Source organism: Aethalodelphis obliquidens, unplaced genomic scaffold, assembly GCF_003676395.1.
Source record: "Aethalodelphis obliquidens isolate GAN/ISIS:26980383/991018 unplaced genomic scaffold, ASM367639v1 scaffold23, whole genome shotgun sequence".
NCBI lineage: Eukaryota > Metazoa > Chordata > Mammalia > Artiodactyla > Delphinidae > Aethalodelphis > Aethalodelphis obliquidens.
Window position 1 is genome coordinate 8,539 of NW_020837967.1, and position 72,089 is coordinate 80,627.

Sequence of the window (72,089 nt, forward strand, 5' to 3'; positions counted from 1 at the left end):
TGGTCTGTGTGTGTGTGGGGGCACTGTGTGTGTGTGTTGTGTGGGCTATGTGTGGGGGGGCTGTGTGTGTGTGTGTGTGCTGTGTGTGGGGGGGGTGTGTGGTGTGTGTGTGGGCTGTGTGTGTGGGCTGTGTGGGGGGGGCTGTGTGTGTGTGTGGTGTGTGTGTGGGCTGTGTGTATGGGGGCTGTGTGTGGGGGGGGCTGTGTGTGTGTGTGGTGTGTGTGTGGGCTGTGTGTGGGGGGGCTGTGTGTGTGTGTGGGCTGTGTGGGGGGGCTGTGTGTGTATGTGTGGGCTGTGTGGGGGGGGCTGTGTGTGATGTGGGGGGGCTGTGTGTGGGGGCGGGGCTGTGTGTGTGGTGTTGGGGGGGCTGTGGGGGGGGCTGTGTGTGTGTGTGGGCTGTGTGTGTGGTGTATGTGTGTGTTGTCTGCTCTGGGTGAGGTGTGGAAGCAGGGAGACAAGGTGGAGGCTGGGGAAGTGACAGGAGACCTGGGGGAGGAGGAAGGGGTGGTCTGATGGCGGGTGGGTGGCCTCCATCTGTGGCCACGAGGAGAGCCCTTTGCTGCCCCGGCGCATCCATCATGAGGTCCGAATGCCAGCTGTGACCCTGCTGCCCGCAGTGCTCGCTGGCCGACCTCCCCAGAGCCAGGCTCTCAGAGCAGAAGTAGGCCCAGGAGGAGGCCCGAGTTCTGACGGAGCCGGGGTGAGGCCTGGCCGACACCGAGTCTTCAGTGGTGGTGACCATCCTCAGCTCTGGAGGACTCAGGGCCCATGGGTCTGCCCCACCACACCACCTCCCAGGGACTTAGAACACGCCTTCCCCTGCCATGTGAGCTTTTCCTCATCACAAACTGTAACCAGCAGGGAATAATGACTGAGTCGTGCACTTTGGGACGGCAAACCCACAGCGGATGGCTTCCCCTTGTTGTTCAGCCGCGGCTCCCCAGGCGTCCCTGCCCTCGCACCCCACTAAACGGTTCTGTCCCTGGTGGCTCCAAAGCATCAAGACGTGGATGACATAGCGAAGCTGCTCACAGGCTATACTGATTCATGGGAGACATGACATCCTATAGAATTAATAAACTACATAAATAAGAGTTAAATAAGCTGGGGCTTCCCTGGTGGCATAGTGGTTAAGAATCCGCCTGCCAATGCAGGGGACATGGGTTCGAGCCCTGGTCCAGGAAGATCCCACATGCACGGAGCAACTAAGCCCGTGTGCCACAACTACTGAGCCCATGTGCCACAACTACTGAAGCCCACGCACCTAGAGCCCGTGCTCTGAGACAAGAGAAGCCACTGCAATGAGAAGCCCGCGCACCGCAACAAAGAGTAGCCTCCACTCGACACAACTAGAGAAAGCCCGCAACTAAGACCCAATGCAGCCAAAAATAAATAAATTTATCAAAAAAAACAGTTAATAAGCTGAGAACGAATATGTGAAAGGGAAAGTTGAGGAAATTAAACAACTTGCTGGGATGCTACAGTACAGCTGTGTCTACCAATAATATTTTGAACAAAAACAGAAAATGCACATTCCAAATATCGATACTTTGTCGACATCATGCCAAAATCTCAGTACTTAGAGTCATAAAACTTGAGCCAAGAAGCCGGCCTGAGTGGGAGCAGCTACTGAGCATGTCCTTAACGCAAACCGAGCCTGGATCTGGCCCGTGGATCACTCGGCTCACACCACCTCCGCGGAGGGACTGCACTACCCCTGCTGCTGGCCATGTGAGCTCCCACCTCTTGTCATGCGATACTTTTTGGGGTGGGGTTAGAGGGAGCTCTAGTCCCTGTAGACGTCGGACATCCTTTCTCACGGACAGAAGATGCTCAAGGCATGAGGCCCCTGAGGGGCCCGCCCAGGATCCCCGCTCCTTCCTGCCTGGTTGTTCTCAGGGGGCCCCCAGGTGCCACAAAGACTTAGGAAAGGCCTTTTCAAATAGTACCCATAGACACCATTCCCGGGTTAGCCAGCTCTCTTTAAGTAGGTTTTATATTCTCACCTCCTTGTTACAACTTGCCTTACGGTCTGTGAGTGAAGGCCGTCTCTTTACCTGGGCTAGGCCGTTACCTTCAGGGTGTCTGCTACAAGCGGGGTGATTGCGGGCTTCATCCTGTTCTCCAGTTGACTTGCTCATTGATTATGGACAATCTCACCCTTCCTGTAGGGTGAAAGTTTGTTGTTTATGTTAGCAAATATTCTTAATAGCCTTAATCTGCTATCAAGTCAGTACTGTGTTCCTCGACTTTCATGATAAATTAAATCTTTTCCTGCAAGAATCCAGATGATGTGCTGGTCTCTAAGCATTGTAAAGAGGACACCCTTTTTCTTAACCTTTTAATCTTGGGTGTTGGGATGCCTAGAATGAGGTCATTTTCAACCACTCTGTTCATAAGCTTTCACATTAGCTGACCTAACTCTGACACTCTTAAAGAAGAGGGAGCTTAGCTGCAGACATATCGGACTCTACAGGTGACCTTGGACATACCAAGAGCTGGCAGCTCCTGGGTGGCCAGCTTTGATGGGAGCTGAGACTCTATTTGCAAACATTTGCCAGGCACCCCCACTAGTTAATCTGTTCCTTTGAACCCAAACATTAACCCTTTAGAAAGTACTGTCTCTGGCACAAATTGCTTTCTACGTAATAGCAGCTACTGGGTGATGGAATGAGGCCCTCCCTCCTCCTGTGGGGACTGGACGAGGGCCTGGATGCTGCGGCAGGGAGGCTGGAGCAACCACTGTGCACGTGAGGCCCGGCAGCCACACCATGGAGCCCTAAGCCCCGTGGAACTGGGAGGTCTAGCCCTCAAATGCACCGTGAGGTTACGTGGGGCTAGATTAGGTCACCAAGAGGCCAGGGATCCCAAGGCAGTTATCCAAGCGGAGGAGAAGTTGGAACTAAAATTCACAGCATGGTGACAGCCTGGAGGACCCCTGGCTTATGCAGGGGTCTGCCTGGTTTTGATTCGGGAGTGGATAAGGTGTGCCATGGACCCTGGGGAGGTCAGCGTGGGGAGTCAAGGCCTGGCTGAGAGCCTCGGAGCGGCTTCCGGGCATCACCAAGCCGCATGGGGGCACTGGGTGGGTGAGGGGCTCGGGTGGGTGTCAAGGCCAACCCAGTGGGATTTGTCATTTCCTGGGGGCCCATCTTGCCACCACAGACAGGATAAGTCTGACGTGCACAGGGGACCTCAGGGGTGGCTGCCCGCGACGAGTGGGTGATGACGAAGCAGTAATGGCAGGGGAGAGCCGGGCGTCCACACACAGCGCCCCTGTAGTTGAACGGGGCCAAGACCGGCCTATGCTGGGCTAGCTGGTGCTCTGACACTGTCATCACTAAACTACCATCCAGCTAATGTAGGTCAATACCCCAGCCTCAGCTGGCATTCCGGTCTTGAGCTCACAGAGGCTGTGATCTGTGCCTGAGTTTTGTTTAGTTCATTCATTAATAAAAGCCATTACTCCCCAGAAAGCAACAGCCAAGAGCAACTACTCCTCTGAATATCCACTTCTGGATACTCAGAAGTTACAGACATTTACCTGATATCAGATGAAGAGATTAAAAAAAGGTTTTGTGAGAGAGTTAGAAAAATGCAGCCTCTTGCTTTTCTAAAACAAGAATTTTAATTCAATGTACTGAACACATGCTGGGCCCCGGCTACGTTGAAGCACTGCTGAGGGGGGTAGAGAGGCAAACAGACTGTCCTTCCTTCTCTAGGAGGAGGAGGGTTCAGATGTGTCTCAGTCGGGGTTGTCCAGAGGAACAGAACCAATGAGATGTAGGGAGATGCAGAGGAGAGCTACTACAGGTGCTGACTCACGTGGTCCTGGAGGCCAGGCAGTCCACCATCGGCCATCTGCCAGCTGGAGGTCCTGGGAGGCTGGGGCGGGCGTTCAGTCTGAGTCCGAAGCCTGGGAACCAGGAGCTCTGATGTCCGAGGGCAGAAGATGGACCTCTTTGTTCTATTCAGATTGGATGGTGCCCACCACAATGGAGAGGGTGGCCTTCTTCACTCAGTCCACCGATTCAAATGCTCCTCTCTTCCAGAAACACCCTCACAGCCACGCCCAGAGAGAATGTTTCACCAACTGTCTGGGTGTCCATCGGTCCTGTCAAGTTGACACATTAAATTAACTGTCACGATATGTTAAACTCTTAAATCAAGAGAAATAGGATAGGCATAATACAGACAGTACAATGAGAGTATGATGTAGACACATAGTAGTTGCATTATTTTTAATGAATTCATTAATTTAACAAACATATGAAGGCCCCTGTGTAAGCCATGGCTCAATTCACGAAAAGAAAAACAGCAAAACACCACGAGAAAGTTATGAGCAATTCTGGGGACATTCCTACATGTTTCTGTAACTGGCTTGGTCTTGATTTGACCTTTCAAATGTAAAAGGGAATTTTATTATTCATCTGTGTGTCCAGTAAACTCAGTAAAGTTCAGCAGTCCCATGACTATGGCCAAGACGAGCCACAGAAGTCGGCCATCTCAAGCCTGTCCCGCAGCGAGGGTGACCACTCAGAACTGCTGGACTGGCTTTCCTCTGACTTCAGTTTTTTACCCAGAAGATGGAATAGACAGGACGTAGCTGAGTGGGGGACATAGGCAACTTCAGAAGGTGACCACGCCCAATCTCAGAGGCATAGTGGACAGCATTGTTTGTGCTGTGAAGGGCACCCTGGTTTACTTCCCAGGTCACTGTCACTCGGATTAACGCTGAACTTCCCCTCCTGAGTGACGGCTGTGGAAACCTGGTCTCATGCTCAGTGAACTCAATGTGAAGTATTTTAAAGTGTCATCTCCATGTCATTTGCACAGAAACACAAAATGCAAAATATACCAAATTGTTTTCCTTCTGACCATTTGAGTCAGAAGAATGCAGAAATAAATGCTTTCTCCCCAGCTTTATTGAGGTATAACTGAAAAATAAAACTGCATATATTTAAAGTGTAGAATGTGATGATTTGATATACGTACACACTGTGAAATGATCACCACAATTAAATTAATTAACACAACTGTCACCTCATGTAGTTACCAGTTTTTCTTTTTATTGGTGAGAACATTCATGATCTACTCTCTTAGCAAATTTCAGGTACACAACACAGTATTGTTCACTGCAGTCACCATGCTGTACATTCGATCCCTGGACTTACTCATCCAATAAGAGAAGTGGGTGCCCTGTGCCCGGCACCTCCCCACTTTCCCACCCCCAGCCCCAGCTCTGAGTTCCACTGCTTCAGATCCCGCATGTGAGACCATGTGCTCTTTGTCTCTCTGTGTCTGGTTTATTTGACCCAGCATCCATTCTCCAGGTCCATCCATGCAGAAGTCAATGTTTCAGAAAAGCACTCTCACATTCGTGGTTTTGTTCCACACAAGGTGCTGTGTTTGCGCGTGCTTCGTGTGTTGGCCAGTGGGTGAGCCCTCTCCTCATGGGGATTCCTGGTCCTCTAAGCTCAGGCACCTGGGGCTCTGGCACTGACTCATCCCTCGAGGTTTGGGGTCTTTGTGAGACTTTCCTGCAGGCTGGTGAGCCACCTGGCAGCCTCAGCGCAGAGGGGATGCACCTCCACCCTCTGATATAAAGTACATCACTAACTTCTGAGGGTCCTGTAAACAAGACAAGGACATACCGAGTACAGTGGCCCTGAGGGTGCAGGGCTGCTGATGTTACTACGGCAGAGATGCGGCCAGAGGAAGGCAGCAGGGATGCTGGCTGTCCTGGGATGCATCTTGCCTGAATTCCAAAGCCCACTTTTCAGCCTGGTTTGCACTGTTCTGTGCCTACCTTGAGACTTCCAGTTGTCTCGTGAGGCATTGACAGTCTCGCGGCCATGCCCTCCATCCTCCTCTGCTTCCAGCCCTTTCCTCTCCCCTCTACACATGCCCTGCACTTTCCTGGTCCTCTCAGGAGTCGCCCAGAGCCTTGGTACCAAGTCAGAGGAGGCCTGTGCTTTCTCACTGGCACATGTGCCACCACCAGCCATGACGGGGAACAGTCTCACGTGCAGCCTCCTTCAGGTCAGTGTCCCATCTGGAGGCACGTTTCTTAAATTGTGGGTCCTGACCCACTAGGCTCATGAGATCGATTTAGAAAAAAGGAAGGAGGGATAGAGAGATGAAGGAAACAGAATAGAACAGATTTAAGTGCGTTGCATATAATAAAGTATCATGTCATTAAGGGTTAAATGGGGTGTGTGTGTGTGTGTGTGTGTATGTGCATGTGCAATGGATCGTGATATAAAATCTAACTAGAAGGGTTTGAGGCCACTGATATATGTGATATATTTCAAGCAACGTATACATAGGGCTCCTACATCTGAATTGTTTTTCCTAAAAATAAGAAGGAATTGAGTCCTATATACTATAAAATATTATGCAAGAATATGTGTTGACATATTTGAGTTACATTTAAAAATATCAAGCAGGATTTTTTCCATCAACTTCCTTCCTTCCTTTTCTATCTTTTTTTGTGACAATGTTTATCATCTAATATAAGTAGTGATTTTAATAAGCAGATACACAGCTAGCATAAGTCCCCACCCGCTGAGCAGCTTCCTAGGGAGGACTCAGGCAGGAGTGTGCAGATTCAGTTCTGTGTAAGATGAACAGGACAACAGATCGGGGAGGGAGAAGAAGGCCAGGTACCCGGCGCGAGGTGGCGAGGTGTGAATCTTGGATCCATTTTCTCCAGGGTGTTTCATGGGTCTGAGCTGCGGGGCGGGGGTGGGGTGGGTGGGTGAATGAATGACCTCTTTGCTCTATACTGTTTTCCCTTTACTTGGTTGAATTGCATTTTTTTCCATTATATTCATCCCAGTGATGTGCTGTAAATCTACTCTTACTTTAAGGAAGAACACTTTCATGACACATTTGCTTGACACAAGCCTATGATGAGAGCAGCTTGGGGAGATTCGTTCTCCCTGATTCTCTCTTTTCCTCCCGTGAGTGAGCAGCAGTCTGGAGCGGAAGGGAGGAATCTGTGACTCAGCCCATCTTCTGTATGGCTCGTGTTCCGTAATCGGCTGGAGCATCTGCCGTTTTCACAGAAGCCGAGTGGAGCCCTGGAGAAAGTGACAGGGTGGGTGTGGAGCCCTAACCCCAGTTGTGATTTAGGGTTATCATACCTTGATAGTTGCGTGAAAAACAGTTTTTGCTTCCCGAAGATTCAGTGTTTATTTCAAAAATTAAGATCCAGCTGGAGGAATGAACATTTTCTTATACAATTCTTTAATTCATGGTTTCTCATCTTTGCGTATGAGAGCCCCAGAGCAAAATACTTTACCAAAAAAGGGTAAAATTAAGATCGCAGTTGCAATTATAAGATCTGTAAAGGACACAGTCTCCTAGTGGATAATAAGGGAATGATGATGTCAATTATCATTTATTTAAGTGATTCGACGCAAGTTCCCTGAAATAGCAAACCTGGCTCAGTCGTGTAAAGCAGGATATTTTTGGCCTGAAACCTCTCAGAAACACAAATATTTTGTAAGGTGAGGTCCAGCCTAACAGATTTGTTTTTCATGACTTATATTCATGTGGAAAATAGAATGTCTTGTGACATATAAGAAATCCAGTAATTTAGGATTATACCCAAGCAACATAAATTACAAAAACTGAGGCAGTTTCTAGGGCTATAAGTGATGTTAGCTTTGGTAAGTCACATGCATTTACTGGCTGGATTTAATTTTCTAAAACGACATAGAGGTGCTTAATTCTTAGTCATGTTTCTTATAGAAATTTAGTTAAAAAGTGCAACTGCATTCTTGCTCTTTGTTCCTACTTTCAGTTAACCTCTTCCAGGAGCTGATCTGTATCAGGTGTAAACATTAGGACATATGCAGCGATCAACAGCAACTGGACGATGGGCTGAGATTCTGAAATGAGCGAAGTAGCTACTTTAGTACTGCGAACCTAAAGGCATCCTTGCTGCAAATGTCTGGTCACAGCAGTCCATGGTCTCAGCGACTGGAGATTAAGAACCTTGTTGGTACAGTAACCAACTTAACATCAGGTTTTCACGTTCTCCATACTGTTATGTATGCTGTGTCTCCATATTTGAAAAGGAGTACTTGGTTCTCAAATTGAGGCAAAGGTCAGACTATGCTCTGCGAGCTGGATGCTTCACAGTCACTTTATCACCTTTGCTGGGAGCCTGGTGTGCTACCAAGGTGACGAGCTCGTCAGCGAGGCTTCAGGTCCTAATTTTCTGCTCAACACCGGGTAAGGGCCGAAACCTCACACAGCTGTTGCTAGGGCAACAGACATAATGAGGACAGTGTCAACCAGACTCTGAAAATGTCTCTGCCCAGGAGACAGCGTCGTAAAGCTTTGTACTGTCAGTTTTTCACGCAGGAGCAACACGAACTGAGTGTTCTGTCCTCATCTGATCCTACGAGAAGGTCAGGTGCATGTCCTCCTTTTATTCACCAGGAAACCGATGCCCAGAGGTTTCGCGCCTTTGGCAAAAGCAGAGACGGAGGTAAGTCCACTCCGACAGGACCCCCAGTATTCCCCAGTGGCGTGGACGACGCACAGTCAGGCAGCAAGGCCCCCAGCACAGCCGAGCAGCTGGAGGGTGGACCAGCAAGGCGATGGCTCTTTCCACCAAGCTCCACTGGTTCTGGTGCTTGTGACTGTGCGTGTCACTATGGGGAGCGTGCAGAGGAAAGAAAGAAGCATCATTTACCGTATTTCTCCACCCAAACTACCTGCAGCCCCATTCTTCTAGGCTCCTAAAGCTCCCACCACCTTGTGCTAATGTCCGCTTCGTCGTCTCATCGTGGACCATGTCCTGGACCTTCTCTCTCCTCCCTCCAGACCATCTTGGGGCTGCCTAGGCCCCCACACCACTCAGGCAGCCCCAAGGCTTCCTCTGCTCTTGATTCCAACCCTCAAACCACAACGGGCATGGAGACTCCTCACTGGGGATGGTTCCACCGTTTGGAAGGTTTGGAAGCAACAGGCTGTTTCCCAGTCCTGCTAAACCTGACGCAGGAGTGGCTGGCAGGGCCAGGATGGGTCTGTCTATTCCTGCTGGAAACACAACCAACTGCGAGAAGATGCCACCAACTGCAATGGTTTCTAAAGCTCGGGATGCAAACCTTTTCCCCCTTCTTTTGAAGATTTTTATGTAATTCTGTCTCTTAGTCCAGTGGTCACCATCATCTGCCAATCAAATCCCACTTCCTGAAGCCCGTGCATCTGTTTACACGGCAACACGAATGTGGACAACGCGTCAGGAGCCCATGTGACCCGAAGGCGCTCAGGTCCTGTGCGTTCCCCACCTCACACAAGTTGCCTCCAGTACTCCCTGGTTTGCCCACTGTTTTGGTTTTTCTTACTCATACTTGGGAATTTGATGACATCTTTAACAGCATGGTTTAATTCTTGCTTTGTTCAACTTTAAATTTTCATAAACGCTGAAGTTATATTTTTCATAGATATTTACAAAAGCCTACAAAATCTATCAAATCAGATCCCTAAATATGAGGTCTCCTGAGTGTACAGACTAAGTTGATCTTAATGCACAACCAGAATTTAAATCTTGTATTTCTTCTAAAAATTGAAAAATTCTTTGTCAACCCATATTTTTACCTTTTTATATATCTCTGTGCCACATACTCGAAAGAAAAAATATGCAAGATAGAAAGTAAAAACTTAGAATTCCAATTGTCATTGAAGGAAATGTAAAGAAGGACTCCACAGGGCTTCCCTGGTGGCGCAGTGGTAGAGACTCCGCCTGCCGATGCAGGGGACGCAGGTTCGTGCCCCGGTCCAGGAAGATCCCACATGCCGTGGAGCTACTGGGCCCGTGAGCCATGGCCGCTGAGCCTGCGCTTCCGGAGCCTGTGCTCCGCAATGGGAGAGGCCGCAACAGTGAGAGGCCCGTGTACCGCAAAAAAAAAAAAAAAAAAAAAAAAAAAAAAGAAGGACTCCACAGCTGCCCCACTGCCCCCTTTCTCCTGTGTTGGACACCTTGGTATCTACAGCTAAGGGACAGCTCCTCACAGGTTAGGTAGTCTGCACTGTCACACTACAGTCGTTTACAAAGTCACAACATTATCTTGATAGAAAATGCACACTTTTCTTTGTCCGTTCTCAGTGTTCACTTCAATTCTATTTATGCTAAACAAATTGAGACACTTCAAATTTGCAAATATTATTGTTGGGATTCGGTCTTTAACTTCTCTCTCAGAAAGACCTTTCTGTTACATTTCTGATGAAGGTATCCTCCACCTTCTCAGGCTGAGCACAGTCACGCCCCATGTGGGAATTTCAGCTGGTGGATCAGGAGAGACTCAACCAGAAGGTACACATGACAGAAGGAAAAATTCCCAGTCCGTAAGAATGTTCATAAGCCCTTCATTAAAAATAGCATATCTAAAACAGTGAGCGTGATGTGAGATGCCTTCACGTGCAGTGATCTTTCTGACAAAAAAATCTTCAGCCATCAATGACAACTTGGTTAAAAATATCTGTAGTGTTTTCTTTTTTTAAGAAAGTTATGTTACACTAGTAGAATGGCCATCATTAGAAAGTCTACAAATAACAAATGCTGGAAAGGGTGTGGAGAAAAGGGAACCCTCTTGCACTGTTGGTGGGAATGTAAATTGATACAGCCACCATGGAGAACAGTAACCACTGTGGAGGTTCCTTAAAAAACTAAAAATAGAGTTGCCATATGATCTAACAATCCCACTCCTGGGCATATATCTGGAGAAAACCATAATTTGAAAAGATACATGCGCCCCAGTGTTCATAGCAGCACTGTTTACAATAGCCAAGATGTGGAAGCAACCTAAGTGTCTATCAACATATGAATAAAGAAGATGTGGTATATATATATATACACACACACGCACACACAAACATATACACACAATGGAATACTACTCAGCCCTAAAATAAGAATGAAATAATGCCATTTGCAGCAACATGGATGGACCTAGAAATGATCATACTAAGTAAAGTCAGTCATTTATATAAATAAGTGACAAGGACTCTAAAAAGATGATACAAATGAACTTATTTACAAAACAGAAACAGACTCACAGACAGAAAACAAACTTATGGTTGCCAAAGGGGAAAGGGGGTGGGGGAGGGATAAAGCAGGAGTTTGGGATTAACATATACACACTACTATATATAAAATAGGTAAACAACAAGGATTTACTGTATAGCACAGGGAACTATATTCAATATCTTGTAATAACCTATAATGGAAAAGAATACGAAAAAGAATATATATGTATTTGTATAACTGAACCACTTTGCTGTACACCTGAAACTAACACAACATTGTAAATCAACTACACTTCAATAAAAAATAAAATAAAATAAAAAGTTATTTTAAAGAGAACTATTGGTCTGTTTGGGGATAACAGCTTTAACATCTGTGATTAGTACTGAGGACTTAAAACTTCTTATTTGAATTGTTGCTGACATCTTTCCTTATGAATACCTATGGTCACGCCATGGAGCAGGAATGAATGTTGTTGCTCAAGTAACACACCTGTCTATCTATCTATCATCTATCTACCTAATCATCTATTATCTGTTGATTGATGATCTCTCTGTTTTCTCTATCATCTCTCATCTATGTGTCTATTATGTATCTATCTCTGTCATCTGTTGTCTGTTACATTGTGTCTATCATCTGTCTGTCACCTATTATCTATCATCTATTTATCATCTCTCTCTATATCTAATCTATCAGCTATTATCCATGGGTCCATGATCTATCCCTATCAACTATCTATTGAATCTATCATCATTCTACCTACCATTTTAATCTAATCTACTGTTTTCTTATTTATTAATCTACCCATGCACCCGGCTCATCACTTTTTTGTGCTACAGAGAATTTGGTTCCTTTACCTCTTCATTTACAGTGAGGAAGCAGAACGTGAAAGAAAGCTGGCAGGTAAATGCTGACGGTTGCACAGCTAGGATTGTAATCAAGGTCTCTGAGCTCAATCATGCCACTTTTCATCAAGTCAGATAAAATGAGTACTTCTGTTTTTCAGAAACAAAAACCCAAAACTTTAATTTTCAGTAGGCTACGTGTAGATAATGAAGGTCTGAAATCCTCTTCCCATATTAAGGGATGTGATTTGGAATGGAGAAGCAATGGTCAACTCTTAGCTGTTCACATCCAGAAAATTTTTTAAAAAAATGCTAAAAGAACAGTATCCTTTATTGTTCCAAGCATGTACTTTTATCATCAAATTGCCTGCCTACTCACTGCTGGTTACACAGAACAATCCCTTTTGCCTCTTTTATTATCTTCTATTATTTTTTAAAGGGGTCAAAAGTTATTTAGCAATTTATTCCTTAGGAGAAAGTTTCACTCTATTCTATTCTCACTGAGTTTTTAAAATGATTTTGCAACATTTCCTGTTGCCTATGGATTGACAGCAGGAGTCAACAAACATGCATGCCTCCCGCTCCATGATAAAGATAAGATACTTTATGCAATTAACCAAAGGACACAAATATTTACTCAGAAGGCCTGATCTTGCAGGCAGGAACAGACGCTCCCTCCTTCTTGGCAGCTCCTGTGGCCTCAGAATCTGGGGCTGAGACGCTTCCTCTGTCCACTCGAGGTGAACAGGCCAAAGCTGAGCGCAGTTCTTGTGGCCAAAATGCCCTTGGAAGTGCAGCCTGGGCAAACGTTCAGGAAAGCAGCGCAGGGCGCGCTGGCTTCTGCTGGCAGCCTCGCTGGGGACGCTGTGTTTTCCACTTTCTCGAGTTCAACCGAGTTCTGGGCAGGGCCTCGGGGGTGGCGGGAAACCTGGTCCTGCGCCCCAGAAAACCATCCCCGAGGCCAGTCCTGCCTCCCACCTCATGTCCTTTCCGGCACATCGTTCTGAGGAGCAAATCCATTCCCTGCCACCTGGAACGTCTTGCCTCCTTGGTAGATTGTACTTCCCGACATTTTGTAATTAAAAAAAAAAATCCTGTTTATAACAGGGGGGCCCTTAGGAAGGATGGTTTCTCAAGGCCTCTCCCCAGGGAGAGCCTCTCCTCCTGGCCCGGGAGAGGCAGGATGGCTCGGGCCGAGGTGCTCTCAGCGACCTGACATTGTCCTCAGCACCACGGCGAGAGGTCTATTTCTGAAATGACCCCAATGGTCTGATTTTTATTTGATGTCATTGGAAACACTTGCAATCAATGCTGGGTTTTTTTAAGCAAACTTCCACTCTATCTTTAAAACTGAGGTGATTCTCTCAGTCTGAGGGAATTTGTGTGTGTGTAAGGAATAGCTTCACTTCTGCATTTTCTCTCTGTATTCAGTATAGTCTATATTTGTAAGGTGGTTTTTCTGTCTATTTCTCTTCCTGGTAATTTTGGGAGAAAGAGGAAAACATCTTCCACCAAAATCCAGGTGAGAGAAGGGAGGTGAGACTTCCCTGAGGACACGGGGCCCCAGGGCCGGGGGGCGGTCACTTTCCGGGTCTTCCTCACCCCCCTCCCACTGCTCCATTCTCCAGGCATCTGTTACTATGGTTACTCCTTGTCTACCGGTGTCAGGAGACAGAAGATGTGAGAGAAAACTTTAATTTCTGTTTCACCGCATTTTCCATATGAATGAAACACAGGTGAGCGTGCTTCCCTGTTGCTAACTGGAACATGCCTTCTCGGGATGGGGCTCAGTCTCCAGAGGTGAATTCTGTGGAAGGAGGGGTCTGAAAGTGTCCTTTCAAACTATACGTTCTGGCAGGAGCAGTGGGAGGGTGGGAGCGTCTGCAGCACAGCGTTTGCCAGAACAACATTAACAATAAGTTCACGACTCCACTTTCTCGCCCATCTGTAAAGCGGCCTTCGGGTGGGAGGCGCCTCCCTGGCCCAGCCATCCTGGTTCACCGCATGGATCCCTCCCTCACGTGCAGGCCGTTCCAGGAACATCCGTGGCCTCTGCACGCACAGCCCTCTCACTCCCCGTCTAGCCCAGCGTACCCAGAGGAAGGACGGGGCCAAGATCCTGGGCCAGTAAGTGAAGCAGACCCATCTCCCACCTCCGGGCTTGAGGGTTTGCCCCTTCTGTTCCAGTGCACTTTTCCTATCCTCGCATTGTGCTCTCAGCAGTCCCAGAGAGAACAAGTAAAATCTCTCCTCTTAGAGTTCAAAGGATGTTTTGGAGGTAAGTGAGGCAGCAGCTTATTTCATGGATAAGAACCAGCGAGCGCGCGGCTTTGGGTCTGAGCTCGTTCCCTGGTCCACGGTCTCCATCCTACTGTGGACGTCAAGGGGAGTCCCTGATAGACCACAGGTTCCAGGAGGAAGCGGCCCTGCTGAGGTTACTGGTCCTGCTACGAGTTATGCATCCTGAGTGGACTAGAATTTGCACTAAAAAGACTCTCTTCTCCATATAATCCATCCCTTAGCCCTACCTGCTTGTAGAATTAATTCACACCCACATCCTTTATCATTCAATTAAAATAACCAGCAACTGCACAGGACTCGGGGCTGCCAGGGAGACGTGTGCGCAGGTGGGCAGGGCTCACAGACGGGGTGCTCTTCTCCTACTAGAGCGGCTCTAGGGAAGGAACCGAAAAGAAACCAGCACGGTTGGCTGCGGCTGCGAGCATCTACCTCACACAGCAGCGGCCGTAGGGAGAAGAAACAGGAGCTGGGTGGAGGGCGCCAGGCTCTGGACATCAGTCAGAGTAAAGCCTCCTTCCTTCTGCTCTGCCTGGATTCTCAAGTTCTGCTTTCAGCGTAATTTCTGAGAGCTCTCTGCCCCGATTCAGTAGTTAAAGGAGATGCACCCTAAACTTTTCACCACGGAGGTCATCTAGAAAACTGACATAGTGTGGATTTGCTCTCCATCGTCGCATGAGGTGCCCTGGGATCGTGGGGACATTCTGGGAGTCCTACTTTATTGAGAGCGTGCACAACGGCTGTGTTCCCAGCCAGGAAAGATTGCACCTGCTCCTTCCCTAGCACACAGCTCCTTCCCCAGCTGCCTGCATGATGCTCGCGATTGAGCAGGTGGGAGGAGGAGCCCAGGCTCCCTCCCCTCGCCGACCCACATCCGTGGAGGCCTTGGCCTTGGCTTCTCTGCTCTGTATCATCCCAGGGGACGGAGAGAAGAGAAACCAATCGCTGGCTCACCATCCTCAACGCTTCACCTATGCTCCCGTTTGCCACGTTCACTGTGACTGCAGAGCTGGTTCTACAGACAACAGAGTAAGCCTTATGCCAACCAAGCAGGCCCTGGAAGACCGACCACCCCGGACTGCAGTCCTGTCTCACTGGAAATCAGTTAACAGGTGGCACCAAGGCAGGACTTTCTCAGGGGGGTGGGGCACTTTGTCATCTCCTTCGCATTTCAGATAAACTGCTGGCTTCAGTGCCTGCAGGCAGAGCTGCTTGCAGAGAATGGGCCCGCCTCCTGCACACACCTTACCCTGGTGATCCCAGGCCTCCTCTCTGCTTTTGGTTCCATCAGAGCCGAGCTCCCAGTGTGTGCTCGGCGCTCGTGCAGGTCATTTCATTATGGCAGCCCAGAGATCTGGGGGCCTCCAGCAGGTCACGTGGACGGTGAGGCCGCAGCCTGAGATGGGCTGACCCAGGCCACCGATGCAGGTGTCTCTCTCACGGTCGTTGGGAACATCTAGAAAACACACACAAGTCATGAAGAAGGAAGCAAAACTCACCCACCGCCTGCAACCCACAAGAGGCCTCTGTTCTATGACATTGGGGCTTTTCTCTTCCAGATTGTGGTCATTCGTCTATGTTGCATATTTAATATAATCTGGTTCACACAACACTGCATGGATTATCTTTTCACTTGATATTGTAGGGGAGGAAAAAACGGTTTTTCCTACTCGTCTCCTGGGTTCTCTGGCTGGAACCCTGTAAATTGGACTGACGAAAGACAGACTGACAGGAGAAAAACATAACATTTATTTAATGTAAGTTTTATGTGACACGGGAGCCTCCAAAAGGAAATGAAGACTCAAAGAAATGGTTTAACCTGAGACTTTTTATACTGGGCTTAATGAAGAAGGATGTGATAGGATAAAGAATCTGAGCTCAGGTGAACTGGTGGGACTTGGCAAGTCCTGTTCATTCAGCTTCCTCTCCGCAACCCTCCATCCTGGAGACAAGGAGGCTCCCTTCCTCGGGGTAGAGGGAGGACTCCTCTTACGTGAGGGTCTCATGACCTGCTTCAGGGGAAGGTCAGAAAGCCCTTCTTGCATCTGCAGTATCTCTCAAAAAGATTTTTTTTTTTTGATAAGTGAAAACACTCGAGTGTATATGGTAACTATATTGAAGGAAAAGCACAGGGAGCCCCGGGTGTGTGACAGGGGTTCTGATCCTGACTGGGTGTGTATGAGGAAGAGATGGCATTTAAACCGACTCCTGGAGGGAGGGGATGGGTGCAACAGAGAGGCGTTCCAGGCATTCCAGTCTTGGGAATAGCACAGCCATGGCCTTGGGGAAGGGAATGGAGTAGAAAGCCCTGGCTTTGGACAGAAACCCCTGGCTAGGCTGCTGAAGGCCTCTTGTTTCTCCTACTAAACTCTGGTCCACAGGATGCCATGGAAGGGGTTGGATTTGGAGATGCAGTCAAGCGGCAGAGGTTGCTCACAAGTGCAGAGGCCCTGTGGCTAGAAGAACGCATGGTGTCAGCAGAGATCCGCCTGGATCGGAGACGGTTGTGGGAAGAGGGAGTCAGGTCTGCCCTGCTCTGCTCACCCTAGAGTCTCTGAGTTTCACTGTGGGAGGGAGGGAACTCTCCCACTACCCTCTTAGGTTTTTTCCTGGGGCCTTGTTAATTAAACTGACAGAAGACAAAGTAACAGGAGAAAATGCATGCAGATTTTTATTGGTGTTAATACTTTTTACATGCACGGAGGACTTCACAGAAAAGAAGTGAAAACGCAAATAAGTGGTTAGGCTCAGAGGCTTATATACTATTTTAACAAAGGGCAATAAATTGTGGAGTAATGACTAGCCAAAGGAAGCGGGGTGGGCCTCTAGGGGGAGTAAATTGTGGGAAGGTAAATACAGGGGGAAACCAGTGGAAGATAAGAATTATTTTAGTAAGGTTTGTTTGTGAAGACTCATTTCAATGCCAACTTTCTGTCTTCTTCGTGGCCCAAACCTCCCCCCACCTAGAGAGGGAATTTATGGCGGTCTCATTTTCAGAAGTTTCTGCCCTGTCAGATGAGGGAAGCTCCTGGAAAGCTGCTTTCAGCAGCTGTTGACTCTCAGTCAATTGCCTTCAGCTCAAAATGATCCATGTGCCAAAGTGGTATATCCTGGTGTCACATCCACATTCCCTTCACATCCCAGATGTTGGTCAGTCCATGCAAAGAACCTGGGACTGGAATGAACTATGTGTGCCACTGGGGTCAAGCACAACCTTTCTGGGTCTCAATTTGCTTGACTCTAAATAAACAAAGCAGAATCTAACACAGTTGACCCTTGAACAATATGAGTTTGAACTGTGGGGTCCACTTACACGCGGATTTTTTTCAATAAATAAATACTAGGACTACACGATCCAAGGTTGGTTGAATCCATGGACATGGAAACGAGGATACAGAGGCCCAACTGTAAAGTGACAGGTGGATTTCTACTGCTCGGTGGGTGAGCACAGTATGGGGTCCGTGTTGTTCAAGGGTCACCTGGCACTGTTCCTGGCCTTCCCGGTACTGTGGCAACCATCTTATGAGGAGATAGTCACCATTCTTATTTTCCCAAGCAGGCAGCTGAGCCTTGAGAATGTGCATCCCAGCTGAGGCCCCTGGACAAGCAGCAGGGCTGGCCTGGGAACCAAGACTGACCCCAGATCATGTGTCCTGGAGCAGAGCGCTGATGAGATTCCCTTTGGGGACTTTGATTCAATCTCAAACTAGAGAGATTCTGGTGGGTTCTCTGTGTTCCAGGTGTCTCGATATGTGGGTGCTTTTCAGGCATCATGGCAACCTGGGACAGCAACCTATTTCTCTGTCTTGTTTTCCATCCAAACCTAAATAACAGGACATGAGTCACTCATGAAGATTGGCAGAGAATAAACTCCTCAGAGAGGCAAAACCATGAGTTCAAAATGCTCTTTTTTTTTTTAAACAAAGGATAAACTCACAGAGCACACTGGAAGGGTCAAATCTTACAGAGCTAGGCCAATATTTGTTTAACTGCACTAAGTGAAAGATGATTTGGCCGAGGGACCAGGGAGAGAGACCTTTTATTTGATCTGATTTTACACAAACATTTCTGCGCTCAGAGAGGGAGGGAAGGTTCCAGAGCCTTATCACAACCATCACGCAATGTCTGCTCCAAATGTCATGTCTTAGATGCTGACTTACAGCCCACGGTGATAAACCATGCTTAGTCCATATCAGATGTGCACAGCTGTGGGCACATACCTGCAGCCCTGCTTAGGTGGCAGTTTTGACTGTTCAAATGAAAGTTTGCAAATAGAGAAGATGTCGATCAAGGCTCTGCAGTGAGGGTTATTTAAAGATTCCTTGTAATTATCTGAAGAGAAAAGCTGTCTGTCTGGCATATCGTTCCTTTGGCATGAGCTGGATACAAAGCCACATAAAAAGTTGTCCTGCTCTGAGTGACAGACCTTCAGCGAGGGGCTGACTCTTACATGTTTAAGGGCTGAGATGTAACAAACATGTGTTCGAATGAACCAGATTCAACTGGTCAGAATCATCCATCAGGCCACATGCTCACTTGTTTGTCACCTTCCACAGTTAGAAGCAAGAACAAAATCTCAAGAAAAATAGGTCATGTTTTGGGCTGATCTCAGAAACCACGTCAAGCGTGTATCCCCGGGTTGGTTCTTCCTAGAATAAACTCCTGCTCTATATTTAATTTAAACGTTGATGAGATTTTATATTAGAAATGATGGCCCAAGATATTGAATGGTCTGCAAACATTAAAGGAATGTTTGATTAGGCTCACTGCCTTCTATTTATGGTGACAGAATGGAGAAATGAGCTCACATTTTACAAAGAACTTTGAAAGTAGAAGGAAATAATTCAGTAACACTTATTTAACCAAGGTTATCACTATCTGGAATACCCCACTCCATCAATCTTGTGAGAAATCAGAGCCCACAAGAAAAGCCCTGGAGGCTCCCTAGGACATTATGAGGAGGATGCAGAGAAGAAAGGAGAGACATGTGAACCAGAGTGAGTGAGGAGTCTGACCCGTGGTGCCCGGTGGTGATTGACGCCTGCGACCCGTCTCGCTCCCAGGCTGGGCTCAGGCTGGGGAGGACGAGACGGCTTAGGGGCCCCTCTGTGCAGCTCCAGTCTGTCCTCAAACCCACAACTAGATGAGGGCCCCAGCAGCAGCAGTGACTGAACAGCATGGGAAGCCGTGGGTTTCTTACCACTTGCTCATGTGTGGTCCTGGTGCCAGCAGCACAGGGGACGGAGTGGGGTGTGGGTCCAGTAGTCCTGGACAAGCCCTTTTCCCTCACTCTGAAGACCTCCTGTATCTCCTGCCTAACTAGTAATTCACATCTCTAGTGCACGTACACGAGCCTGGTGCTACGGTACATGCTTCACACCCATAAGTGTATCTAAGACTCATCTTAACCCCAGAAGGAAAGTCAGCTTAGTTTAGGTAACTTGCTGAGTTACCGGCAAGATGCTGATGTAAAGAAGTCCTGGGGCTTCCCTGGTGGCGCAGTGGTTGAGAGTCTGCCTGCCGATGCAGGGGACGTGGGTTTGTGTCCCTGTCCGGGAGGATCCCGCATGCCGCGGAGCCGCTGAGCCTGCATGTCCAGAGCCTGTGCTCCGCAACAGGAGAGGCCACAACAGTGAGAGGCCCGCGTACTGCAAAAAAATAAAAATAAAAAAAAATAAGTCCTGAACTACTGTCTCACCCCAGTCCTCTCACCTGATTCTTGTGTGGGTTTAAGATCTACAGTGTGATCCCAGTCTGCAGTGATCTGTGGTAGTTACACAGCAGACCACTCCCCCTGGTTAACTGACCAAGTGATGGAGTATGCTCACATGTGTTGCCCCTGACCTTCTATTGTTCTGGATACTTCCATAGTCTACTCTGGAAAAGAAAAGAGCTTCCCTAAAAACCACCAGGGCTTATGTCAGCAGCCCTGAGGACACCCCTGGCCTTAGGAGGGCAGACACTTGTGTCTGTAAGTTCTGGAGGGCTGGGTGACCTGGGACACAGAGAGAGGGCAACTGGCTGACAGGGCAGGAGAAGCTTACAGCAGGGTCAGTTTTCATGCATCAGTTCCAGTGAAATCAGGCCGCTGAGTGCACTGTGGCCGTGCTTCTGGTAAATACCACCCATTAACTGAACCCCTAACTCCCAACTTGCCCAAGCTTTTGTTTCTGTGTGTTTGTTTCCCAGTTTGATCCCTACAAACCACGCAGACTATTAGGTCCCAGTAGCCATTTATCTTGCTGCCTTTTGGGGAGGAGAGTGTGATTTTTGGGTCCCCTCTGCCACTCGTTCATCTTGTTGTTCTTCCTATTTTGCAGTGTGTGGCTGCTACGTAGAACCCAGAGACGACCTGTGACCCGTGGGGCTGCTGGTGTCACCTCCTCTGACCCACGGCTTTAACTGCTTCCTCTGGCTGCTGGGCTTCATGAACCCACACTCTGGGCCTTGCCAAGGCCCCTGCACCCAGTGCTGTTTGGGGGTCACAGAAAAATAACAAAACATAGAGTCCTCACATTTCTCAGAACCTTTCCTTTGTTGATCTTTCAACTCTTCCTCCCCTACAAAGCTTTTCCCAACACAACCGACCCAGAAAACCTAGTTGTCCTCAACGAGGCACAGCTTTCCAGATGGAGCGTAAAGGAAAACTGACCCACATTAATGACACTGGCACCTGGTCTTCACCCCAGGAAGCAAGGCTCCTTCACCTGCCAGCAGCTTCCTGGTAACTTCACGGTCACAGGGCCGTTAGCACCCACTTGTGGTCACACGCCCAGCAATGTCCCGAAAGCCTCAGGGGCCCAGGGTCAGTGGCTCCCAGGGTGGGAGTTTCAAAGGCTGAGTGGTCTTCGTGGACACATCTGGAAGCACAGACCCGAATCCCTCCTGTGTAAGTGTCTCTCCTTCTTGCATTGGAGGGAAGAGAAATTTTGAGATGGGCTTCAGGACTCCGTGTGTGTTGCTGTGTTTCTGAGGTGAGGAAGAGATTGGGGGTGCAGCTGAGAGCTCCTCAAACTGTCCCTTCTCCCCTTCTTTAGCCCAAGAACCTTTCCAGAAAGAGTCAACTTTTGGATTAAGGGTTATTTACATCTAGGATTTGTCATTTTCAAAGCTTTAAAAATTGTAACATAATACTTGCTATAGATTTTAAAAATCAAATTTCAAGAATTCAAAGTGAAAATTTCATTTCCTCCTTTTGTTTGTTTGTTCTCTCCCACTGTAATCAGTCAGTGTAAATATTCACACATTCATTCAACAGTAGTTACTGGATTCCTACTACACGCCAAGAACCGCTGTAGTTGTTGGAGATGCAGTGGACAAATACGGCTGTCTCTGTGGGTCACACCCAGGGGGTGGCGGTGACGTGCTCACTGAAGGTGAGCCCGCTGATGAATACGCCCGCTGTGGGCAGCGGGGTTAGACCGGTGGTTTAGGGGAGCGGGGCGGGGAGACAGAGCTGCTCAGATGAGGTGGACAGACGGTCCCTCTGACAGGCTGACACTGGTCAGTGTACCCACGGAAACAGCCTTGGCATTCTGCACATATATCTGCAAACTGACTTTTCTTCCAGAGCAGGACCTGGACCAGAAAGCACCTACGTCTTGTGGTCTTGAATTCATAGACTTGAATCAGGGGTGCAGAAGGTGGGACTTGTCAATCCGGGACAGGATGTGGACACTGGGTGGGTTTCCCTGGGGCTCGTTTTCTGTGGTCCTTCGAGAAGTGAAAACACGGAGACACACGCTAGGCACAAAGCCCCCAGAGAACCTCCTGAAAAGCCGTCTTTAATCAGAAGTCTGTCCTGCTCGTGGGGTCCTTTCTTATTCTCTGTGTTAAGTAGCATCCCCTGGATTCTGAATGTGAGCAGGTGAAACCACAGGAATGGAAATCAGGTTCCAAGCGGCCGTGCAGGGGCCATCGGTCACTCTGCTTCCGCTCCTGACGCGACTTAGCAGGAATCAATGTGTGCCCTAACTTACTTTACCTACTTCTAAGTCAGCGTCCTTGGCAAGCCTCAGCACAGGCCGCAGGACGACTGACACACGGGATCTGGAGAAACCTCTCCCTTATTAGTGGGGTTCCCATTTCTGCTCATTCTTCTCAGGCAGACGAACTGTGATTCTGGGGGACAGGGCTGTGGCAAGTGGTGCTGGCCTCCCGGCTCCACTGAATCTGCTGGTGGACAGTGGTCTGTGGCTGGAAGCCCCGTGTGTCCCCGAAGGGCCCAAAGCCATTTTGTGCTTTAAGGGCCTGTAGCTGAGAACACCCATGGCAAACAACGTTCACCCCAGACACTGAATGAGGAGCTGTGGGCCGTCAGGGCTGCAGCAAAGAGTACACTGCAAAGCCGCCTACTACGGACTGAGTGTCTGGGTCCCCCAGATTCATATGTGGAAACCTAACCCCCAAGGTGATGGTGTCAAGGAGGTGATGAGGTCATGAGGGTGGACCCCCACGATGGGATCAGTGCCCTTATAAAGAGACCCCAGAGAGCCCCCTGCCCCTTCCTCCAGGTGAGAAGACACTTCTCTGCACCAGAAGAGAGCCATCACCAGGACCCACATGCCGGCACCTTGATCTTGGACTCCTGGCCTCCAGAACCATGAGAAGTACGTGTCTGTTGTTTAAGCCCCTGTCTGTGGGTTCTGGGAGGGCAGACTTGGACAGAGCATCAATAGCACCCGAAATGCCCAGACGACAGGCCTGGGGACCATGGAAGGAAGTTGGTAAATATAAATAATGTACAATTTTAGAATTGTACCCATTCTGTGAATACCAAAGAGCTAACAGTGATGTATATGAAATAGAGATTTAGCCACTCTGTATTCATACATGAGGTGGTGGAGTGGGGCACAGAGTAAGAATGAATGAAATCCTAAGAATTTTAAGGGAGATTTTCTGCGCTTGCCTGGTGCAGAATATTTCCGTCACGTAGTGTTTCTCTCTTCACTTCTGTTAAATCATTTTCTTCAATCATACTTGTACCTGCGTGTCTCCTGTCTGACCTTGAGGGTAGGAATGGAAGATTTTCCTTCCCTTGTCTGAAGACAGGGCCTAGACTTCGTGTCCTGATGGTAATTAAAATATACTTGAAAGGCTATTTGGCCAGGTGGGGTGTTATGTTTCTGGTCTAAATTAGTGAGCCGTGTGTTATTTCTCAGGACAGTCAGATAACCTGAATTACAGGTGGAGTTCAGGAATACACATCTGCTTTTAGTCTCTGGTCCTGACCAGACCACTGGGCTTCAGACCCACCCAAACTTCTTGTGAAGTGGGGACAGGACCACCCACGTGAACTCTCTTCCCCTCAGTACTCAGCAGGTGATTGAGGCATAGTGCACACGAGTGGAAGTACATAGTCAGCAATCCAGTTCAGTCCACACTTACCTTACGTCCGGAGCCCCGGGACCTTGGGGGATGTTCTGATGACGAATGTGTCAAATTCGTATACTGCATCTTGTTTCCAGTGCCTGTCGTGTCGTAGGCAGATGTGTTGGTTGAATGAGTAGATTAAAGTGGTCTGGCTCTGCAAAGCAGCTAAAATAAATGTGACACGTTTTGATATTAGACTATACATGTACAGTCTAATTCCTTCCTGAAATCGAAGTTTCCTAGAGAAATGCAGAGGTGAAAAATGGCCCTGGGCATGACCTAATCGACGCGCTGTGGTCATCTGTCACTGGTGAACCTGGCCACGTCACTATGTGGCGTCCAGGCTGCCCTGGGTCTGCTCTATTCAACGCCTATTTCTTGTGTGCCTTCCTGGGGCTGCTGTTCATTTGGACTAGGATTCGTCCAGTTCAGGAATCTTTAAGCACATCACTTTTTTTTTTTCTCATTAGCCTTTTATTTTTAACTTAGTTTTAAAATAAACAAACAAAAAAGTAGATCATTAAAAAAACACCATAGCTGTCAATTTAAAATTTTAAGTGAGGTTCTTATTAAACAAAGCACTAACACTATATCCCATAATTACATCTTTACTTGCTTGCAAGGTGCTTTTCAAACTGTAAAGTAAGGCTTGGGAATAGGGTACAAATGGTTATCCCCAGGAGTTACTTACCCCCAAGGTAAGCACACCGCTTTTGCTATGAAATCGTTTATTCCCAAGCAGACGGCAGTTCTGAATTATTCTTATGGCAATAGCCTGGCATCACCACCAACCCATCTGGAGGGCTTGGAAGCAGTTCTGACTCAAACACAAGGATGTTGACCTCGGGGGTCAAGTAGCTATCAATTCACAAGCTGGACTAATAGACTCAGCTCAACGTCTAGATCAAACTCAGCTCATGAAGCTTTTTCCAGCCTTCCTGTTGATTTGGGTCACTCCATCGATAATCTGACCTATTGTGGGACTGCTTGTCATCGAAGACAGTTTTAAAAAAAACTGAACCAGCTGGGAAAGTCGGTGGTTTTAAATAGATGTCATCTTCAGAAGAAAGGGCGGCATGTTAGCAAACCAGACCACGTGTTGGCAGAGAACCTCAGATGTACAGAAAACCCTGAGAAAAAGTCTTGGCAGCCTGGCCTCCAGCTGAGCTGCCATCTATGACACAAATGTCCTTACAGTTGTAGGTTTAGGGTCGGCATCTTGAGGTGGGCCTTGGTTCGTCTTCATCTACAAAGGAATGGGGCTCCCAGGCTCACCCAGGAATGGAAAAATGAGAGATGGAGAAGGGCCGATGGGCCTGAAGCCTCACACCACCACAGCCGGATAAAATAATCTGCATTTCAACAGCAGGAAATGGAATACTGCATTCATCGTAGAATAATTTTTACTTATTTGGCATTTTAGGGACTTATACATGAGGAGATTCTGGGAATGCTTTCAGCAATGAAAATTACTTAGGATATTGAAATAGCAAGGAGGAACTGAGCAATGTTTTATCACAGGTGTGCCTACTTGCCAGTTATAAAAACAATTTTGACTAGTTTAAAACAGGCCTTATTCTCAGAATCCCAGCTTTTTCTGTTTGAAACAGTTAGTACTCAACCTGGGTTCAAAATGAAGATTAATATTCACGACTTCATTATTTGGCAAAATGCCATTAAGCTGATATTGGCTTATTCAAAGGAAAGTATAATTTGATGGGGCAGTTACTTTCTAGCTGAATAGATACCTTATTTCCTAATTAGAACGATGAAAATTCTAAACATCTTTCATCCAAAGACCATTTCCTTCCTGACATTTTAAGTAACTGGGATTTTCCTGTTAAGGTGTGGGCCACAGCCTGACAGAGGATTTGTTCTCGAAACCATTTCTTGTATGGCAACTCGGTGCAGCCTGATCAAGAAATTTAAACATTGCTTACTGAGCTAGCCTCCGGAGGGAAACATCTCATTTTAATGAGGCCCTCGGGAGGCATGAGGATCACGCTGCCTAACTTAGGTTTTGTGTTAGGCTTCCTGCTAAAAATAACACACAGAACACCAGCGACCATTATCTTTTAATGCAACCATGGCGATCACAGTGTGATCCTTTAAAAATAGCAAAGCTTCATTAGGTGAAAGCAAAATCCACATTTCTTTTTAAATACCCACCTTCTGTGAATACATGAGCAGGGACATCCCTGCTGGCTGGGGGAAAATCAGCTCTCCTTCACTCCTGCTTGTACTGCAGCTGCTTCTGATTTTTCCTCGTTACCTTCTCCACTTTCTGTTTATTAAGCACAATCTGGGAAAGAAAGAGTGTGGCGAGCCTTCATTAGCTTGGAGGCAGCAAGCTAGCTTTCAGAGAAATCTGGCTAATTAAGTTGATAGTAGGGGTAAAGCCGAGGGTCTTTCATTTGCATAAAAGCAGAGATTTTGCAAGGCATGCATTGCGAAATGTTGCCAGGCTCTGGAGCACCAGTCCATCTGTGTGGATTGAAATATTCAAAGCCCTCGTGGGCCACAGGGTATCCGGATAGAGGGCTCAGTGAGTAATAAGCAAACTGATTTGTAAACCCATCAGATTTTTCATCCAGCCACACAAGGCTCCCCAATTCTGGCATGAGAGAACGATTCTATAATCTACTTGAAGAGTGAAGGAGTGGGAAGCACCTAGCTACACCCCAAGGTTTGAACTGGTCAAGTGGCCATCACATTACTCAAGTGGAGCAGAGTTTTTTCCTGTGGTAATTCTTCCACGTGTAAGTGACACTTCATATCACTAATGATTTTGCAACTTACGGAGAAATACAGAGCGGAGCTGATCAACAGAACTTCCTGGCATGTGACTTATCATGTAAATCAGATAATTCCTTGTCACTGTCGTTTGTAGTTACATCTCACACAGATTTCACTGATGACCAAAGGATCTCACGAACAGGAAATGAAACGCTGTTGGCATCTGCTGATGGAGGCGGGGCCAGTTGCTTCGCCACGTGCGATGTTTTTGAGAAGGCTTCTTGGCTTACTTGCAGGCACAACTGTTTACAAGCATCTGGGGACAGGCTGCAGAAGGGAAGGGAGAAAGAAATGTACATGTGAGAAAGGACCATTCTGTGCAAAAGTGAACACTTGATAAGAGGCCAGAATCAATTGGAGGGATTATTCTAGTATGACTGACATGGCTCTCATTTCCTACTTGACTGCTCATGACTTTCGTAAAAGGGTTGAGAGCGCATATCCCTCCATTATTTTAATACTGTAACAGTAGAATGCTATTTGCACAATTTCTCTTCACATTAACATCTTAAGTATTAGACAATAGGATGAAAGGGAATGAAAGACTTGAATTATTAATGGGTGCTCTTAGCTTAATGTGTATATGATATCTGAAGAATAGTTATGAGTATAATATTTGCTTGTAATAAATTCCCAGTTAAAAGAATTATTGTTAAAATAGGCATGAGACACAACTCAAATAATATTTTTAAAAATTGTTATAAAATAAAACATTCCTTAAGCCTCATCTCATCTCTATTTACGTTTTCATCACCAGTCCCTCCCTCCTACCCTCTTCCTTCTCTCTCAAACAAAAGAAAAATCCCAGGGTTGGAGGAGAATCCAATTGTTACTGCAAGTTAAATCGAAGCTATCTAAAAAGCTGATAAAAGCTTTTCTTTGATATAAATCTCCTATAAAGTCTTTTGCTTCAGGTTGGCCTTAGGGGGCGATCTCAGTGTGATACGATTCTTTGGTGCTTCATTGATTTAAATCTCTTTTGCTAGGGTCCTTCCACCTAAACAAAGTTTTGCCTCATACTGTCTTTCTACAGTGAATTTACATTTATCTACAGTATTTCTCAGGCACATCTGTGTTATCTCCCTTTGTTTGAGGACACCTGAGGGCTCTTCATTTTTGCATAATGAAGATGCAACTCTCCCACAGATAAGTACACAAAGGAATACATTCTTTTGCATCCCGCACACTCTTATTTTTAAGAATGTATTTTCTCATTCTCTTTGGAATCAGCCTTTTATTAAATAAATTTAGGAGAATACTGTTGCATCAACTCTTCCATGAAAACATTTGCTTTTCCAGCAGGCCTTTTATTTCCAATGAATACAAAGGACAAAATTGCCCAGAGTGAACCAATGATTGCTACAAAATCTGTCACATTATTTCGCTTACTCTATGAATCTCTAAACACAAAACTATACCAGGGATAAAAGTAATATGTACAATATCCTATCTTTGTATAGTGCATAAATCTTTGCAATTCTCTTTTTGTTGCTCTTATTCATTTTGGTTTTACAACCAGCTAACATAGTTTGGGGCTTTGTTAATACTAATTCACAGGTGAAGAAATTGAAGTCCAGCGAGAGGCTGCCCAAGGTCACAGCCTGAATCCACTGGCAGGACCAGGCTGGAAAGTGGCTGTCGGAGCATCCTCATTCTTTTCCTTCTTGGAATGATGCCAAAAATTCAGCCTCTGTGCGCTGTGTGGAATCAAATCTCGGAGACAGAGTTTTGGGTGAAGTAGAAAAGAACAGCCTTATTGCTTTGCCAGGCAAAGCGGAACACAGCAGGCTCTTGCCCAAAAAACTGTGTCCCAATCCAGGAAGATCTGATGAGGAGTTTTACAGCAAAAGTTCAAGGGCGGGGTTGCTCATAAGTTTAGGGTGTGTGCAGGGCCGCAATCTTCTAATCTGGTCTCAGGTGATCTTCCTCTTGAGCTTCTCTGGCCCCTTTAATCTCGCCTCAGGTGGTTTCTTGGCTGCACCTCCCTTGATTAGCAACTGTTCGAATTGCCCTTTGGAACTCAGGGAAGGTCACCGAGGCTGCAGTCTGTTCCCTACCAACAAGAAATGGGGGACAGAAAGGCTTCTGTGCCCAGGAGCCCCACAGGGTCCTGCTCAGTTTCAAGGAGACAGTTTTGTTCTTTCTTTCCCAACCCTCATGCTTATTTGTCTTACACCTTCCACTTTTGGCACCTCCGTGGTGCCGAGGTGACGAGTTGAGAGCAATCCTTCCTGTCCTGCTTCTGATCTGAAAGGGGCAGATTTCAACATTTCAGGATAGGTAGGATTTTGCTGTAGGTTTTTGTTTTGTCTTTGTCTCACTTTGTTTTGTATCTGCCCCTTATCAGATTTAGGACATTCCCTTTTCTTCCAGGTGCATGAGTTGGTTCTGTGTGTCGGGTGGGGTTTATTTCGTAGCTCCTCTTCTGAGAGTGTGGCCCCTTCTGATACCAGCACCTTGAGGGCATGGCTTCCTGTGAAGCTGCACTTTTGCATGGCTCCAAACTTTAAGAGTCCATGGAGTTTTATCTTTGCTTGGCTTAGCTGGTGCCCGCAGGACAAAAGCTGTTGGTGCCTGGCTAACCCCTCTGGTTACAGGCTTATAGTCCATCCTGATAATTACTTATTCTGTCAGCTGGTCAATAATTTAAAAATAAGCTTCTTTAGAGTTGAATCATCATTTTATCACTTTCAAAGGGGAAGATGATCTGAATACCCTGATGTGTCTTATTTCTGGAAATGGAAATTTCTCTGCTTAGCTTCCAAAATGTAGCTGCTTTTCCTTCCTACCCTCTTTAGAAGAAAATTTGTGAGTTTACATCTTTCAAAAAATCTTTTTCCATATTTTACAGTGGGAATTCAAGGAAGGGCCAAAATAAATGTGTGTTATCCACTCCCTTTATATAAAAGTCCTGCCCGTATTTTCTTCACTGTATCACAATGTTCTTCTCCTGGCCAAGGAAAACCTATGAAGCTCCAAAAATAATATGGGGAGTGGGGGGATGTCCAGTTGAACTGAAATCTGGAAATAAGCACTTTGTTTTTAAAGATTTTTCTTTTCGATGTGGACCATTTTTAAAGTCTTTATTGAATTTGTTACAATACTGCTTCTGTTTTCTGTTTTTTGGTTTTTTGGCTGCAAGGCATGTGGGATCTTAGCTCCCCAACCAGTGATCGAACCCGCATTCCCTGCATTGGAAGGTGAAGTCTTAACCACTGGACCACAAGGGAAGTCCCTGGAAAGAAACTTTTTTTTTTTTTTTCTCTGCAGTATGCGGGCCTCTCACTGCTGTGGCCTCTCCCGCGGCGGAGCACAGGCTCCAGACGCGCAGGCTCAGCGGCCATGGCTCACGGGCCCAGCCACTCCGCGGCATGTGGGGTCTTCCCGGACCGGGGCACGAACCCGTTTCCCCTGCATCGGCAGGCGGACTCTCAACCACTGCGCCACCAGGGAAGCCCAAGAAACACTTTTTAATAAGAAAATTTAGTCAGGGAAATTTCCCCAAGTATGTTTAATTAAATATTACCACTTTTCAAGAAAAACAAAGTAAAGCAATGTTTATGGATTTTAAAGAAACATACTCAAAGGTACACACTAAGAAGTGGTTGCCTCCTTCAGGATAACCCCTTTGGAAGGATGCATACTTCCCAAATGAGGCAGCCTGGACTTCTTTCCCCCTTTCTTCCTCCCTCCCTCCCTTCCTTCCTTCCTCTCTTCTTTCCTTCCTTCCTCTTTCTTTTCTTCCTCTCTCTCTCTGTCTCTCCCTCTCTCTTTCTCTTAATTAAAGCCCAATTAAAAAAAAAATTTAACCTAGCAGCGTATCCTATGAAAGTCACACTGATGTTTACAAAACGGCCAAAAGTCAGATTCAGTCAGGTATGGTGAATCAGGAATGTCCAACTAGCATGTCGGCATTTTTGATAATGGTGTGTATATGCCTGTGTGTGTGTGCACGCATGACTTAGATAATTATTAGTATTTTCTTATGTGACTGAGGGCAATTCTGAAAGGAGCTGCCCGTAGACACTAGGAGGACGTCTGGTAACCCAGTGGAGACAAAGGGCTTCATCCTCAGAGGTGACTACAGCTAACCACCTGGGCTCGGCCATGCTCCCTTGGGGAGAAAGCCCCTGGTGCACATGGCCCTTTTCCCTCCTTGCTGCTCTGATCATTCTCAACTGAGGTCTAACTGCTTCCTGGATGTCATATTAACTTCCTATCCTTTCAAAGGTTTTCTTCTTTCTTATATGTTGCTTTGTTTCACACACAGTTTCCTGATAATTAAAAAAAAAACCACTCATGACTGTCTGGATTTATAGACACCTGCTCTGGTAAGGGTACTAGCTTCCTAAGGTTGCATCCGGTCAACTCCTGGGAGACATGGACTTTGTTAGCGATCGCCAGATTGGTGTGTATTTCTAAAACTACATTGGTCAGTCATTAAATAAAAGTTAAAAATAATCAAAATCTCCACACAGACATTTATTCCTTGGACACCAAATTTTCACTAGCCTTTATATATATATTTATTGTCATAGGAGATATTATACATCTTTCAAAAGAAGGAAGAATGAGGAATAACTACAAAAAAAGATGTACTTTAATTTCAGAGTAAAAAGGATGTAAGTAAACAAAGCCATGGAGAAATTACTTACAGACAAAAAAAACGGAAGCTCAACCTCACACCTACACAAAAATTGAGTGAAAATGGATCACAGATTTAAATGTAAAACACAAAACCATACAACGTTTAGAAAATAACATAGGAACAAATCTTCAGGACCTAGGATTTGGGGAAGAGTTCTTAGATATGACACCAATAACACAACCCATAAAAGAAAAACCTGGTAGGCTGGACATCAAATTAAAAACTTTCGTTCTGTGAAGGGCTCTGTTAAGAGCCTTCAGACCCTGTTAAGAGAAAGACTCAGTTAAGACAAGCTACAGACTTGTAGAAAATATTTGTAAACCACATATCTGACAAAGGACTAGTATCTACATTATATGAAGAACTCTTAAACTCAACATTTAAAAAAAAACCCAATTAGAAAATGTGCAAAAGACATTAAGAGGCATTTCACTGAAAAGGGTATGTGGATGGCAAAAAAGCACATGGGAAAATGTTCAACATCACTAGCTGTTAGGGAAATGCAGGTTTAAAAACCATATGGGTTATACTACACACCTATTAGATCAGCTAAATAACAGCATCAACATGAAATTCTGGTGAGGATGTGGAGAATCTGAATCTCATACATTGCTGGTGGGTATATAACAAGGTACACCATCAACTCTGGAAAACAATGTGGCCATTTCTTTGAAAAACTAAACATACACTTACCATATGGCCCCAAATTGCTGTCCTGGGCTGCGGCGAGCCGCCTCCGACCAGCAGAATGACGAGTCGCCACACGCAAGATTCTTCTCGTATCACACTTTATTGGAGCACAGCTTGGTTAAAGAAAAGATGGAAGGAAGACACCGCAATCCTATAGCAGTCTGCTTATATAGGGATTAAGAACATGTGTCGCTCTGTGATTGGCTTTCGCCGATGGTGCGACTTGTGAGCCAGCATCGGATAGGTCGCTACTTTAAAACCTCATTAGTATACTTAGCGCAAGCGCAGTGGCCACAGGAAGGATGATTCAGCTTACTTCAGCTTCCTGCTGCGTGGCAGTTAGCTGACCGCGCCCTACATCTCCCCCTTTTTTATTTACTAGAATCACCAAGCAGAATGTAGCCCGTACAAGTGTTCACCTCATGATGTGCTCACTGTTCGAGGGCAGCCTTCCGCTGGCATGTCTGAGACACCTTCCTGCGTGCAATGCCAACAAGGGCTGCAGGGTGCAAAGGCTGACTCAGAATAAGTTTTGATTCCCTATAGAGGTGCAATGGCAACAGGGCCTCTCCGTGCAAGGGCAATCCATTCGAATTGTTTAGGACGGAGATCCAGGCTGCGGGAGAATCACCTTCACTAACAGCCAAAAGTGCTTGAGTGAGTAGGACCTTATCTCGATGTGCCCTGACGCGCATGCGACAGACCAACCAGAGACATATTATAATCCCAAATATACAGCAGAGCCCAAAGATCCCCACCCCTACCCCCTCTTTAAAGAAGGAAAAGGCAGAAGAGAGCCAAGAGGTAAAATCTCCAAAGGTAACGGGTTCCAGCTTGGTAGCATTCAGTTGCATAATCTGAATCTTTTGCTTAAATATCATCCGTTCAGCTTCTTGAGACCAGTTTCCCTTTAGGAATTCTCCAATCTCTGCACTCAATCCTTTGTGGAATTCCAACTAATACAAAGACTTCGATTCAAAATAAAATCACTGGCATTATACGGTGCCCAGTCATAATTCAATGGCTGGGTACAGGCCGTATTCATTTCACAACTAGTGGAATAAAATATTGGAAGAACTCTGCTCTGAGAGTGAACCGGCATGGGAACTGGCCAGGTCCGGCTAATTCCCCAGAACGTCATATTCTCTGCCCTAAGCAAGGGAAGAATCATCAGGAACATCCAGCTCAGCATCTTCTCTGAAGTTTTCTTCAACAATTCTCGTCAGTCTTGATGGCACCCAGATCGGATCTTGATCCTGACTGGACTACTCACCGACGGTTCACTCCGTGTGTCGAGTTCTAAATCGGTCCTCCATGCAGGGCGCGAAGTTCCCGGGTTTCGGCACCAAATGCGGCGAGCCGCCTCCGACCAGCAGAATGACGAGTCGCCACACGCAAGATTCTTCTCGTATCACACTTTATTGGAGCACAGCTTGGTTAAAGAAAAGATGGAAGGAAGACACCGCAATCCTATAGCAGTCTGCTTATATAGGGATTAAGAACATGTGTCGCTCTGTGATTGGCTTCGCCGATGGTGCGACTTGTGAGCCAGCATCGGATAGGTCGCTACTTTAAAACCTCATTAGTATACTTAGCGCAAGCGCAGTGGCCACAGGAAGGATGATTCAGCTTACTTCAGCTTCCTGCTGCGTGGCAGTTAGCTGACCGCGCCCTACACTGGGCACTTACTCCAGAGAAATGAAAACTCATGTTTGCACAAATAAAGGTACATAACTGCTTGCAGCAGCTTGATTTGTAATAACCAAAACTTGGAAACCACCAAATGTCCCTCAGTAGGTGAATGGTAAAACAGACTGTGGTACATCCACACCATGGACTATTACTCAGCTAAAAAGTCAATTACAGGGCTTCCCTGGTGGTGCAGTGGTTGAGAGTCCGCCTGCCGATGCAGGGGACACGGGTTCGTGCCCCGGTCTGGGAGGATCCCACATGCCGCGGAGCGGCTGGGCCCGTGAGCCATGGCCGCTGAGCCTGCGCGTCCGGAGCCTGTGCTCCGCAACGGGAGAGGCCACGACAGTGAGAGGCCCGCGTACAGCAAAAAAAAAAAAAAAAAGTCAGTTACAGATACCTGCAATGTGAATGGATTTCAAGGTCATTATGTTGAGCAAAGAGCCAATCTTAACAGATCACTTATGTGTAATCCCACTAATATAACGTTACCAAAATGACAAAATTAGAGAAATGGAAAACAGATGATGGCTGCCAGGGGTTAGGGATGGTGGAGTGGACAGGGGAGTGACAGGTGTGACGATAAAGAGGCATGCATTAGTTTCCTAGGGATTCCATAACAAATGATCACAAACTAAGTGGCTTAAAAAAATAGGAATTTATTCTCTAGCAGTTCTGGAGTCTAGGAGTCCAAAATCATGGGAGAACTGGGATGCTTCCCTGCCTCTTCCAGTTTCCGGTAGCTGCTGGCGATCCCTGTCATTCCCTGGCTTGTGATGCATCACTCCATATCCATCTCCATCTTCATACGGTCTTCCTGCTTGTGTGTGTGTCTGTGTCTCTTCTCTTCTTATGAGGATGCCAGGCATGGGATTTAGGGCTTACTCTAATCCAGAATGACCCCACCTCATCCTGATTACATCTGGAAAGATCCTAGTTCCAAATCAGGTCACATTCACAGGTACTGGGGGTGAGGAGTTGAACACATCTTTTTGGGGGACAAAAATCAACAGGTAGCACTGTTGGTAGGAGGTAGCACCACTCAGTGGTGGTGAAGTATCGTGTGTACCCATTACAGTGGTGGTTACACAAATCTGCACAAATGATTAAGTGACACAGAACTAGGCACGTGCATTGTATCCATGCCAATTTCTTGGTTTTGACATTGTACATAATTATGTAAGATGCAACCATTGGGAGGAAACTAGGTGGAGGAAACAAAGGAACTTCCTGCATTTTCTCTGCAACTTCCTGTGAATCTACAACTATTTCAAAATTAGAATTTAAACAAGTCAACACAGCAAACTACACATGTATGTTTATAGCAGCTTTACTCATAATTGCCTAAAACTTGGAGGCAACCAAGATGTCTTTCCGTAGGTGAATGGATAAATACTGTGGTATATACAGATAGTGGAATATTATTCATCCAGCACTAAAAAGAAATGAGCTAGCAGCCATGAAAATATATGGAGGAAACATAAATGCATACTCCTAAGTGAAAGAAGCCAATCTGAAAATGCTACATCCTGTATAATTCCAACTCTATGACATTCTGGAAAAGGCAAAAACTATGGAGACAGTAAAAAGATCAAGGCTTGCCAGGGGTTTGGGGAGATGTAGGGATGAATAGGCAGAGAATTTTTAGGGTGGTGAAAATACTCTGTGTGATACTATAATGATGGATACATGTCATATATTTGTCCAAACCCACAGAATGTACAACACCAAGAGAGAACCCTACTGTGAACTATAGACTTTGGATGATGATGACGTGCCAGTCAATGCAGGTTCATCAATTGTAACAAGCGCACCATCTGATCGGGGATGTTGCTAGTGGGGAAGCTGTGGGTACGTGGGGTCAGGGTGTACGTGGGAAATCTCAGTACATTCCCTTCAGTTTTGCTGTGAATATAAAACTGCTCTAAAAATAAAGTATTTAATTTTTACAAAAGTAAACAAAAACATCTCTTGTCTCCCTCTCCCCTCCTCTTGCACTCTTTGGGTGAATTAGGTTATATAGCCTTTGTTGTGTGGGAGACACACTCACATATACACACACACCCCGCACACAAACAAAACACTAAAAAAAAGTATTTGAGGGTTGACTTGAGTTTTGGGTATCTGGGTGTCTCTGTAGAAGAAAACATAGTTCTTTTAGTTGGAAAACCCACATGTCAGGTGAGGAAATGGTGAACGTCAACTGGAGAACAATTCCAAACTACTTCACAAAATTGGAGCATTTTTCACTTGCCTATTATATACCTTATATCTTTCAACACCTGGTCAGTGGGTCAGAGTCCATTTACCTGACCGACCAAGAACTGGTTACCGAGCTGTGTCCCTGATTGAGAAATATTAGGATCCTTCTGACTCTGTCAGAGAGAAAATGTAAGGTTCTTGGTATTTTTGGTGATCCCCAAAGTCATTCTTAAAGTAAAATCTGATTTTCCTCCAAAGCCACCCGTTATTTAGATCTGAAAAAAGGCACATCAATGTGTTCACAATAGTTTATGGTGTCAGTTTATTTCTGACAGTTATGTTCTTTTAGAGTGAATTGGAGCTGCTGGTTCAATTTGGAAGGAAAATGGCAACCAACAGACTTAAATTCCAATTTTTTTCCTCATATGACAAGGCAGTCACTTTAATGTGAACCTAATGAAGAGTCTTTTTAAGCCTCATCACGTGGAAACTGAAGACATGTATTTAGCAATAAATATGTAACAGGCTTCACTGGGAGATATCGCTGAAACTTCTGGCTGCCTCTTTCTTTGGTTTTGGATGGCATAGAAGGTGATGTGTTTATTTCCTGTCTCATTATTGATCAATAAGCAATATGGAAAATACCTTATTCTTTATTAATATCATACAAATAAAGGGTTGGAGCCTCAATGGTTGGTTTTCCTGAGCTTTGATGATCTGATTGTGCAGCCAAACCCACAATGTGGAAAATGGAACATTTTATGAAGTTCATACATTTTCAAAATTGCTCCCACAATGATGTTTTCATTTTGTGTTAGAAATGGAATGATGGCTTCTATCTATTCCAGAAAACTTCAACATTGCCTCAAGTGAAAAGGAAAAGCTTATATTTCAAGGCCACTGACTGTAGCCCATTTACATGTCACAAGGGAACATATGCCAGTTCTTTTTATGGTAAAGAAAACAATGATGGAGTGGAGTCTCTTCATTGTGTCTCTCCATCAGCCTTCTTGTTTTGCAGATCAGCCAGCCTGGCTCCTGCAGCAGGATGAAAATGTAATGTCTCCCAGTGAGCTAGTGAATATCAACTCTTTCACTTTCTGTATGTAAACTCCCTTTTTAGTGGATAGAGCTATTAGTCGATAAAAGTATTGACATTTTTATGGGATTATTCTTGGAAAAGACTAACATGTGATTCTAAATTCAACATATGGTAGTGGTCAAATTGTGTTCCCACTGTGTAAAACGCTTGAAGAGTAACCCATGCATTCTCTTGGCCAGCACACAGAGAGAAACTTGATTAATTTCACCAGTACCCCTTACTCTCCTTCCTTGGCTCTCAGCCCATCCTGCAAGGGCTGATAAATCTTACATCCCCTGAAGATTATTACAGTTCCTAATAGTCTTATGACATTAGAAAGAAGCTAGGCTCAATGGCACAAAATGCATCCAACAAATGAAATCACATAAATAATTTAGGTTTCACAATTTAATTTTTATGGGGCGTTTTTTTGTTGTTGCTGTTGTTTATGGGGCATAATAAGTACAGTTGGCTTAGCCTGCAGTAAATGAAAAGGGAACATTCTACACCAAAAATTTCATTGTGTTGCTGTCTTTCACTGTTGGCAATACTCAACCATCCAATTCCAGCCTAAGGTCACTCACATGTTCATAAATAACCATCAGAGAGGCAAATACACACACACACACACACACACACACACAAATATGCCCTCCATTTTTTATAAAAGGAGCAAATCTGCTCCTTTTCTTGTTAGAAATTATTTTCCTTTCATGAGCCTAGAGCAAATCTTTGTCTGTTTTGAAATAACTTGTGTTAACTTGTGATCATCAGGAAATATTTTTAAGAATCCTCTGGCTCTTAACACGCTGACTGAGCTCCTTCTATGTGCCAAGGACTCTGCTAAGTATTACAATGGGTGTCAAGAAATTATGATGCCTGCCCTGGTTCTCAAGGAGTCAGTCCTTCATGAACATGTGAGCATTTAAGTGGAAAAATAGAAAAGCTTCCAAATAATGCAAGAGCTGATGCAAGACAGCACATACATGACAAAGGGATATAGGAGAGTCTGTTTGACACCACAGATGTACAGATTGGTCTAGGATTTTGCTTTAGAATAGCTTTCAGTTAGTCCAAATATGGTAAGCAATATATAAAATTTTACATTGCATTTACAATGTAATTAGCAGACACGTGATACTTAAAGTTGTTTATACAAGTCTGCTGTGTGGCCATCATTTCTCAAACTCAAGCTGATTGAAGGCCAGTCTGAAAATTTAAAGAGATCCTGAGGCTTAGCCCTTTTTACAGAGTCAAGTTGCTTTTCTTCAAACATCTTCTGATGCCATGTGCAGCACAAACACTGGGAACAGACAGGGGAAAACACACTTTTCCTGCCCTCCTGTTGAGTGTGGTCTAGTCAGTCTCAAGGATGGGAGGGAAGGGACAGGAATGACACTTCCATTTGCTGGACATCCACTCTTGGCCACCAGACAAAATATGTATAGACCTGCGTCACACACACAAACTTAAGGACTTTGAGCAAGAGTGTATCCATCTTCACTGGGGTTCCTTCTGCTGGTCCCGCCGGTGTCACTCATGAGTCTGTGTTCAGCTGGCAGTTGCGGGGCTGGGCTGGAAGGTCTGAGAAGGCCTCCTTCCCAGGCTGGGGCCCCACTGGGTCCTCGGTTCCCATCCACATGGCTGCTGGCTCTGGTAGACCAGGTGGCTTCTTTCCACGGTGCTCAGGGCTCCAAGAGAGTGAATCTGGATCTCCTGGGAGGTTGTCCCAAATGTCACAGCGTCACTTCTACTGCATCGTGTTGTCAAACCAAGTGACAAGGTGATTCAAGGGGAGGCGAAACAGGCCCCACCTTGGAGGGAGGCAGGAGCACATACCCACCTCCATATACAATCCCCTCTGGTGCTCACAGGAATCTTTCAGAGGAAGGCGTTTCATTACTATTTTTTGTGCTTTTTTTTAGGTGAGAAAACTGAAGCTTAGAGATATGAAGAGATTATTTAACTTGTTGGAGTTCTCTGAACATTTCTGAGTGTTTCTTAAGAGTGAGGGGCTTAAAATGAGACACACTGGTGATTAAATGCTTCTTCTGCATTTTATCATCTGTGAAACGAAGGGCAATTTATTTATGGTTCCTGTAAAATAGCAATAATAATACCTATCTCACACGGTTATTTTCAGAGTTGAATTAGGTGGCGTTTAGCATAATTGCCTCGCATGGTGCCTTGCGAGTTATCAGCACTCAGGGTATATTACCAAGAATATTATTTATGGATTAAAAGAGGAAATTTGAATCATGTGGTCTGAGAGGAGGAAAAAAATGTTACATTAAGAATTGCCAGGGCTTCCCTGGTGGCACAGTGGTTGAGAGTCTGCCTGCCGATGCAGGGGACGCGGGTTCGTGTCCCGGTCCAGGAAGATCCCACATGCCGCGGAGTGGCTGGGCCCGTGAGCCATGGCTGCTGAGCCTGCGCGTCCGGAGCCTGTGCTCCGCAACGGGAGAGGCCACAACAGTGAGAGGCTCGCGTACCACCCCCGCGCAAAAAAAGAATTGCCAGCAGAGGTCTTTAGAGAGAGAAATCATTATTGATTAGGAAAACTTGAAACAGTTTGGCTACTGCGATTGTGGGAAATCACCTTTAAGTCATTAACAGGAAGGTCCAAATGGGCCGAGAGAGTGCCTCTCCTTTGTGGGTAAGGGGGTGGTTAGTGAGGGTGTGCAGGCAGGAGGGGAAGGTGACAGGAAGGGGTGGAGGGGGAGGGGCCAGGAGGAGGTTCTGAGTCCCTGGAGACCTAGAAACTGACATTTAACACTAAGCCTCTGTTGTGCTCCATCCAACCCTCAACATTACTCCATGAGCTTTTGGAAGAATTCTACCTCGATGTGAGCAACTCAACACATTAGTTTAATAAAAGGCAGTCTTCTCAAAGCACTAGTTTTTTTGTTTTTTTTGCACCACCAAACTGGAGCTGCTTTTCTTCCTGAATTGGCCCCTGTGTCTTGCAGGGTGCCCAACGCACCGTGGGTTCTCAGTGAACAGTGTGGGACACTTGGAAGAAGATCACTGCTTCATGTTGTTTGCTTTTCCAGTTTTTAGGTAAGGGCCCAGGACGCACAAGCAACTACATTGTGTGGGTGATTTTAAATGGAAACAACACAAAGTCCGTGTATTCAATATTTCAGGGAACGTGGGGCAGAAAAAGGAAACAGCTGGAAGACCGGATAAGAATTCAACACAAGCAAGGAATTCAAGTTCCTAAAACATTGCCCCAGCTGTTACAGGTGGTAGTGGTGGTGGCTTGGTGGATTTTTTTGGTTAGTTTGTCTTTTTGAACCATATTTGGGATGAGGGCGTTGAATCTTCCTAATTTCAATATCAGGAAGCAGGGACTTCCCCACACTTGGGAAGCTTGGACTTCCCAGCTGTCACCTGGGTCACAGTGCATGAAAATCATCTGCTTTACCTGAAGCCAATCAACGTAACTTAGTGAAAAGAACACGGGTTTGGTGCCTAGAGCTCTGAGTTCTAGCCCCATTTTGTCATTACTTGGTTCTCAGATTTTGAAGAAATTATGTGAAGTCTCTAAAATAAAATAACTTATATAATGAAGAGATTAGGTGTCCTGTAAGATTCCTTCCTCAGACCCGTGTCCTTCCTGGCTTTATTTGCAAATTCATAGACAGCCCAGGTACCATGGCAGTTAAAGTCAGAGTGGGGAAAAAGGGCAAAATTAACACAGTGTGTGAAGAGCTAATGCCAAGCCCAGAGGAAAAAAACAACATTTCAATAGGTATTGGGAAAAACTGTCAACAATTACCATAACAGGAAATTAGTGAAAGAACTGCAATGGCCAATCAACCAATGGAAACATGTTTAATCTCAATAATAATTGAAGATATCAAAACATAAAGGAAGATGAGATATCAAAGTTCACTTATTGAGTGGGAAAATATGTTTTAAATGCCTAACATTAAGTATTCTATCACATTGTTGGTTATATAGCATCAAGATATATAGTTGATGAGGTAGGTTTGGCAATATTTATCAAGAGCATTAAGAGTTTATCTTTAACCTAATAATCTTACCCTTCAGAAGCTGTCTGCATTTATTGAAGGATAATTCATAATAATTCCAACCTGAAAGCTACTTCGACACCCATAAAAAGGGAGGAGTTAAATACATTATGATACATGTGGTGACCACCAATACAGCCATAAAAATCTGTAATTTTACACTATGGGGAAAAGCATGGTGTAGTGGTGAATGCGAAGAAAGAAAACATCCAAACTGCAAATTCAGTGTCATCTTAACTGGGAAAAACATAAACGGGTATTCACAGGAAAATACTGAGAAGAACAGACACCCCACTCTTGAGAATATATATTTCAAAAGTGATTGGATAGCTGACACTTATTTCGTTTTTCCTTTTGTTCTGCATTTTCAAAACTTTAATGAACTCGAAAACACTGTGATTTTAAAAAAAGCAGAAAAATGCAATAACAAATATAATTTCCCCTTCAGATATGCTCCAAATCCCTTGAGCACGGACACTTGGACGAGCGTCCTTTGGTGTGTCACTCAGCAAGGCTCTGGCCCCTGTGGGCCCTTGGCTGGTCAAAGGTCACACTTGGAACCAAGCGGACACAGATCCCGTCCCTGGTAAACAGCATGTTCATGAAATAAAGGTATAACCAGGCTTCCTTGGAGGTGGAACGGCAGGTGGCTTTAATTCTTCTGTTCCCAAACACCATCCAACTCCCACACCCTTTTAATCCAAAAATTTTATTTTATTAGAGCAGTTTTAGGTTTACAGAAAAACTGAGCAGGAAGTGCAGTGTTCCCACATACCTCTCCTCACCCTGCAGGCTGCTTTGCTGTGGGTCGTCCAGGTGTGAGTGAGTGTGGGGCACACCCGATACATCGGAAATACTGTTTTTATTTCCATGTGCCAGCACAGCACCTTACGCAAGGGCGGCCAGCAGAGATCCTGTTTGTAGACGCTGCACCCTGACCTCCCCCCCAGCAGGGAGGGACAGCACGTTCACCGTAGCCTGTCCACCGAGACGTGCCAGGGCCTGCTGCCGCGGCAGACTGGAAAGGCAGACAGGGGCCTGCCTGTCACTTCCCCTAGTGCTTTGTCACATGGAGAAAGGGGCTGCTTTCAGGGGCACCAAGTGTCACCATAAATATTTATGAGAGATCCAGTGTTGCTGTGCTGGAGAGCAGTTTATTATCAGAAAAGTCACAAATAGAACTGAAAAAACAGTGGCAAATGCATTCCAGCCATGTGTGTGTATATATGTTTACATGTGTGTGTGTACATGCACATACATGGTGTTAAATCCGCGGCTACCATACATATGTGTGCTTCTACACCTGCTTCTTTCTTTTTTTTAAGCTCTCCACATACTTCTATGTGTTTCTGAAATTCACCATTTACAGGTGCTCGTGGCATCTAACGCAGGAACCCCAGGGCTGTGTAGTCGCCTTCTCGTTGCCCCGCAGACGGTTTTGCAACATGCAGAAAGAAAGACAACTGCTGAGGATGCAGCGGCAGCTGTCAAGCCCCAAGTCTGTGCTGGGTTAGAAACGAGAATCCTCCTTACGCCTCCCCCTCCCGCAGGCAGCAAGCCCACGTGGCAACATGCACTTTGTGGAAAGTCTGTACACCAGGCACCAGCTGTTTTCAGTTCGCAGCTTGCAGCTCAGACCCACTGTCTAACAAGGTGGAGTTAGGTATGACGACTACCAAGGAAAATACCACAGTTTACCAACAGGTGACTTAAAAAATAACTGAAGTAGTTGCAACTCTCTCTAAAATGATTCACTCTCCCCTGCATTTGAGGTGATTTTCTGAGTGGTTGAGAAGGAATGGTTTTAAACCCGGGCCTGCAGGATGTGCCCAGGGCAGCCGAGCAGCCACCTCCACGCCCTCCCCCTCCTTCTCCTCCCACTGAGCCCCTCAGGCCTCTCTCCTGGACCACAGGGCTCCACCAGGGCCCAGTCCACTGGGATTTCCCCATCCTCTCTCACCCCTCCACAAAGACCCCGCCCCTTCCTCACCCCCCTCCCCCCTCGGCATGGGGGACACCAGTCCCCGGATTCAGCACATGCTCTTTATCAACACTCCGGGCTGGTCTGTCCAACTTTCTGCTCTTAAATTCGGGCTGGCCCCTGGCCTGTCGTCTGGGGGACGCCACCTAAAACCTCTGTACACAGTCATTTCCACGTTTACCCCCAGTTCACCTCCTGCCCTGAACAGCACAGCGTGCATCAACTGTCTGCTTGATAACTTCACTTTTCTGTTTCAGACTCAGCAAGTCCAACCCCCCAATCTCCCCTCCTTGCAAGAAAGCTGGCCTCTCGGTCTCCCAAGTTCATAACCGTCCTCTCATCCTGCCAGCTGCTCAAGCCAGAAACACTGGGGCAGAGTGAAAATGGAGTTTTGGGTCGAATTATGTCCCCCTTAAATCCATGTGTTGAAGCCCCAAACCCTGGGGACTGAGAATGTGACTGTATCTAGAGACAGGTAATTACAGAGGTAAAGTAAAATGAGGTCACTAGGGTGGGACCCTAATCCCATAGGACTGGTGTCCTTATAAGAGGAGATCAGGACACAGACACACGCAGAGGAATGACCACGTGAGGATGCAGGGAGAAGACGACGTCTACACACCCAGGAGAGAGGCCTTGATCACAGGCTTCCAGCCCCCCAGAGTTGGGAGACAATGAATATCTGCCGTTTAAGGTCCCAGCCTGGGGTACTTTGTCACAGCAGCCTGAGCTGACTAATATAGTCCCTTGTTTAAAAATAATCAAAGATTTCAAGATGACACAGCGGAGCATTAAGCGAAGCGCAGGCCCTTCTGATCGCGTGGCTGCTGGTCCCTGCCCAGGAGGCCAGGCTGCCTGGTGGGTCAGCTTCAACTGCTCGCTTTCACACCCATGTCCAGCCCATCCCCAACTCGTGCCCCACAGCCTTCAGAACTCACCAGGGTTAGGCCGTCCCCCGCTGGGGTCCAGCCATCATTTCCACCCTCCCGACAGCCTCCTCGCCCTCCTGCTGTGCTGGGTCCGCTGATCCCTTCACATGATCAGCCAGGTTCCCTCATTTCTCTGCTCAAATCCCTTCAATGCCTGCCCCTCAGTCAGAGCAAAATCCTCCTCCCAGCTGTGCCCACCTGCCGCTGTGTCCCTCTGCCCCACCCAGGCCTCCAGGCAGTCTTGTTTCCTCTGGCTCCTCATGTGCTGGTGATGGAGACCCCAGGGGGTGACAATCTCCCTCTTGCGCCCTCTCTGCCATCAGCTTCCCGGCCTGAGGCCCAGAGTCCCCTTTGCCCTCTTTGCACACCTCCATCCATCGTGTCGGCTACCGCTTGTTAACACCGACGCCGCGTCACCCCACCCTGTACACTCCTGCCCGAAGGTAAGGACGAGAACTGGAGTCCTCCTTCCCAAGGCCCCTCGCCAACCACCTCGTTCCCTCCAGGCCAGAGAAAGGGCAGCTGGACAGGTACGAGCTCCAGCAGGGGGAGCTCAAGCCCACGGCATGTCCCTGAGCGTGAACAAGCGTCCCTATGGCCTTTGGATTCTCAGAGTCCTGAAGGGCCTTCCTGGACCCCCAGGACAGTATTTTCAACAGCTGTGCAAGCCCCCTCACCTCCTATTTTCATCCTCTCCCTCCTCCAAAGGTCAGACTTCCCGACTAGGAGCGAATTGAGGCAGTCCCACAGCTGGGAGTCACTGTCTGAGCAGAAAACAGGGCAGCTGGCGCCCCCCAGGGGCCCCGCATCTGAAGTCCTCATTCTCTGTCTAGCCTTGAAATAAAATGGCCCATAATCGACCAGTTCACTGGCCATTGACACAGTCAACAAACAAACCACCAGAGACCACAACTTTTAATCCCAGAGTTATTATTGTGGACAAATGACTTCATTTTTTAAAATGTTTTTTTTTTTCTTTTCTAAAAGAGAGTATAATTATCTGCTTTTCTTTTGATGAAGTGTCATAAGGGATGAATGAATTCAGGTTATTACAAGGCAATTTAGAAATTTCCATACCCAACAATACAAACTTGACTTTCCTTGAAAGTGGGTCTGTGTGACATCTGGTGAAGAATGCAGATTCAAGAATTTGACTACCTGGACATTTACATCCTGGCCTTGTCACTACCAGCTGTGCAACCATAAATAAGCTGGTTAAATTCCTCGTGCCCCAGTATCCTCAGCTGTAAGACAGGGGAATGGTACCCATCTCATAAGGCTATTGGGAGGATTAAGAGGGAGTGTGTGTTATGCTTAGAACAGTGTCGAGCAAGTAGAAAGCCCTCACACATGTAAGCTGTGACCATCACTGCCCATTAGTATAAATATACTGTTACTGCTTCTAAGTGTAATAACAAAGTATAAGTTGTAATTATTATCACTAAGTGAAGAGAAATAAGTTGCACATTTTTATCTCACATTAACTGGCAAAGAAACAACCACTATTTAGATGGGAAATAAAAGCAACCAGATCAATTCTTTTAATGTAAGTTATTTTAATGCCCTAGTACATGGAGTGTCAAATACATAAGATACTCCTGTTTCATTTGATGCAAAATAAAGTAAACCTTACAATATCTGAATATAATTTATAAGTTACCTCAGAAATTTTGAAACCATTATTTCATTGAATCTCCAAGAGAACTTTTGCAGGTAAGCGGTGCCGGTCTTACAAAGTCCCAATTTGTAGACGAGGAAGCCGAGATCCCAGGAGGATGTTTTGCCCAAAGATGCACAGAGCCATCCCCAGGCTGACATCTCTCCACTGTTGTGAGAAACTTCCAAGATCAACACTGTGCATGGATTGAGAGCACGCACTGAGAAAACCTGAGCACCTCAAGTTACAGCGTGACATTGGAGTAAGAAGGACACCAGCCCTGTCCATCCAAGGCTCTCTGTCACCTTCTGGATGTGTGTGTGTCGGGGTACAGCAGTGGGGGTGGGTGGATTATTATTATTTTCTTAACGTCTTCATTGCAGTGTAATTGTTTTACAGTGTTGTGTTAGTTTCTGCTGTATAACAAAGTGAAACAGCTATATGCATATATATATCCCCATATCCCCTGCCTCTGTGTCTCTCTCCCACCCTCCTTATCCCACTCCTCTAGGTGGCAACCTAAGTGTCCATCGACAGATGAATGGATCAAGAAGATGTGGCACATATATACAATGGAATATTACTCAGCCACAAAAAGAAATGAAATTTAGTTATTTGTAGTGAGGTGGGTGGACCTAGAGCCTGTCATACAGAGTGAAGTAAGTCAGAAAGGGTGGATTATTTTCAAGTAACTTTGGTATAGAGGAATGATTTTCATAAGCTTCCATGGGAAATGATGGGTTGTTTCTATGCAATCAACCACAAGCAGGCAGCAAGTGCGAACAACAGCAACATAAATAACAATCCGCTGCTTTTCTGCTCTGCCGTCTGGGGAGAGCCTTCTCATGTGCTCTTCCTGGTACACATCAGCCTCTTATTCACATTGAACAGGTGGGAGCAGGCTGCTGCCCGCAGCACTCTCACGTCTGAGGACTTGAAGGGCAGAGGGTTTGGGTTCGAGGTGCCTTCACTGGAGCAGAGACCCTTGAAATGATGGTCATTACAAAATGCTCCCGGGGAACATATGCTGTGGCTGTCATCCTTTCAACGCCCCCTTTTCCAGTTTAGAAACCTGTTTCTGGATCAAGCAAGCAGCCTGAATGGAAGTAATGAGAAAATTACTCAGCAACATCTTCTGAAATTGGGTGTCTTCTACTTCTCATTGTTTTTTTTTTTTTAGCAATACGCGGGCCTCTCACTCTTGTGGCCTGCTCCCGTTGCGGAGCACAGGCTCCGGACGCGCAGGCTCAGTGGCCATGGCTCATGGGCCCAGCCGCTCCGCGGCATGTGGGATCTTCCCGGACCGGGGCACGAACCCGTGTCCCCTGCATCGGCAGGCGGACTCTCAACCACTGCGCCACCAGGAAAGCCCGATGTCTTCTACTTCTTAAAAAAAATCCTCTCCCTTTGCTCCTAGGTGCTGGCAGGGAATAACCTCGATTTCACATAAACAGCTGGCTTGGCAATCTGTTCTGCAGGCTGGGGAAAGAGAATTTAAGAAGGAATAGCCTTGGTCTTCCTCAGAAGCTTCCTCATCAATGATATCTGTGCTATATTTCTTTTAAAAGGAAAATATTGCAGAAGAAACTCACTTCTAGCCTTGATCTACCGAATGCATTCTACACGGTGTTTACACTTCGCACGAGAGTGAAAAGAAATACACAAGTTCTGGGTGCTGTGAACACTCGTTACAGAGGTGGACTGGACCGCACGGCCAGTGTGTCAGCTCCAGGGAACAGGGGTCCGGGGGCTGGCGAGCCTCCAGCCACCATGTGAGGTCGCGGCCGGTGAGATTTCTTTCTCATCTACTCCCCCCTTCTCCCCAGTGAGGGGACAACTAGTTTATAGGAATCAGGAGAAAGGAAAGCTGCCGAGCAGGCAGGGAGCCTGGGGCACAGAGACACCAGTGCTATAATCGCGCCCTCCTGGGCCCTGGGCTCCAGGGTGCCCTTGCTGTCCCCCCAGGAGCGACACAGAAACCGGCCTCCCCAGGTCAGGCATCTGGCTGCCGGGGAGACACCAAGAGCCAGGAGGGGAAACACACACCAGTGACAGTCCTGCTACAGCAGCATGCCCAGAGTGAAGGTGGGTGACAGCAAACGGAGAGATTGCTTTTGGATACTGTTTTGCTCTGCTTAGTTTTCCTCTGGAACATTGCAAATGAGAATAAGGTAAAGCAATTCTCTTACCTACGATACAAAAAAAATCAGAAAACAATTTTTTCATGGTAACATCTTGCTGCTTTGGATCATAGTAGACAGAAAGTTAGAAGCAGGCCTGAAGAGCCAATGGCAGCAATTAAGAAACAAAACTCGGTTCTGCTTATAAAATAGACAAGCCACGATGGATTTCAGAGGACATGTTTTTGTTTTTGTTTTTTTTTGCGGTACGTGGGCCTCTCACTGTTGTGGCCTCTCCCATTGCGGAGCACAGGCTCCGGACGCGCAGGCTCAGCGGCCACGGCGCACGGGCCCAGCCGCTCTGCGGCATGTGGGATCTTCCCGGACCAGGGCACGAACCCGTATCCCCTGCATCGGCAGGCGGACTCTAACCACTACGCCACCAGGGAAGCCCGATAGCTTGGCCTTATTTTTATGGTCCAACCAAGGAGACACGTTCATTCCAGTTTTCATATAAAAGAACATGTAGATGGAGGGGACCTGTCAGATGAAGAAACAATTCTCAGAAATAATATCATTCCAAGCCTTTGGGACGGTCCCCTATGAACTCCAGGAAGCGAAATGTGACGTCGAGGGGATTGGACTCAACACTAGTGTCCTTCTGTCCTTTTCATGAGGAAAGGGTGGAGCCGGGGCTGTTAAAAGACATCCAAGGCGATAAGACCCTCGCTCAGGCAGCCAGGGACGCGCAGTCTCACTTATTCCCCAGAAATATCAGCGGAACTGAACACTTTCAAACAGCGTTTTCCAAAGTTCATTACGAAAACGGAAGGAGTCTTTGAGCCCTTTGCATTTTATTTGTCCAGCTCATGAAGTATCTGAGTGTCCAGTGGCAGCAAGGTCATTCAATTCCAAATGTGCCCATCTGTGGGAAAGGTGTCTGCTAGTGGTCACCAGAGAGCTGCTCTCCGCAGCCCCTGCACAGTGAGGACCAGGGGATGGGAATGCTCCCTGAGGCAGCTGTGAGGGGCACTGCTCTGCCTTTAAGGAGAGATGAGACACTCCTCCTCTTCAGAACTGCACCCCGACATTCCTAAAAACCTGGGTGCCTGTCTTCCACCCTCCCTGGCGTGGGCATCTTTTATAGAATGCGGCATCCATCCTCAAAGGCCTTGTCCGAACGAGGGAGATGTATGAACCTCCCTTCCACTCATGATGAGCTAATTTGAAAGATAAGGATACGTTAAATCACACTGGAGCCTCCATCAGGATGCGGTTAATGAGGGGAACAGGACTTCAATCACTAGCCCTAGTCCCACGAATAAAACACAGTGTTTTTGCAATATCAGAAGCCTCACGGAAGTCTGTTCTTTTTATGTTAAGTCCCTCACTAAAGAACCTGAAAGACCAGCCATGCGATGTACACTTAACAAGAATTCCTTTTTCTTCAACTAAGAAGTCCCATGCTGCAACTAAAAAGATCCCACATGCTGCAACTAAAAAGATCCTGCATGCTGCAACTAAGACCTGGTGCAGATGAAATTAATTAATTAATTTAAAAAAAAAAGAATTCCTTTTCCATCCTAAGACACCTCAGGGACATGACTTGTAACAACTCCCTGGTGGGGTGTGCAATAAAGGGTCCAGTTGAGAAAAGCAGAGAGAAGAAAGGAAGCAAGTTTCCCCTAGTCCCTGTATAAACTTTAAAATCAGCAAGAAAGGCCAGGGGTTGAGGTGCTTTTGAGACCCAAGTGCCATCTGTGATGTGGTCCTTTATATCCAAGGGGAATGCCGGCTCACGGAAACAAGAACGTCCAAGGAACAGACCGCCTTGGGGTCCCTGCTCCCACCTCTACAGCCCACAGCTGCCCTGAGGTCTGCAGCATGAAGGAGGGATATCACTAAACTGCTGTGCTCAGCAGCAATCCTCTCAAGGTCCATCCTGCCCTGCCTATGCCCCCTCCATGGCACAGACGCAGCCCACAGTCTCCCAGCAAGGAACCAGGGAACCCCCAACATTCTCCTTTGTTTTAAATAAATCAGCTTCATGAAAACATAACTCAAATACCATGAAATGCACTCATTTAAAGTACACAATTCAATGGCTGTTGGTGTATTCACAGATATGTTACCATCACCACAACTTTAGAACATTTTGTCACTTCAAAAAGAAACCCAGGACCCTTTAGCTACCAGCCCCCATCCCCCCACTTTCCTCCAAACCACAGCCCCAAACAACCACTACAGATTGATCTTCTCTACAGAGTTCTCTACTCTGGATTTTCATGTGAATGGAATCATATTGCATGCGGTCTTTTGTGGCTGGTTTCTTTCACTGAGCATGTTTTCAAGGTTCATCCACAGTGTAGCATGTGTCAGAACAGTGCTGTATTCTTTTCAATGGATGAATAATATTCACCATCTTTTGCTTATCCGTTCATCCACTGATGGACACTTGGGTTGTTTCCCCTTTGTCTATTAGGAATAATGCTGCTGTGAGCACTCACATGCAAGTTCTGTGTGGATATGTGCTTTCATTCCTCTTGCGTATATGACAGCAAGTAGAATCTCTGGGTCATATGATAACTGGTTAATCATTTGAGGAACTGCCAGACCAATGTCCAAAGAGTGTCAGCATTTTGCATTGCTGTAAGCAGCGTATAAGGGCTCTGCTTCCTCCACATCCTGGCCCCGGGGTGCACAGCTTCAGCTATGCAGGATGAGTAAGCTCTGGGATCTAATACACAACTCGGAGACCACAGCTCACAATGCTGCAGTGTGTACTTGAAATTTGTTAAGGGGTAGATCTGAAGTGTTCTCACCACACACACACACACACACACACACACACACACACACACACACGGTAATTATGTGAGGTGGTAGATGTGTTATATAAAACATCAAAAGGGCCCCCTTAAATATATATAATTCCTATGTGTCAACTATATCCCAGTAAAGTTGATAAAAAAGGACAGATGCCAACGTTCTTCAACCCCAGCTTCCTCCAGCACAGAGGCAGCTCTGAGGCCGACTGACAGGCCAGATCCCGAGTTCTGGACATTAGGGTACACGACTTGGACTTATGAAGAAAAACGCTTACAAAGTTACACATCCATTTCTGTTATGAGCTTGTCTTACATGGATGTGAACGCCGTCCATGTGACTAAACGAGAGAGTTGGTAGGATTTAAGAGGGCGGCTTCCTCATCCAGCAGAAAAGGAGCACAACCTAAAGTGAATCTGAAACTAATAAGCCGAGATGCAGGGACGTAAGCCTGCTGTTTATAATTAAGGAGATGAATTCCAGCAGGAACACCTAGCAGAGTGGATAAGACACTGGCTCTGGAAAAGAGGATTGGGGGGAGGAGTGTAACAGTGGCGGTTTAAAACTCTGAGGCTTTCCGTAATTGATTTTTAAATTATGTGCATTTCCCGTTTATGGAAGGAAGGAAGGGAAAAGAGAACAAGAACGTGCTTGGATCCTAGGCATTTCTTCAGCCTGGCCAAGTGAGGATGGGTGCTGGGTGTTCAGCTCATCTTCCTGTGCAGGACTGGACTGGGGGAGACAGGAAGCCCTTAAGGTAGGAAAAACCACATTTCCGGGGCACCAACTGCACAAAGGCTCACAAGTCTGTGCACAGGTGGATACCTCTGTCCTCACGCTAACTTGCTGAGTTAGCAGGTGGCCCCCATTCTGCAGGGGAGAAGACTGAAGACCGGAGGGGCTGACCAAGCGATAATAGTAAAACTACTATTGGACTCTGGACAGGATGGGGCACCTCTCAGCCATCAGTCTCAGTGGGCTGCCACTAAAATGGACATTTCCAACAACAGTGTAATTTTTGCACATTTTCTCCAGGAAGTTCCTATTCGAATGCACCTGGATTCCCAGATAAAGCACTAAGCCATTATCTAAAAAAGAAAAGCAGAACCTGAGGTTGGGAAGTGGCTTTTAAAACTTACCCAACCATATTAGCTATCCCCCTCCTTTCTTCAGTATTTGAGTTCAGTATTTAGGATTCACTATGTCTCCCTATTTAGGAGGAAGAGGGTCAAATGTTGTCTCTAACTGGTGGGGGTGGGCTGTGTACTAGGGAGGACTGGAGCCTCACACTGGTTGAGTTTAATCCTCCAGAAGGCAGGGGACGCTCTAGATGTCACGCCCTCTGTATGGCACCTCGTAGGACTCCGTGTGTGGTTAGAGATTTATACAGTCATCATCAAACCACAATAAAGACTATTGATTACTGTGATGATGATATATGTTGCCAGAAATGCTTTCCATCTTTTTTCCCTCAGTGGGTGGGAAAGAATTGGGAAGAATTTTCACTTTATGAAAGCAAACAGAAAATACAGCATTTTGAAGCAGAAACAGACTCTACAATATGCCCACAACATAGTACAGCAATAATTAAAAGTTACCAGACTGATTAAAGTGCCAACTGTCTGACAGAAACAGTAATTACACAACCTCCAGGGTGAAACGAGCCATCGTGGAGCCTGCAGAGGGCGGCGGGATCGTTCGTGAGGCTGGTAGGGCAGCCCCCTCCCATGCAGGCGCTGCCCTGGGGGCGCAGCTGGGGAGAGGGAGCTCTGGGGCTCTTGACATGGTGACGCTTAGAGGGAGGAGGGGGAGATAACACAGCTGGAGGCAGGAGGAATGCAGGTATCCTCAGGTGTCTCCTCCCTGTTTTCAGAAATCTCCTTTTCACTTCATTTCTGTTCTTTTCACCAAAATTATGATCACGAGCTAAGCCTGCAGGACCCCTTGGCTTCTCTTCACCCTGACTCTCTGTTCTGTATTCTTTTATGGGATGGTCAGTCAGGTGCTGCCACAAGAGGATGCAGAGGAGAGGCTCAGGAGAAAACAGAGTGTATTACATTCATGGGTCCTGCAGACAGGAGGCAGGAGGCATGGCCACCACGCAGGGCCAAGTGGGGAAGCACCAGGCTGGTCCGGAGGGAGGGGAGAGCCACAGCCTTGGCCTTTGCTGTGGTGTCTGTAGGAAACAGAAGGCAGGCAAGTGAACAGTTTAGGGCTGGCTAGTTTGAATAATTAAGGGGTTTTGGGCTATAGGCGTGGGCCCTGGTCGCCTGGCCCCTGGTCCTGGATGATGCAGGCAGAGGAGAAGTGCCCCCCTGGGGTGCACAGGCAGGGAGAGGGGGTCTAGCTCTGGGTTGGCTGGTCTGTGTTTCACAGCCTCCTCCCACTGGGCCCTTTGCCATCTGTAAGAACTGGTTCATCCCAGGAGGTCAGTCTCCCCAGCCAGGAAGGTTCTCCAGGATGTCAAAACATCATACTACACAGAAAATTAAAAATATATTCAATACACCCCCTCCCCCAATCAAAATGCCATTCCTCCAGATGGCAGAAGTGAGAACAGGAAATATGACTGTTTAGAAATTCGAGACACAATTTATATTCTGCCTCCCTCTAAAGAAGACTTGAGGGTCTCATAATGCTGTAACATAGTAGATGAGGACGATCAGAGGTCAAGTGTAAAAAGGATTTTCATGTTTCCGGGGCTCTGAGCAAGCACAGCTTCTCATCCAGCCGGGAGCCAAGGGCAGTGTGGTGGATTTAGGGAACGTGACGGGTAGTGTGTAAGGGCATCTGTGAAGCACTAAATTCTAGGAGGAATTTACCAAGTGGGTCAATGTTTCCACCTGACCAGCAGGAAGACAGGAGGTTCTTGTCCTTCCTCTGAGGGAGAAAAGCAGGGCGCTCACTCTGTTCTGCTCCGCCTGTTCCCGGTATCACACCTCTGGGTTTGGGGATGGCTTTGCTTCTTGGCGTTGCCGCATGAGGTGCAGTGGAGACAGTGCAAACTCCGGAGGGCAGGAGCACAGAGGGCCCTCTGCGCACTGAACGGCTGCTTATGTGCCACCAACCTGGCTTGCAGAGGAGGAAACCGAGACTTGGAAGCCAGCGTGGCTCACGCACGATGCTTGTTCCATCCACAGTAAAGAGGGGGCCGGACCACAGGTGGGCTTCCTGCAGGAACTGCTAGATGCGTCATACCCGACAGCCTTCCCCACAATCCACAGTGGCCCCCAGAGCTGGTCTTGCCATATGCCGGGCGCCGTGTGGGTGCCTCATCATTGACTCTTGTGGCATGTTCTTGGAGTGTGTGTTCTCACCATCCTCACTTTACAGGTGAGGAAGCTGGGCCGGGGGGTTCCAGACCCCGCTCCAGGCGGCACAGGTAGTGGCGGATGTGGGGGTCCCACCTGTGTGGCCAGTGGGCACGTGCCAGTCTGTCACGGAGCTCCAAGCTGACCGTCAGGAGTCTGCACCCCGCCGGCTGCCTCTGCTTCTCCCCCCGAGTGTCTCCCACCTTTCCCAGTGCCTCCCACTTGCAATTTCTGTGATTTCTTGTCCCTGGGAGTTTGGCAATTTTAAGGCAGGTCCCTCTGGGCTACCCTCAAGAGCATGAGTGCTCTTGTAAGGACACCAGAAGTGTTTTTACAACGAGACTAGGCTCATTTAATTTGGATGCTATTAAATTAATAAAACTGTAAGAGCTGGCCAGTGACAATCTAATTAAACCTACAGAATGCAATTCAATTATGTAACAAGGTAGGCTGACTTTAGGCAGGTTAGTTTTGGACGCACATCAGCTGGTTAATCACCTGCCTGCCAGATCACGTGACCGGGAATTCAACGTTTCATCACAGGAGACCCTAAACCCATCCCAGCTCCACGGCAGGGTCTCTTGTGGGTGCAGGTCAGCTCTCTCTGCTGCAGAGATTATTGGTTAAGTTACGATTGCCACCTGCCCAGTTATGATCTGGAGGCGCCTGCTTGTCCTGGACGCATCTAGTCAGGTGTCACTGAGAGCGTCCTGTGAGGTTGGATCGCTGCTCCAGGAAGCAATTTGGTGACACGCAATAGGCTTGAAGGTGCACACCTGTGCGCCAACCAACCACGGGGCTTCTAGGAACGCTCCTGATAGCAGCACTCACCCACGCACACTGAGACGTGCCCGAGAGCACTGGCTGCAGCTTTCCCTGTGCTGGGCAGAAACTGGAAATGACTTTAAGTGACCGTGGGCAGGAGAATGGGTACTTACAGTTTGGTACATTCACACAATGGAATTTTTTCAATCGTTAAAACGAGTGAATTAGAGCTTACGTATCAAAATGGATAAATCACAGAAAATATTGAATGAAAAATATACAATGTAGACTGATACAGTATCAGGCCATATACATAAATTTTAACATACTATTCATGAAGGTGTACCCTCACATAATGCAAAAACATCAAAGCAGTATTGGGGCTAATTAAGCACAAAAACCACGACAAGAGTTATCTTTCAGAAGGGATCAAATGGAAAGAATTGGAGAAGCATATAAGGGAGATTTAAACTGTAATTATAGTGATCTATCTCTTTAAATTAATAAGAACTGAGGTAATGACGCAAAATACTGTTTTTAATGATGCGAGGTTATGAGTCTTCATTCTATTTTTCTCTATGTTTTCTGTGAGCATTGAAATAGTTCATAATATAGAAAGAGCTTCCTGTGAGCTAAGCATTAGTAAGACCAACACCTGCAAGGAAGGTATAGGCACCCCAAAAAAGGGCATCACATAAAACACCCATCCAGCCGGTACCACGAGCAGCAAAGGCGAACAATGATTTAATCCTGTCTTTGATACAAGCAGACTTTATATGACAACCTTTCTCTTGAGCAAAATCTATTCCCCAAATAACTCACTTTCCTGAATTTTTCTCTTTATAAATATGACATACATATGAACTAGCATTCCAAAGAAAGGTCGGGAGAATGGGGTAGAAGTACAGAATGATAGTGGGCTTGGAGAGACGTCCTCCCTGGGGGGTGCCTGGCTGCAAGCCTTTTGATTTTACTGCTCATTTAGAATTAATTTGGCTAGTTATATAAGAAAGAAGAAATCACAGGTGGCTCTGGGCTCCTGCCAGGTTTTTGATGGACTGAAATCTTGGCTTGAGGATGTCACTTTCCACAGCAGGTCGGAACGGCTGGTTCAGCTGATGGCACCTGATTCAATGTTTCCTGCTCAGGTTTTTTTTCCCCTAGCTATTTAAAAAATGCTTGAAACTTGACTTTTTCAATTCACTTCACGTTTAGATAAATTTGGCAAAAGTCAGAGAAACAGTCGGTAGCCAAACAAATGGGAATAGTGTAAGCCACCAATCCTAAGCACCCAGTGGGTAAGAACGAAGCTGTCATCTGTTCCCCAAAATGTTCAGGAAACATTCTTTGATGCTGATTAGCATGACTCCCAGGGTCCACTCAGCTCCTGCAGTGACAGGTTTGCTTATGCTGAACAGAATCATTCAAACTTTCTTGATGTTCCCTGGTTCTGTCTAGAATGTTTTGATACTCGTCCAATATAGCATTCTCATATGTGGGCGATGCATGTTATTATTGATTATTAGAGACCTGTTCTCCAACACAAATGAAGGTCATGACTTTGTAAAGAGGTTAACTGTACACAGAGGTCTAAGATGATATTAGCAGTTTTTTTGTTTTTAGATAACACTTTTTAACGAGTTATGTAGCAAATACGTCTGGTTCCTCACGTCACATCTCTGCAGCCCATGTGTGATTGTGACTCAGCTGTGGTACACAGGTCACATGAGCTCACCTGCAGTGACAGCATCCCACCTGGAGCACGGGCTGCATGTCTTTACTCTTTGCTTCAGCATCTTCTCCAGCATCCTGGGGCCTCGCTGGTCCCAGACTAGTGCAGACCAGATGTCAGAGGGATTCACTTCCTCAACCAACGGTGGATAAATGCTAAGGCCCCCTGTGCATCAGGAAGATGATTCTGGGGGCCATTCTGCACTTAGGTGGGGTTTTGTTTTGATTTTACCTGGTTGGATTCTGTATGACTCTCACACTGTGGCTTGATGTTTTTTCTCAGTTTTGAAATTTTTTCAGAAAGTTTTCTCTCTTCTTTCTTACTGGAACTTGACTTATACCCTTGTCTCTTTGTGCTGCAGTCAGCATATTTTTTCTTGACCTATCTTCCAGTTCACTAATTTTCTTTCACTTCTCCTCGGCTGCTGTTAAACTCACCAATTCAATTCTTAATTGTGGCTATTGTGTCTTTTTGTTCTAGAATCTCCCTTTGGTTCTTTCTTGATAGTCTCTCCTTTCTTTAACTCTGCTTATAGCTCCTTAAACATGTTAATCATAACTGATAACACCTTCACCTGAATCCCCTGTTTCTATTGTTCACTGTTTCACATTATTTTTCTGTTATGTGCCCTATTATTTTTGACTGAGTGCTAGACATTGTATATGAAAAAATTAAATCTGATGTCCAGGATATTTTATTTCTCTAAAAAGAATGCACACTGCTGTTTCTCCTGAGGTCTTTCTCCTCAGCTTGCAAATGGCCACCTTCTCACTGTGTCTTCACATGGCCTTTCCTCTGTGTGTATGTATTCCTGGGGTTTCTCTGTGTCCAAATTTCGTGTACTTATAAGACACCATATTGGATTAGGGCCATCCTAATGGCCTCATTTTAACTTAATCTCCTCTTTAAACACCCTATCTCCAAATACAGTCACATTCTGAGGTACAGGGGGTTAGGGTTTCAACACATAAGTTTGGTGGGAGGGTCGCAATTCAGTCCATAACACTAGTCTGCCATTACTGGAGGGAGAAATTTCTTACTTGAAATGCAAAGGAACTATTCATCTTATCACCCTAAGTGATTTAATTCCATTTTAATAAAACAACTTGTGTTTGTATATGTTTGTGTGCATGCAAAAGCTAAAAATAGTATTTAAAGAAAAAATTATTGTAATCTTTGTGTATATAAACTCTCAGATTTTCTGTATTCATACACATTCCATCTATGTAAAAACATATTTCAATTAAATTTTTGGCAAGATTGACAAATTTGCATAGAGAAAATGAATTCCATTAAGGCAATCTAATTCATTTCTAAACATTGTATAGCATTTAAATAAAAATATTTATTTTTCATGAAATTATTCTATTTGCTATTATCTTTTTTCCATGTAAATGTTTATTAAAAGTTGATTCATTGAGCAATGTTTTGCCCATATCATGTTTTACTGGTTAGAGCCTCTGCATTTTCAGTGTCTGTGTAAGCATGATTTCTGAGGAATTGAAATAGAGTGCTGCAGTGCGCAGTCCTTAGCAATCGGCCATTGCTGCAAGCCATTACCACCCCCACCCCCCTAACTCATTACCAGGCAACGGTTACTCGGAGACATTAATGCCAGCTGGTTAGAGCCACGTAGAGGTCCTGCTCAGGCACTGGTCGGTGCCACAGTGGGCCCCATTCAGCATTGGTTGGTGCTACAGTGGGCCCTGCCCACAAGCAAGCAACTGTCAATGAGCAACCATAGGAGGGGCATTGAGCCAACGGTCTGCGGAGTGGTGGTCCTCAGGTGGAGACTGAAGTAAGAGGCAGATCCTGGCCTTCTGCCCAGGGCCCTCCACTTCACCCAGCCTAGGGCTGGTGGGTGAGCTGGGGGGCCCAGGAAACAGGCTGGGGGTGCATCCTGCAGGGCTCCAGAGCCCTCGCCAAGACGGCCCACTGGCCGGGCCCAGGCCCTGAGATGGCAGTGAACCTCTCTCCCATCCCTGCCTCTGTGACCTAATGGCAGCAGCAGTCTGCATAAGACACAGTCTGGGGGACCTGGCTCCCACCGTTTGGGTGGCCTGAGGAGCCTGAAGGCCAGTTGGGTCCTGGGCGTCTGGCTCCCTCAGCGATGACAGCCGGGCAGGGTCTGGGGACCTGGCCCTGAGGGAGCGACCAACTGAGATCTGCCTCTTCAGCCAGGCCTGGACACTGGCAGGAGGACCCAGACTGGGTGCTTGGTGAATGCTCCGGGGCAGGGTAACAGCCCCTTGCCAGGGACCCCCTTCTCTTAGCCAGGCCTGGACCTCGAAGGGTGAAAGTTGTGCCTTGGGACCTTCCCCTTTTTTGTCAGAACAGAGAGTAACATTTGTTTGGTGGAGATTTACAGGAATATCATCACCTGACTTTGACCTGACCTCAAGAATAAAGGATCTGACACTAAGAAGTTTGCAACAACTAACCACGCCCCTCCCTCACCTTTCCTATAAAAGGGCTTTGCTGAAAGCTTTCAGGGAGTTTGGGGAATTTTTTTGTTTTTTGGCTGCATTGGGTCTTCGTTGCTGCGAATGGGCTTTCTCTAGTTGTGGCGAGCGGGGTCTACTCTTCGCTGCGGTGCATGGGCTTCTCATTGAGGTGGCTTCTCTTGTTGCAGAACACAGGCTCTAGGCACACAGGCTTCAGTAGCTGTGGTGCATGGGCTCAGTAGTTGTGGCTCACGGGCTTAGTTGCTCTGGCGTGTGGGATCTTCCCAGACCAGAGCTCGAACCCGTGTCCCCTGCACTGGCAGGCGGATTCTTAACCACTGCACCACCAGGGAAGTTCTGGGGTTTTTAAGGCATGAGCCAACCATCTCCTTGCATGGCCCTGCAATAAACCTTTCTCTGTTCCAAACTCTGGTGTTTTGGTATTGTTTGGTCTCACTGTGTGTCAGGCACACAGACTTGTGTTTCAATAACAGAATTAGTCCTATTTTCCCTTAAGTAACCTATGGAGTTTTAAATTTTTTTAGAATTTGATCTGTTTGTTTTTAGCCAACAAAAACCTTAGCATGTGCAATTCTTACTATTGGCATTTTTCTATGTGTTTATTTTATTCAACAACTAATAAATGGCTGAGAATAAATAAATGAGAGTTTTATTAATTTCTTAAATGATCCAGGAGAAAATATTGAACAATGTTATAGACAGACATATCAAGAAAGAAGGAGAAAGACAGGGATGGATGGAGAAAAGAGATGGAGAGAGAATGGAGACAGAGAAAAGCGGACAAAGTCAAATCTTGAATTAAAAGTGTCGGATAACATGTCATTCTTCAGCTGAACTAGTCCTGAGTACCTGTGTCTTCATGTGTACTATGAACCATTAAATAATGTACTGAACTGTCCTTGTGGCCTTTAACAAAGAGCTCCTTCGCCAACTCTGTCACCTGGCTCTGGGATGCTTCCAGTCTCTCCACAGCAGCAGCAGTTTCAGACGACATGGACTCTGATGGTTTTGTAATAGGAAAATTTGATAAACATCTTTCCCACTTCTCCAACGGTGAGTTAGTGACTTTGAAATGTGCAGAAATGCTGGTATTTCCATGTTTTCCAAGGTTTTATTGTCTCCATATCCAAATTCACTGGCTCCTGGACCCACATTCTGACACAGAAACTTGACACCCTTCAAAGTGAGCCCCAAGCATTCCTGGCTTGTCAGACCTGTGTCGGTCAACAGTTCTGGCCAGCTGTCAGGTCAGATGCTTTGTGGCATCTGCTGTTTCTTTAATCTTTTTGGCTGACTTGCTCTTTCACTTGGAACTGCCCTGCCCACTAGCATAACTGCCTCACCCTGGGCATCCCTTCACAACGAGGCCTGTAGACAAGTAGGCACCTGCATGTCCTGACATGACCTGGCCGTGTCTCCCCAGCCCCTGGGAGACCAAGGAGGTGGAAAATGATAGGAAAGTGGGTAGATTGGGTGAATCTCCCCAGGGGCTCTTAGAAGTAACTCGAATCAGCCTGGAAACTTAGGTCTAGCCAGTAGAAGTTGAGTTATGGCTGCTACATCACCCACACTAGTGCTCAGAGGCTGAGGAGGTCTGGATAAGCTTGAGTGTTAACAGTGTTTGATGAAACAGCTTTCTGAGTTTCTGCAAACAGGGGCAATGGGCAAGAATATAGACCCGGTTGATGTACACTAGGCCCCCACCTTACTAGCAACTGGAGGTTTGGTTATGACCACAGCTGCTTGTTTTCAGGACCCTGGTCTACAGGGTGAGTTCTCTCCTAGAAGTCCTCACAGCCCTTCACACAGCTGGGCTCTGGGATGGCCTGGGCAACCAACGTGCCAATGAATTCCCCAGACACGTCTGAATTCTAGCCATGGGTTAACTTCAACTCAAACTATGCTACCCACTCAAGCAATGACTGGAGGCCAAAAAAGGGTCAACAACTTGCTTGACATTAAACATTTCACTTTGGAATAAGGAATGAGAGGCTCTTCATTATAGAACAAAAAAGGTAAAACTGGAGTTGCTAATATGAGTGTCAGAACATTGTTCTCACATCACTGACGCCCAGTCATTTACAGTGGTGATGCCCCAGTGCTATTTGATTCCATGGCACCTCCTCCTTTATGAGACTTGCAGTTTATGTCTGTTTTTTTTTAATTTAAAATATAATTTCTGTAGAGATTGTTATAACTTTTGTGCCCCTTGTGAAATTTTGGATATCAAGATTCATTGCAGAACTAGGGTAAATATTGCAACTCCATTCCAGGTGTGAACAACTAAAAAGAAAGTTTGAGGTGTCAGAAAATGATTTGTGTTTGTTCTGCTTTATTTAGACATGGTTAAATTGCTAAATTGATGGACTCTCAGCTTTATACTAGTTGCCAAACCCAATCATGGCAAATGTTGGCATCCTTGATAAATAATTTTTCTTATTTTGACACCACTTTTTATTTTAAGGAAAAGAAAGTCACTACAGAATATGGTAGCTTGATTATAGGTGACTGACAGAGAAAAAGAGACTGTAGAGGGATTGTAGAGCTTGGGTTGGAAGAGGCACAATTTTCAGTGGCAAACGCTGAAACTTCCTGTTCGTCGTGTTTTACCTTAAGAACAAGTAACAGGGACTTCCCTGATGGCTCAGTAGTTAAGAATACACCTGCCAATGCAGGGGACATGGGTTCGAGCCCTGATCTGGGAGGATCCCACATGCCGTGGAACAACTAAGCCCATGCTCTGCAACTACTGAGCCTGCGTGCCACAACTACTGAAGCCCGCATGCCTAGAGACGGTGCTTTGCAATATGAGAAGGCATGGCAATGAGAAGCATGCACACTGCAACGAAGAGTAGCCCCCGCTCGCTGCAACTAGAGAAAGCCCGCATGCAGCAATGAAAACCCAATGCAGCCAAAAATAAATAAATAAATAAATAAATAACAAATAAAACACAAGTAACAAATATTGGATTATATTCGAGTAGCTCAGAACACACAAGGCTGATGGAGTTAGATGTCTATGGAGAATATTTTTCTACCCCTTGAAGAATTTTATACATGACTGGGGCCCCCAAGGCCTCCATCTTTTTTCGGGAGGTAGGAAAGCTACCCCAGAACCTGATTCCTTAGAAATTCCTCTTTTAGGGACCCCTCCTGTCACCTGTCTCCTCTCTATTCATCTTCTGGCATACGGGGGCAGGGGTAGATAATACTTTACGAGTAATGTGTTCCTGTATTTAAGCACAGTGTTTCACTTGGTCAGCGAGTATGCTTCTTGTAAGCAGGGGCTGTGTTGATTCACTGTCTTTTTCCAGCATCTAAACAGAGGCTGACACATAACACAGAGCCAGTCAGTGTTGGATGAGTGAGTGGAGAGATGAACACAGGCACGAACGAATGTGTCCACCTAACTTTTCTCTGGGAAGATACTGGAAATTGCTCATGAAAGATACCCTGTTCTTAATACTTGAACCTCTTCAGGGATGTGTGTACAATCATTCAGCAAATACTTATTGAACACTTGCTAAGTACCAGGCACAATGCTGGACGCTGGACCTGGAGGACAGTGAAGGGTTAGTGACTCAGGGGTCTTGGTGTCGGCTTTGGGAGAGCGGGTGGCAGGTGTGGGCTGGACAGCAACTGGCTGCCACACACAGGTGGTGAGGAAGTGGAGGAGCAAGTGGGCAAGATGCTCTTGAATGCACATGGACATGGGCAGGAGATGTGGGCAGGGGAGTGGCTGCAGAGAACACAGGGCTGGGAGAAGTGAAGTGGGAGGGGCAGAGTATATTTAAGTGCTGATGGGAAGGAGTCAGTAACAAAGAGGAAGTTAAAATTCAGGATGAGGACCCAAGATGGGAATTGAGAAAAAGGTACCAGTGATGGTGTCAGGGATTGGAGGTGGGGAGGGCACCGATTTTCCATCTGGTGATGTCCATTTTCCCCACAGTAGGAGGCCCGGTAAGAGACAGAGTTAGGGGGATCGAGGCACAAACTTAGGTGTTTTATGATGGTTTCTCTGATGAACAGGAGGACGGAAAAGAGCGACTGTGCCCGCAAACACCGGCTTATGGGGGGTGGACAGCAGTCAGAGCTTGTTCTCTCCTAAAGCAGCACATGGGACAGGGTGAGCGGGAAGGGAGCCCTGTGGAGGCCAGCGGTCACAGGACACACAGCTCACCTGGCTGGCTCGCCAATCTCTCTAGCAGCTCCAAGCAGCCTGTGTGTATGCGTGCGTGCAGGCACAACAAAGTGGACAGTTGAGTTCATTCAAAAGTGAGGCATTTCAAATGGACACAATGAAAAGACACTTTACAACATTACCAAGAGCCTGCTGTCATTGCAATGCCACACAGCCCTGCTGACACAGGGAAAGGGATGTATGGAAAGGGATGGAGAGGAAAGTGTACTGGCGCCTCCAAGAAGGAAAAAGAGCTGCAAAGGCCTCGAAAAAGCTGCAAGGACAGGTCGTTGTGGGCAGAGCAAGCAGTTTCAGCAAAGCAGTACTTCATCCCAGTGCATGCCTACGGGAAGAGAAGAATGAGTCCTGGGCGAGAGCAGGTAACTGGAGAGACGAGGCCAGGATGGAGGGCAAACACTCAGATGAGTTTTCACATGAAAATACAGATCATGCAAAAGCATGGCTGAACTTGGAGGAGAGAATGTGTCTGTGAAGAGAAGTCCAAGCCTTTCATGAATGAGAAGGTGGGACATGGCTGTAGGTGTGCAGTGGTGAAGCAGTAACAGGGCTGCAGGTGTGCAGTGGTGAAGCAGTGATGGGGCTGTAGGTGTGCAGTGGTGATCATGCAGTGACAGGGCTGCAGGTGTGCAGTGGTGATCATGCACTGTCATGGCTGTGAGCCATGTTGCTAGAAGAGCAGGGTGTTCCCATGAGGGCAGAGGAGTGAGTGGAAAAATGAAATGAAATGGACCCAACTCCACATTTTCCTCCTGAAGCACATAAGTGCTATGGACTAAATTGTGTTCCCTCAAAATTCAAATGTCGAAGCCCTAACCCCCAATGTGCTGGTATTTGGAGATGAGGCCTTTGGGAGATAATTGGGGTAACTGAGTTCATGAGGGTGGGGTCCCTGTGATGGATTAGTACCCTTCTATGAAGAGCAACCACAGAGCTCGCTCTCTTTCTCTCCCCATGAGTAGATACAGTGAGAAGGCGGCCATCTGCAAGCCAAGAAGAGAGTCCTTACCAGACACCATCCCTGTTGGCACCTTGATCTCAGACACGGTATTTAGCTCTGGCAGCCTGACCTGACTAATGCAATGAGAACAACCAGTAGCTTCTCCAGGATCATCATCTGCAGAGTTCTAATGAATAACCCAGCGTTTCTTAAGTACTATAAGGTCTCTGAGAGGGTGGAGGATCCTGCGATCCTCAGGGTATATGTCTGGTGGGAACACCAGGTTTGCTAGTGGCCTGCAGAAGCACATGCTCATTGTTGCGGGATTTCTGTTACATGGATAGTGAGTCAGGGAGAGGGAGGGGGAGAGTGATTAGGAGGGAAGGTGGGGAAGAATGAAACTGTGCTATTCTTACGTGCACAACGACGTGTTCTTCTAGGTGTCTGAGTAATAATACCCTCCACCCACCTACTTTTCAGGTTGTTGTGAAAGTGTATGAGAAAGAATGAGTTTGATCTCCTCTGACACAGGGGTTGTGTTTGCACAAAGCACTGTACTAGCTCAATCCTGGTAAAAATAGCTTTTGCTTTCAACAAGGCCATTATTGTTAGAGGGAGAAAAGTCTGCCAGGAATGAATTATGCAATTAGGTACCTCTTAATACGCCTGAGAAGAACCCAATTTATGCCTCCAGAAAGGCACAGCCAGACCCTGGAAATGAATCCCTGAGCCCCGCCATGCGGGTCTATTTCTGCAGGATGAGCAGAGAGCTAGGGCTGGGCTTCCTAAGAGAGAGGCAGGGAGGCTGCATTTACTGTCTGTGCCAGGAGCAGAGAAAAGGCACCAGGCCTCGCAACAACTGCTCTGTTCCTTCTCCCTGGCTTTTCTCCTGGAGATGGTTATGCTGATCTCAGGGAAACGTAAAGTAGCCTGACTGGTGCCTCCCCTAGCCTCTCAGCTTAAGCCCTATGCAAACAGGAAGCCAGCGATTACCTGAAGAGGCCACTGCAGAAACAGCCCCCCATCTGCCCCATCCAGGGAGCTCACCACTAGTGACAACTTCCCTCCAGAAGGAGGCCAGTGCCTGGTTGGTTTTCACTTGGGAAGACGGCACATGGGCCAAGCAAGCAGTATTTATGAGTCCCTCTGATCACTGGGGCTCTGAGGAGCTTTAGTGAGACTCTGATCCATTGGTGCTCACCATCAAGGAACATGAAACTAATTACACACATATGATTGCAAGTCCCTCCCATTCATGTTTTAATTATCTTTGGACCAAGAACTATCTTAGTTCCAGCTGCTCTGGGCAGCTTAAACCACAAACGCGTATTTCTCACAGTTCTGGAGTCTCGAGGTTCAAGATCAAGATGCCGGTAGACTTTGTGTCTGGTGAAAACCCTCTTCCTGGTTCATAAATGGTGTCTTCTTGCTGTGTCCTCATGTGGTGGAAGGGGCGAGAGAGCTGTGTGGGGTCTCTTCTATAAGGACTAATCCCATCATGGGGGCTCCACCCTCATGACCTCATCACCTCCCAAAGGCCCCACCTCCTAACACCATCACTTTGGGGGTTAAATTTCAACATACGGAATTCGGGGGGACACAAACATTCTGTCTGTAGCAAGGAACAAGTCACAGAACTCTTGGTATCTCCAGAGCCTAGAACTTGGCGCAGTAGGGTCCATCAATCAAGGTTCAACCACATAAGAATAACAGTAGGATTTGTTCCAGGGAAATGGTTTACCCAGGGTGGGGCTGGTGAAGCAGTCTCTGTAAGGCTGTGTCTCTATTTCTGAGGCTGGGGTTTGAAGTCCACTGTGCAGGCAGACAGGAAGGGAGGATCTCAAGTAGGCGGAACCCATCTAGTCTTTTTTTCTGTTCCACTTTAACACTTTCTACCATATGACATAACTTACTTATCATATTTACTATTCATTGCCCATCTCCCCTAGTAGCATGTAAGCTCTGGGAACAAGGGACTTTCTCTCTTTTGCCCAGTGGTGTGTCTCATGCATCTAGAACAGTGCCTGGAACACTGTAGAAACACTGTATGTACCCCATAAATATCTGCTGAATGAATGGTTGAACAAATGAATGCATCTATAAGTGTGTTTAATAAGACAACTTTGTTCATATACAATGATGTAAATATATCTGTTATAAATATATATATAAGATATAAATATATCTGTTGCATAAATAAAAGATAAAAAGTAAATCCAATTATAATGTTACACCATATTACTCCAAGGGTACCAGTGGCAAAAATTTAAATATTATTGAATATGTATTTTTATATATGCTATAGAATATATAAATTTAAATATGATGTATGTAAATTTAATAGATTTTAATCTGCACATTAACTCTGTGGGATGGTTTCTATGAGCTCTGTTTTACAGTTTAGGAAACAAATACTCAAATAATTTACGTATTTACCCCTAAACATACAATTATAAAGTGATGGGGCTCAGAGCTAACCCTTATCTTTATATTTACAAAGAGTGAAGTTTTTGTCTAAATCAGTAAAGCAGGACATTTAGGTTTTTTTTTTTAGTGTGTGTGTCTACTTTATTGAGTTTAGATTTAAAGAAAAAAATGAAGCAAGTTTTGACAGCTAATGAAAATCCAGAGTCTAGAATAACGTTTTAGTTCTATAACCGTTAGAATTATGACTTCTAAATTTCAGATTCAAAAGTCCTTTTGAATTTCATTTTAATCAGATAATCTTTAAATCATTAAAACATTCAAACTGCTCTCCAGAATAGTATTATCTGGTCTTTCTAAAAAGCAAAGAAAATATGAAGTCCCATTTTCAAAAGTCAAGTCCAAAAGAAAAATTCAAATTGTATTTAGGAAATCCATAAATAATTCACTATTTTTAATCTTTTTAAAAATGATTCTGCCTTTATGGAAATTACTGAATGTCAAATTGATTTCTACACAGTTTACTACAGATTTATTTTTAGTAATTGTTCATCTTCTGAAAAGCTCATGCCAAAAGTATGGAAAATGCATTTTCTAATAAATTATATAAAAATAAAGTTTGTTTGGATAATTTCTACATTTTGTAATTTCCAGGACAATTTATGTTCAAACCTAGACTCTTGTAAATTGTTTAAAATCGTCTAGGTTATCTACTTTATCAAGATCTAGTGCTTATGGAAAAACCCCTTAAAAACGCTGGTTGCCTCTACAGCAGTGCCGAGTGAGGAAGGGCACTGGGCGCACGCACCAGGCTGCTCATCTAAGGCAAATGTGCTTCGCTGAAGTGTAACCTAAATGTTTTTCCTCAGAAGTGTTCAGGCTGGCGAACTAAAGAGGTCTGCAAAGCTTGGAAATCGGTTGGTACAAGCACAACAATAGTTAGAAAACTTAGAGAAATGACAGCTCTGACGAGGAACATACCGGAAAGCAATTAAAGTCAAGCGAGATACTGGCATCTCAACAAGGGGATGAGAAATAAGTAAGTTCCCACTGGGAAGACTGGGATCCTAGCACCATGGTGTCCAGACAGGGGTTTGCTACGGAACCCTCTCCTCTCATGAGCTCTTACTTGGTATCCCAATATATGAAGCATAAATAAGTCAGAAAATTGTTTTTTTTCCCTCCCTCTCTCCTTCCTTCCTTCTTCCCTTCTTCTCTAGTTTTCTTTTTTATTTCTTTCTAGAATAAGTTGTTTTACATGTTGGAGCTTCTAATATTCCCTTGTTATTTATCACCTATGGATATCAGGATTTACAGATGATGGATATAGTCTTGTATCAACCTCAACCTCCAAATTTTGTCTGCAATGTACTGTTTACACTACATCAAAACAGTCGTGATTCACATGGGCAAGTAGTTACTTACATGCTTACTCTATTGTATGGTGGTCATGCTTATCTTAAATTTACACACATGCACACAGATATACACATACCCAGGAGAAAAACTATAAACTTCCTAACCAATGTCTTATTTCAGGAGTTCAAAAATTGAAATAGAAACAGGAAGAAAAGACTGACTTTAGCCTGTGCTTCAAACAAAATGAGGTTAACATGGCAGTATGACAGCATAAATGCTACATATTCTCCAATGTGTAAACTTTGGTGTGTAACATATTCTAATTTGTAACTGAAGTATGTGTATTTTTCATTTACTATGAAAAAGTTAAAATGCATTTTAAAACTATGTAAATTAATGACTGCATAAAAAATAGTGAAAAGAGATGCTTTCTTTACAGAAGATTTCCAAAGAGCAAATGTGGGAGGAACAAAGGAAATAGAAAACCACCATTAGACACCACAGTCATCACTGCACGAGGGAGATGAGCTGAAGAATGCTAGAACCAAGGGGCAAAACTTTAAGGAGAAACACAGTACGTGCACAGCCTCAAGGGTCTCCTTCAGACGTTTATTAAACATGGTGGTGATCGAACATATGTCCCCAAACTCTGGACGCTAGGTCAGTGTGAATTTCTGACACTTTCCTGTGAGCGTGAACTGCACGCTGTGACTCTAGAGAGGAGGGCATGGAACGGAAAGGGCGACTTCACCACCTGCACCAGAGCCAAGTCAGACAAACCCAGACTGAGGGATGTCCTACAAGTCCCCTGAACAGTACCCTCCACATTGTCAAGGTCATCAAACACAAGGGAAGTCTGAAGAGAATTCGTCACAGATGGAAGGGGACATGTGAACGTCAAAAGGACATGAGTGGGAAAAAGATGAAATCCCAGAGTCTGCAGTTTAGGGAAATGTATGCATGTTAATTTCTTAGCTTTGATAAATGGACCATGGTTATGTAGATGTTAACATTATGAGGAAATGTACTCTATCCATACAATGGAATATTATTCAGCCTTAAAAAGGAAAGAAATTCTAGATATAGAGAACAAACTAGTGGTTACCAGTGGGGAGAAGGAAGGGGAAGGGGGAGGGGCAAGATAGGGGTAGGGGATTAAGAGACACAACTACCATGTATAGAATACATAAGCTACAAGGATATATTGTACAGCACAGGGAATATAGTCAGTATTTTATAATAACTATAAATGGAGTATAACCTTTAAAAATTGTGAAATCACTATATTGTACACCTGTCACTTATATAATATTGTACATCAATTATACTTTAATTTAAAGAAGGAAAGAAATTCTGACACAGGCTACAGCATGGATGAACCTTGAGGACATAATACTAAGTGAAATAAGCCAGACACAAAAAGACAAATGCTGTATGATTCCACTCATGTGGGGTACCTAAAATAGTCAAATTCATGGGCACGGAAAGCAGTGTGGTGGTTTCTGGGGGTCGGGGGAGGGGGAGGAAGATGGAGAGTTGTTTAATGGGCTCAGAGTTTCAGTTTTTCAAGATGTAAAGGCTCTGGAGATCTTTTGTACATGTGCATTTAGGTAACACTGCCACACTATTCACTTAGAATGGTTAAGATGGCAGATTTTACATTATAAGTTTCTTTACCACCAAAAATGTTTTTTAAAAAGTAGTCTCTCTTCCCAAGAAAACAACATAATTTAAAAGCAATATCTCAGGCCCTCTTGCTTCTCACCCCCCCCCACCAAAGCTGCATATTGTATATAAAAACCTCAGAGACAAATTCTTGCACGCTGCTGGTAGGAAGAAACACATACCCTCCGCCTGGAGTCCCATGGAGGCCTCTGGATCCCAGACAGCAAGAGCAGCACCCCAGACCTCGCCTTCGGTTCTGCAGCTGCACATGCTGTGCTCAAAGCCCACGCCCCTCCTGGACACCGACCCAGCCCACCTGCCCTGCCTGCGGTCCTAACACCTCCACCAGACAGTTCCTGTTTTCATCTTCGTGCCATCGCTCTTTATTTCACTGTGGTTAACTCAGCTTCCCATCTTTAATCCCATTATTCAAGGAGTCCTAAACTCAACTGCATTTTCTTTCTTTTCCAAGGAAGGTATGTGACCCGAATGCCAGCAGCTTTCATCTCTTCTAGGTACGAAACCACGGGAAAGCAGATACAACCTAAAAATAGCCACATACTTCTTTTTTTAAAAAAATAAATTTATTTATTTATGGCTGCATTGGGTCTTCGTTGCTGTGCATGGGCTTTCTCTAGTTGCGGTGAGCCAGGGCTACTCTTCGTTGTGGTGCACGGGCTTCTCATTGCTGTGGTTTCTCTCGTTGCGGAGCACGGGCTCTAGATGCGCAGGCTTCAGTAGTTGTGTCTTGCGGGTTCTAGAGCGCAGGCTCAGTAGTGTGGCGCACGGGCTTAGTTGCTCCACGGCATGTGGGATCTTCCCGGACCAGGGGTCGAACCCGTGTTCCCTGCATTGGCAGGCGGATTCTTAACTACTGTGCCACGAGGGAAGCCCCACACACTTCTTAAATGTCCAGACAGAAATAACACGTCCAAGGGACCAAAATGTTTGTAGTTGGGATATCTAAATAAAGATATTTCCCCTTCCTGTTTTTTTCCCATATGTTTGAGTTTCCAAATTGCTAGATGTTTGGTGTCAGGGGCCCTGACACACCCTTGGAATTGGCACTGACATTCCCCCGGTGCTCAGACGGTGACTTGGGGCCATCCTGGAGCCCTCACGGCCCTTCCCTCCATAGTCCTTGTTACCATCTCCATTGCTTCCACCTGCGTTTGTTCACCATGAGGATAAAGACCATAGTCTCCTAACTGCCCCAGTCCCAGGTCCTCATCAGCGGGTCCAAATTCAAACTGTTCTCCTCAAGGAGCCACACAGTCCTTCTAAAATGGAAATGAATCTGGTCAACCCATTTCTTAGAACATTCTGATGAGTTCCCTTTATCTTTTAGCGGGACCGGCATGAGACAAACAAGTGCCGCATTTAAGCCTGTAACCTGGCAACCCTCAAATCCACTTTCTTTAAAACTTGTTCAACATTTATTTAATGAGGGAGAAAGAAACCCTGTTAACAAAGATTTTAACAAAGATTATTGCCTGTTCTGTATACAATAAGGGATTTACTAGATGCTCTAAATATTAACGAACTAATCATCTTATACAGAACTGTCTTTCCCTATTTTAAACAAATCTTTTGTTACTTTAGTATCCTTTTTTTAAATTTTATTTTTGGCATGTTCTGCGGTTGTACTGAAAATCCAGAACAAGGCATCACAAAGATGCCTCCGAAGTCTTGGTTTGCGCTGGCTGAGCGGCGGTTGATGACATTTCGCTAAACCATTTTGCCATGAAGGTCGCTTCCCAGTCGCGTAAAGCAGTAAAACAGAGGAAACCAGGGTTAGCGCACAGTGTCTCTCCAGCTTATTCCAAAGATTGTTCCCAGAGCAACTGCTTGCTGGTCCACCCTGTAATCCGCCTCTAGGCTTTAGGGTAAGCTCCCAGCTCCTCAGCAGGGCACCCAGGATCCCCACATGTATCTTGCTGGCTCCCTGGTTTTCCTGGGCCTCATCTGCTCTGTGTCCCAGGCAATGGAATTGCTTGACACCTAACCAGAGGCCGAGCACTCTCCCCCTGAACTGTGCCCACTGCCCGGCACCGCCTCTCATTTGCTCATTCTTATCCATCCTGTGGAAACGGGGAGCCGCTAGAGCTGCGTAACTAAGGGATGTTTAACAGAGGGGTTGCATGCTGAGGTGTGGAAAGGAAAAGGCGTGGGAGGCACCCGAGGCCAACACTGCGGAGGCAGGAGCGTGAGGAACCCCACCTCTCGCCCCCACCCACAGATCTCCCTCCGACGTCTCTCACTCGGGGCTCCCCCAGAGCCAGGGAGGCCGTTATTGCAGGCCCCAGGACAAGCTTCCTGGGGCACAGAGCAGGACAGAGAAGGATCCAGAGTGTTTCTGGTGGGCAGGCACCCCCATCACGTTTCACATTAATATAGTTTCCATAATGCCTGTTTTGTTTGACAAGGTGGCAAAATGCTTTCCCTACACTCCTTCCATCACTGCAACCTACAAAAATGTGTTATGTAATTGCTCACTTGTCGGCCTCCCGCTGGGTTTAAGTTCCTCGAGGGGAGGGTACCGCTTCATGTTCCCGTGACCTTAGGAGTTCCTGATCTAGTCTGAGGGCAGAGGCAGTGCCACCACACTGCGCCTGCAGAGCCAAGGCCTCAGGGCTGGGGGAGCACAGATATTTGAAGACTCAGGAAGGGGGGTCTGGAAAAGATTACACCACAGAGTAGACATTTGAACAGGGTCTGAAAGGGAAGGAATCCTTTTCTCTTAAAAACAAAGTTTGAAAACAAGCTATAAGAGCCCTTATAGAAGAGTGCCATAAATAGTTTGTACATAGAATTGTTTTTTGCTGAAATTACTTTAGAGGTCATGTATGTTGTATTTATATACCCCCTTCCCAATATTTAAGCTCCATATATGACACTCTCTCTTTTCATTCTGTGCCCGTGGGTTCCAAATAATTCCCTGTGCTTCTTCCCATTCGAGTGCAGACCACTTCACTTCCTGAATTCTTTAGTGGATCCACATTGTTTCGTATGATG

The 72,089-nt window shown here is 46.0% G+C and overlaps 1 long non-coding RNA gene across 1 annotated transcript; it reads right to left on the bottom strand.

Annotated features, from left to right (window-relative positions):
- Positions 1-11,285: 11,285 nt before the first annotated feature.
- On the bottom strand, positions 11,286-26,615 carry LOC113628223 (uncharacterized). The gene is made up of 4 exons (XR_003435925.1): positions 26,359-26,615; positions 25,729-25,861; positions 23,575-23,724; positions 11,286-15,643 (listed from the first exon to the last, which is right to left on the bottom strand). It is a non-coding gene; the product is annotated as an uncharacterized LOC113628223 (long non-coding RNA).
- Positions 26,616-72,089: the final 45,474 nt, after the last annotated feature.